The following is a 72,089-nucleotide window of genomic DNA, read 5'->3' on the forward strand; positions in this document are numbered from 1 at the left end:
TTGTTGCACTTGGGTTTTGTAAGTGAAACCCACAGGACAATGAAACCTTCACACAGTGTGTATGGCCTTGCCTCCCTTCATGTGTCACATCTCTGATATCCCATGAGCACAGAGTTACAGTACGAAGGAGTCTAGCAAGATATAAGCCAAGTACAAAGTAGATGTCCTGAGTCTTGGTGGAAAGAGGTGCTGCTATGATTTGGATGAGGGTGGGGCCCTTTAGAGATGTTATGGACCTTTAGGGGCATCCCCTGTCTCTCTCTCTCTGTCTATCTCTGTCCCTCTACCTCTGTGTGTGTGTCTTTCTCTCTGTGTTTCTCTGACTCTCTCTGTTTGTGTCTCTGTCTCTCTCTCTCTCTCCTTCCTTGCTCTATGTATGACTACTCACTCTGACGTGTGCTCTTCCTATGCTGTTCACTGCCCTTATCAGAAACCAAATGAATGGACCACCCAGTCCTGGATTTGAATCTCTAAACTGTGAACAAAGTAAACCTACTCTCTCTTCACCCTCTCCTTCTTTGTGCTGAGTGTGTCAGTCACTTTCTCATTGCTGCAACACAATACCAGACACAACTTGAAGGAGGAAAGGTTTATTTGGCTCACAGTTTACAAAGGTTTCAGTCCACAGTTGGCTGGGTCCAGGGCAGAGCAGCATGGCGGTGGGGCATCACAAAGGAGAAATCGCTCATGCCATGGTTGCAGGAAGCAGAGAAAGTTCAAGAGAAGAGGGAGGAAGATATATCCTCCCAGGCCACACCCCCAGTGACCCACTTCCTCTGACCAGGTGTCACCTCTCAACACATATTTAGCAGTAAATTCATCAGTGGGCTAATCCGCTACTGATGAGTATCACACGCACAGCCTCACCTATGAGTTCAGGAGGCTTTGGGGAGGCATCAAGATATGACCCGTAACACTGGCGATGAACGCATAGCTTTGTACATGCTTAACAAATGCTCTACAACTGAACTATATCCCCCGCCAAACATTTTCTCTTTTGCCTTAGGTATTTTTATTGTAGGAACATGCTTCTGATTAATATACATACTGACATCCCCCAGAGGCCATGATGTCCAAACCTGAAGTGTCTTCAAACACAGAAAGAAGGCAATGACATTCTAAGAAACACAAAGAACCAAAGAAGACTAGCATACCCTTTCTTACCTGCTTTACTTCCTTATAATAACCAACCACTGACACTGACAGTAAGGAGACAGAGGGAGAGGATGATAGAGCAACCCACGGTTCTGATTCCTTTCAGTTCCTTCTTACTCATCAGAAGCCAAAAGCAGAGTGTTGATGGAATGTGCATACATCAAGATATAAAATAAAAACAGGCTAGTTTTGTACAGAATACGTATAGGTGCTATGAAGCACAAATTGTGTAATTTCAGTAATTTTGCATACAAGTTACCACTGGCATCTGAAATGCATTGCACAATATAAAGATGGATGGTAAGTTTTATGATGATAATTTTAATTTCTAACTTTTCTTGACATTAAAAAGCAAACAGAAACCATCATTGCCAAGCCAATCAAGACCCTGGATGAAAGGGAAAAGCTTAATATCAGTATCATTTTTTTCTCGGCTTTTAAAATGGAAACAAGCCTTCCATGTATTTTCACTTTGCCCTGAGGCCTGTTCTCAATACATGGATAGGCTTTGAAACAAATTAACTGCTTTTGACTTCTAGCATTGACACTTGCTACCTTAGGCAAGTTGTTAACTTTTTCAAGGCTCAATTTCCTTAAGCGTAAAATGTGTACATTCATATTAAACCACAATAGGATCTTTATATGGATTAAATGAAATAAAGTGTAAAAGCTTAGCACCTGGGCTGCCACATAGCAGATGCTTAATAAATGTTCTTACAGTCACTGCAATATTTTCACCAATACAGGACAGATATCTAGTTCCTGTAATTTACTCACGAGTGTCACACCATAGGCCTGTACCTACTCCACCTTCCTCCCTTAGCTGACTCCTTGCCTTTTGAGGAGTGGCCGGGCATTCTTCAGAGTGGGGTGACTCCTACTGGGCTGAAGACTCAAAAGTCACTGCCATTTTATATATGCTAATTCAAGGCAGGACACTCGCCTTTAGTGCCATTAGTTATGACCCAGTCACATGGTGCAAAGCATAAGAAAATTCCAGAAAAGAGGCAACAGGAGAGAGAGCAGCTCCCATGATGCTCCCCAAGTGGGGGCAATGCCACAAGCAGTTACTTCACTGCTCACTTAGGGCAAAGTCTGGCTGCCCTCTAAGGAGATCTCTAAAAGTTTTTGGAAGAAAAAGTCAATTTGATTTTTTTTGTCTACTGATATTTGATCAGAAAGATGCCTATGTAGATTTCCCAAGATAAAACAACTCTAAAATTGTAATATTCCTTTTGGGTTTTTGGTGTTTTGTTTTTTTTTTTGAGACAGGGTGTTGCTATGCAGCTCATACTGGCCTGGAACTCACTTTGTAGCCCAGCCTGGTCTTGAACTTACAACAATCCTCCTGCCTCAGCCTCCTGATTGCTGGGATTACAGGCATGTGCCACCAGGCCCGGCAATACTACCTTTTGAATGCACAAAACAAAATTACACACTGCTATTGCATTACTCCAGCAGACAGACAGCAGGGCTTCTGAGGTGTGGTGTGTGGACAACTGACATGAGAAGACCCTGGGATAATATTACAGATGCAGATTCCTGGGCCAGGCTCCTAGATCTATTAACTCAGAAAATCTGTGAAGGGTTGGCCAGGAGTCTGTATGTGAACAGGCTGTCTAAGCAGCACTGACCATCAAACTACTTTTTTTTCCCATTTTTAAAAATGAGCACAGTTTGAAATAAACATATATACACAAGATACTAAGATAATTATACTACCATTTCTATTCATTGAAAGGAATGGTTTGTGCTTATATTATTTGATCAGTTTTGCATGCCTATATATTGTAAGCTGAGCAACTACTTCGGAGATAACAATATGCAATATAATAACCATTGTTAATTTCCTACTATCTTGTTTTGAAATTCTGTATCATTGTTTTTATTGTTCTTTCCTTCTCTTTGAAATAAAAAAAAAAATGAGTATATACTGTTTACATTCCTTCTGTGGCATTGGTACATGTATAGAACACATCCCTGTTCTTTTTTCATCCCTTCCCTTCCCTCCCCCGCCATCTCTTGATCCCCTTCCCCTTTGAGAGATATCTATCTGCCCACTTTCTACTGTCTATCTTTTATTTTGCCCTTTATTTATAATTTGGGTTCCTCACATAAGAGAAACCATGTGATACTGAAGCCTGTGTGTCTGATTTACTTCCCTTAACATTATGGTCTCAAGTTGCATTCATTTGCCTACAAATGACTCCCGCTTATCTTTTTTTAATGACTGTCCCTTCTTTTAAGCATCTGTGGGCAGGAGAGGGCAGAAGAGGGTGAACAATAACAAAAGTCAATTAGGAATAAGGAACTGTGTTTTGTGAGGTGCTATTAAACTCAACCTATATCAGCTATGTTCTTCCTGAACTTGTAGTTGGGCACTGTACCAGACTTGGAGACCACAAGTCCTCTGTAGTTTTGGGATTCTGAGTGCCGCATTGTAGTGTCTCCCTGTTGATACATGAAAGGTCTTCTGAAAGTGGAATGTGAGTCTGTATTTAAGATAGAGAAACAGGGTCACACTGAAAACTCTGAAGAAAAGAATTCTAAGACTTTAGAGATCTTGGTATGCTTGACGTAAGCTTCAAACTCCAGGACACTTACCTTGGGGTTTTAGGGAGATGCTCCAGTGGGTACAAGGTAGGACAGTTTTATGGAGACCAATTTCTTCAACTTACATAGCAATTTATTCTTCACATGGGTCAGCTCCAAGCATTCTGCTACTTCCCCTCTCCCTCCTCTTCACAATCCCTCTTTTCCTACTTTAGACAAACAGACCTCTCACTGTCCCTTAGATCTGGTTAGGTATCTTATGATGTGATGCTTAAATACTGGCAGTGTTACAGAAGCAAAAGCAACTGGTACAATGATTCCTTGACAAGAATTAGTGCTTTAACCAAGTGTCACTCTGCAGCAACAAGCTCCCAAGCTGGCTGGTCTTGTCTCACAAGATTCCCTATACCCTGCCATGACCAAGGATCCCAGTTATCTAAAAGTCAACTGAAAGCAAAGGACCAGAACTTTGCAATAAGCCCACTTTCGCATGCTTCATGAGCCCACCTCCCTGCAGTAGGCAGGCCCTGATCACCTTTTGCAGGAAGAGGGGGCTGCCCTCCCGCTTCAATACAGTACCTACAGTATGGGGCTGGAAAAGTCATCAAAAGCATTAGAGGTATTAGGGCTGTTTACTCCACATTCCTATCTATCTGCTGCCCAATTAACATGATTTGCAGCTGAGAAAATAATACTCGTCTCCGTCAGAGATAAATTGGGCCGCCAAACTGTGAAACAAAGAGGAGAGAAGGAATGATGTTTATAAAAGTTATTGCAAACAAATGCACTTCAAAAGGCACTGTGGTGACAGACTCTGTTTTACAGGGTTCTCCCAATTCTTCTCAGCTTCTTGAGACCCTTCCTCACACTCCCCTGGGTATTTTCACCACTCGCCTGCTACTTTAGGATGTAGTGGAAAGTATGGAATTAACTGAGGCTAGAATCTAGACCTGCCCTGTCCAGTACCGTAGCTGCTGAGCATTTGAAAGGTGGCTGACTGAGGTGTGCTGTAAGTATAAACCATACACTAACATGCAAAATGCGGCACGAAAACATGAACAACTCATTAATCCCTTTCATATTGGTAGCATGATGAGATGATAATATTTTGGATATATTGGAATAAATAAAATACTTTATTCAAATTCAAATCACCTGCTTCTTTTTACTTTTTAAAGAGTGTAGCCGTTAGGGAATGTACAGTAAGTCCTCCCATTTGTGACTTGCCTTCTGTGTCTGTTGGACAGTCTGTGAGTCTAGATGTGGGCAAGGGTGGATGAGAATGTGAAAGCCCATTTCTGATCGGTAGACGGAGTGGGGAAGATTTGGGGCTACAGTGACCCTTCTGCTGGAAAGATGTATATTTGTGACAGTTGGAGCATGTGGGTCCCAGGCTAGCAGATTGTAAACCTGCCTTCCTTCTGGTTCTAATACTTACTTAACCTCAAAGGAACTTTAATATTTAAACCAAATGGCATGTGAGATTTCAGGAGGCTGATGTATTGCTCTCCATTCAGTCATTTGAGAAATCCTACTGAGGTCTCCATGCAGCTAAGCTCCAGTCACCGCCATATCCCAATGGAAGTCTGGCACAGCGCTAATGAGCCGGTGAAATTTTTTTCCCACTTGTTTGATATTAAATAGGAAAGCCTTTTGAATTAAACGTTTACAGACAGTGTGAAAATTGGAAGTGTGGGTTTTAGCTGAGCCCGTGACAACAGACCCAGAGCCTGCAGTTGTCGGACGGTGAGAAAGCAGAGCTGCAGGCCCCACTGTGGGTTCCAGCACCCGAGTGGGAAGCGGGCGCTGCCAGCCAGCTCCTCCTTTCCGGAGGTGAAGGGATGCATGGCTCCCCCAGGTTGCTGTCGGTACAGCTCTGCCCTGGACCCTGTGATTCAAGACAACATCTTACAGCTTCACGCCAAGAATTTAGAGCTTTTGGATGATGACGCTGAGCCCATTTGTTCTGTTTAGAAGCCAGTACCAGACATTACATAAGGCCTCTGCCTGGGCCCCTCAAATAACAACAACATAAATAATAATAATAGCATATACTTTCTGAGTGCTTCAAACATATTTTATCATTTAATTTTCAGACTTGTGTAAAATAAAGGGTTGGTTTGTTTTTTTTTTTTTTGTATTCTTCTGTTTGTCACTTTTTAGTTCTGTTCTCTATTCTCTAAGTTGCCCAAGATAACATAGTAAGTAGTTAGCTGCAAACCCAGGCTGTGTGACCAGAGTCCACACTAGCACCACTCTGCTATACATGTAGAGAATAATTATGAAAATCTCAACAATATCCATTAGCAATAGCAAAGTGACAAATCGAGCTTCTTCAACCATTCATGGGGCTGGGAGCATGTCTGTGAGCCAGTGACCCAAATGTAAATGTCTTCTATCACACGAAAGCTTTTCAGATTAAAAAAAGGCTGGTCTAGGTCTTTAGTAGGGATGTTCGTGTACACAGACCTGCCTGAGACTAGTTACAGGAACCACGGAGCTAACCCTGGAGTCAGAGCTTTTGTAGAAAGGCAAAGCAGTTACTTTTGTCCCTGTCACAGAATTCCTTTCTTTTTCTCAAATGCCCTATAGGAGATCCTTTGAGATCTCTGTAGATAACATACTTAATAAAACAATATACTGTTGAGGCAGGAGCATCCCAAGTTCAAGCCCAGCCTGGGCAACTTAGCAGCTTAGTGAAACCCTGGCTTAAAATCAAAATTTTAAAAAGAGCTGAGAGTGTAGCTCAGTGCAAAGGTCCTGGATTCAATCCCCGTGTCCATTCCTAAAATAGTACTATATACCAGTAGGAAACATCTATGAAAGAACAACATTTGAGAAAGATATAGAATAAAGGAGAATTTTTTTTCCCGAGTTGAGATGCTTGTGAAAGAGAAAGATTAGGGCTGCCGAGGATTCTCTTTCTACCTGTTTGTCCTTATATGTCGTGGTAATGTCTTACACCCAATTAGAAAAGAGGTTTGCTCTGAAGTGCCTTCAATGTGGGACCTTGGGTGAAACTACCAAAGCTACAAAAACAGAAATAAAGCATTAAGACATGGTTCTTAATGTTTTGAAAGGCTCACCAGAAATTGAGATATACAAAACTGAAAAAGTCAAGGAAGCCACTGAGACCTCTGAAGGGCTGACATGCTATCATTCAAAGAATATGCATGCTCACACATGTTCAGACATTGGAAACACAGGCAGCCACCTGCGCAGTGTGATAGGCTTAACAGAAAGGGTCCCTAAAACCTCTGTCTTTTTAGGGTACACATGGTGGGTCCTTTGTAGGTCCCTTCCCCATTCCCCTTAGACTGGGGTCACTCAGTTTATAGATCTTATTAACCTTTCTGAGCCTTTTCAAAGAATTGCAGTTAACAGTAGTTAACTGTGTAGTTAACATACAGAGGCTCTTCACTGACTTACTAAACTTTGAGTTGTTAACTTGCAAGCAACTTACTAGGTTTGATGCACATAGGAGGAAAACTGTGTTCGTCTGTTGTCAATGTGCTGTGCTGAAAACATTCCTTAACACATGTCAACTCTGCAGCTCTCTTAACTTTTCCAGATGTGGTTGGCTGGGCTGCCGAGCTGGTGACATTGCAGATGGATGGCCGCAGCTCCATTGTTGCGGATGAACATGGGTACCTTTGATGTGATGGTCTGACTCTTCTCATCTATTAGCCAGAAGGAAAAGCTATTTTCTTCTGTAGTTTTCAATTCATTCCCACCTCAAGGAGACCGTATAATCATCAGCATACCCTAGCACTCGGAGCTGAGGTCTGGGGCTCTCATTTCTTCTGCCCACTGCGTATGTAGCCTGCAGCCTCTATAGCGCCAGAATAAAGCTGATGCCAAGAAAAGCTGCAAGAAAAGGCCATTCTCTTAAAAGCGATTCCCTTAAATGGTTGAATTTTACCTGTCTAAGGGAATTTCATTCTAAGCACACAAAGCGAGGCACCCATATCCCTTAGTTACATATATTTTATGTTCCCCCATCCTGCACATAAGGATTTCAAAATATCATCTCTCTCTTCTTCCAGGGAGGAAAGAGATGATAACTAGAATTGAAAGAAGAGAAAAATCTCTTTGACATCCCTCTTCTTGGCATACAATGACAAACATTTTGGGGTATTCCTGTTCAGCAGAATGGAGTGAAGATTTTGATACCACAGAAGACTTGTTTTGAGATATGTTTCATTATTCAATATCTGGGTAAGTTACTGAACTTTGGTTTCCTCATCTGGAAAGCTGGGATAATACTCACTTTGCAGAGATATGGTGAGAGCAAGACCACACAGATAAAACCGAAACATATTTATAGCCATTTGTAACAGCAGATGAGAATAATTGTTTCTTCAAATTCAGTACAAAGTGCGTGAGACTGTTTATTAATGAGCCCTCAAGAACTTGGACATTTAGAAGGTACATTTGGAGGCTGATATAAGGCCCCCAATACAGAACTTCATATTATTCTATTTTTTTATTTTAAAGATAAAAGAACAAAAACGTATTAACAAGCACACATGCATTTACAAATTAACACATAAACAATATAAGTAATGCAGAATTTCAGACAAGGTGATAGGAAATTAACAGTGGTTATTGTATTACATATTGATATCTTCAAATTGGTTACTCAGATAAACAAATATAGGCATGTAAGATTGACCAAACAAACATTAACTCTTCCTTTCAATAAAGCAAACTACAGTCTATACTCATAAGTGAAATAAATCAGACCCGCAAGTGTAAACACAATATTGTCTCACTAGTGTAAGAATCTGAAAGAGCAAGTAAAATCTAAAAGGTATAATAGATATTGTGAAAGGGAAAAAATGCTCAGAAGGAAAGAACAACTGAGATGAGAGAAAAGAGAAAAAAGAAAGAGAGAAAAAAAGAAAGAAAGAGACTTCATATTATTCTAGTGACTAGCTTATTTGAGAAGTGTTACCTTGTCCCAACCCTTTTCTTAGACTTACAGTAAATTAAGATTAATTACTTGTGGATGAGGGATACGGCTCAATGCTCTAGTTCTAGCTCTTGCCTAGCATGTGTAAGCCCTGGGCTTAATCTCCAACATCAAAAAGAAAAACAACAACAAAACAAACAATTGTACTTTTAAACAATTGATTTGGTAAGCTAATTAGTTTTAAACAATGCTATGCTTTACTGGAAGAGTTATTATAGTTTATTTTTCAAATGACAAGTAAGTAAGGTAAGTTCACTTTTAGTTGTCATCAATACTTGCCCCAGTAGTTTTGAACCCTGATAAGATAATTTAAAGAAATCTCTTTTTTTATTTTAAAAATTTAAAAATTGACAAGGGGACAAAGGAAAAAAAGCAAAGGATTCAAGACAAATACAAAATGTAACAAAATAATAAAGCCAAAGTACATTGAAAAGTTGGCTTAAAAAGTTTTCTAAAAATTCTATGCCCACAAAGTAGCTTGATGTGTACAGCTTTAGGTTCACAGAAAAACTAAAGAAAGTACCAGATTTTCTATATATCCCCGCTTCAACACATGCACAGGCTTTCCCAGCATCAACAACTCCCTGTAGAAGGACACACACATCTGCTGCAACTCATGAGTGTGCATTGATACATAGCCTCCCCCGAGAATTCATGGTTTACACTAGGATTCACTTGATGATGCATATCTTCTATGAGTTTGGATAGTTGTCTGAAGACATAGCCACTGTTATAGTATCATATAGAGTATTTTTATTGCCCTAAAAATCCTCTGTATTCTGCCTATTTATCTTTCCTATTCCCAATCCCTGGCAACCACTGATCTTTTTACTATCGTCAGTGTTTTCTGTCTTTTCCAGAATGCAATATGGTTGGAATTAAGTAGTATATAGCCTTGTTTTGGCTCCTTGCATTTAAGATTTATTTATTCATGTATTTATCCATTTTTTGTCACGATACCCCATTTCTTTTTAGCACTGAGTAATATTCCTTCATCTGAATATATTTACTGAAAGACATCTTAGCTGCTTGAGAGCTTTGGCAATTATGAATAAAGCTGCTATAAACTCCTATATGCAGGATTTTGTTGTTGTTTCTTTGTTATTTTGGGTAAATACCAAGGAGCACAGCTGGTAAGAGTGTGTTTAGTTTTAAGAGAGATTGCCAAAGCATCTTCCAAAGTGGCTGGGTATGCCCTTTCTGCATTCCCATCAGCAATGAATGAAGTTCCTATTGTTATTTACCTTTCCTGGTGTTTGATGTATTACAGATCTCCCCATTCTAATAAATGTGTAGTGATATTTTATTGTTGTTTTAACTTGCGTTTCCCTGATGACGTGTAATATAGAGCATCTTCTCGTATTTTTACCATCCATATATCTTTTTTGGTGAAGTGCACTTTAAGGCTTAGGTTCATTGTTTAATCAGGTTGTTTGTTTTCTTATTGTTGAGTTTTAAGAGTTCTTTGCATATACTTTGGATAACAATCTTTTATCAGATGTGTCCTTTGTACACATTTTTCCCAATCTGTAGCTTTTCTACTCATTCTTTTCACAGTTTTAATTTTAATGAAATCCAGCTTATGATATTTGTTTCATGGATTATGCCTTTATTGTTATCTAAAACAGCACTGTCACAAGATTATCTGATTTTTTCTTTTTCTGTTATCTGCTGTGAGTTTTATAGCTTGGTATTCTCTAATTCTGTCTGCAGTCCATGTTGATGTCATTTTTATGCAGAGTATAAAGTCTATGTCTAGATTCATTTTCATTTTTTCCATAAGGATGTCCAGTTGTTCTGGCATTGTTTACTGAAAATGCTATATTTGCTCCATTGTCTTATGTTTGATCTTTTGTCAAAGATCACTTTGTTATATTTATATGGGCCTATTTTGGTGCCATCTATTCTATTCCAATGATCTAGTTGTCTATTTTTTTCTCCAACACCACATTATCTTGATTACAATAGCTTTATAGTAAGTGTTGAAGTCAAATAGTCCCTCCAGCTTTGTTTTCTTCTTTTATTATTGTATTGGCTATTCTGAGTATTTTTCCTCTATATAAACTTTAAAATTGCTTTGTAGATATCTACAAAATAACCTGATGAGACTTCTATTTGGACTGCATAATACAGTAGTCCTTCACTTTTGCTGGCTATGGTTTCAGTTACCCAAGTCAGTAGCAGTCCAGAAATATAAATGGAAAATTCCAGGAATAAATAATTTGTATATTTTAAAGCACACACCATTCCAAGTACTGTGATGAAATCTCACACTTTTCTACTCTGTCCTGCCTGAGATGTGAATCATCCTTTTATTTACCATATCCACACTACCTTGGGTACACTACCCACCTATAGGTCACTCGGTAGCTGTCTCAGTTGTCAGATCAACTGTCATGACGTGGCACTTCTTGTTTTCAAGAAACACTTGTTTTACTTCGTAATGGTCCCAAAGTACAACAGTACCGATGCAAAGGAGGAGAATAGAAAACATGGAAGGACAATACTGCAGGGCGTACAGGAAAAGACATAGCACATGGAGAATTTGAATTTCTCCTGGTTTTAGGAATCCACTGTGGGTGAGAGGAATGTCTTGAAATGTATCCTTCAAGGATGAAGGGGCACAATTATATCTACAAGCCAAGTTGAGAAGAACTGATATCTTGGCAATATAGAATCTTCTCATCTATGAATATTAATTTGCTCCTCAGACCTTTGTGGTTTTCCTCATATAGATCTTATACATATCTTATAAAGTTTATACCATACTTAAGTTTTTGGTGTCTAACGTAAATGACATTGTGTAACTTCTAAGGCCACTGTTCGTTGCTGGAGCAGAAGAAAAATGACTGACTTTTGTATGCAATGTTGTATCCTGCAAACTTGTATTAGTCACTTATCCTGGATTTTTTGGTCAATTCTTAAGTATATTGTTAACTACAAGTTTTTGTAGCTATTTCTTACCATTTTGAGGAAGGTCCTTCTATCCCTAATTTACTGAGCATTTATACCATGAATGGTTATAAATTCATCAAATACTTTTTTTGTATCTATTAATATTATTGTGTGGAATTTTTTTCTTTTTTAGCCTATTGATTTGATACATAACATTAACTGATATTAGCTAACCTTGAACACATGCAATCAATCCCATTTGGCTCTGGTGTAGAATTCTTTTGCTTTGCTAGTGTTTTGCTAAGTCTTTGTGCATCTGTGTTTGTGAGAGGTAGTGTTCTGCAGTTTTCTTGTAATGTCTTTGCTTTCTTTTCCTATTAGGGCAACATTTGCCTTATATAATGAGTTTAAAAAAACATTTCCCCAGCTTCTATCCTCTGAAAGAGATTGTAGATAATTGATATTCTATTTTGATTTTCTGTTTTCAATTTCATTGATTTCTGTTGTACTCATCATCATCATTGTCATCATCATCATCTATTTTGCAGTGCTAGGGATTAAAGCTAGGATTTTGTGCAGACTGGACAAGCGCTGTACCACTGAGCTATGCCCTCAAACCATTATTATCATTATCATCATCCTTATCATTATCCTTATTTTGTAGTGTGGGGGATTGGATTCATGGCCTCGTACGTGATTAGCAAGTGCTTTGCTGCTAAGCTACGTCCCCAGGTTCCCTTATTATTTTTTTCTTCTTATTATTATTTTGGACTTAACTTGCTCCCTTTTACCTAGTTTTCTAAAGTGGAAACTTAGATTATTGATTTTAGATCTTTCCTCTTTTCTAATTTATGCATTCAATGCTACAGATTTTCCTCTGGATGCTTCTTTCGCTGCATCCCACAAAAATCAGATAAATGATGTTTTCATTTTCATTATGTACAGCATCTTTTAAGATTTCTTTTGACATTTCTTCTTTCACCCATGAATTATTTAGAAATGTGTGCAGTTTTCACATGTTTCAGTATTTTCCAGTTATCCTTCTATTTCTAATTTAATTCCATTTTGATCTGAGAGCAGATATTATGTGATTTCTATCATTTTAAATTTGTTAAGATGTATTTTATGATCAATAATGTGGTCTTTCTTGGGGATTATCCCACTGACCTGGAGAAGACTGTGAGTGTATGTTCGCTGTTGTTGGATGAAATAGTCTATAATGTTGATTGAATACAGCTGATAGTGTTGTTGGGTTCAAGAATGCCCTTACTTATTTTCTGCCTGGGGGCCTTATCCGTTTCTAATAGAGGGGCATTCAAGTCTCCAACTCTAATAGTGGATTCATCTATTTTTCCTTCATTTTGTTTTGTTTTGTTTTGATTTTGCAGTACTGGGATTGAACCCAGGGCCTCTCACATGCTAAGTTCTGCCACTATATCCCCAACCCTCTCCTTCACTTTTGAGGAACAACCACACAGGGTACAGAATTCTATGTTGGGCTTTTATTCCCCTCTCAACATTTTAACTATTTCATTTCAATATTTTTTTTTTTTTTGCATGATGTCTGGGGAGATGTCAAATTATCAGAAGAATGAGTTTTCCCTCTCTGTTTTCTTTCATGATTTTTACTTTATCTTTGATTTTCTGTAGTTTGAAAGTAATATGCCTTGCTATAATCTTTTTAGCATTTCTTGCCTCTTTGCTCTCTGAGCTTCCCAGATTTGGTATTTGATATCTGACATTAATTTGGAGGATATTCTAATTCATTATTATTTCAAGTATTTCTGTCCTTCTTTTCCCTTTTTGATTTTCTTCTGATAGTCCCATAACATGTATGTACACCTTTTGTAGCTGTTCAACAGTCCTTGGAGATCTGTTTCTGTTTATAAACTGGGTTTCTTTATAAAGTCCTTGCTTATATATTCAAGAATTTTACCTATTTTATCGTCCAACAGACTATGTAGTTCTGTTTTAACATTTAGATCTTTGTTCTACTTTGATTTTGGTTTGTACATGATGAAATATATGGGTCCAGACTCAATCTTCAGCTTGTGTATATCCAATTTTCTCAGTGCTATTTATTAAAGTGGCTGTGGTGGATTGACATCTGGTGGTCAACTTGTAACACCCTGCTGACTGAACCAGCGTGCTGCTGGCTGTGGGAGGCCGACCTGAGGATTGCTGCTGGCAGTATAAGAGGCAGAACTGGGAAAGAAGAAAAGCTGTTGGGGAACTGTTGGTTATCCTGAAGCTGTTGGTTCTCTTGGAGGAGCTTGGCTTTCCTGATCAGAAACAGCCAATCAGAGAACAGTCAGTGAACTGAGAATGTTGCTGAGAATGGCTTCATTTCACTTTGGGGGAGCTCTGGTCCTTACTTTGAGTATCACTTCCTAGCCCCAGAGGGAAAGATGGTGCACTGTCCAGTATTCTGGAGTAGCATGTCACACTGGCTTTCCTGACATAAACTCAGCTGTTATCGTTGGAAGAGCTTGGGACCTTGTTACAGTGGATGGCTGTGGCACCTTTCCGGGGAGCTCTGGTCATTACTTTAAGCACTGCTTCCTGGCTCCAGTGCAGATCCCCTAGGCTGCTAGCACAGATGCTTCATCATGCTGGCACAAACTTTCTAGCTTCCACCACTGACCTTTGGGCCTTTTCATTGCAATCCGTGAAACAGGCCTGCCGGAAACATTGTCGTTGGTTCTTGGCCTCCAATTGGACTTGTAGGGGGCGCGGTTATGGACTCTAGGTCTTCAGATGGACTCATGCAGGTGGTCTTTAGTGTGTGGACAGATTTCCTGCACTCTCTTTGTATGTGACTATTTGGGTGACTATTGTGAAATAATCCTATAAATTGTGCTTCTTGTATTATTTCCGCATGTAAACCCCAAACTACAACAGAGACTATCTTTCCTCCACCATTTCTTAAAGAGGTTATTTTTCCTCCAGTATATTTTTGGCTCTTTTGCCAATGATCAAGTAGTTGAATGTGTCTAGGGTTGTTTCTGCTTTCCTTATTCTGTTCTGTTGATTCATATTCCTGGTTTTGTGCCAGTACCATGCTGTTTGTTTGCTTTTTTAAAATCACAGTAGCTTTGTAATTGACTTCAAATCTGGGATTGGGGTGCCTCCTGCTTTGCCATTGTTACCCAGAATTCTCTGTTTTTGTTTTTGTGTTGTTGTTGTTTTGCAGTGTTGGGAGTTTTATTGGGATATTCTCAAATTCAGAGCTTCTTTCCTCAGCCATGCCCTGTCTAGTAACAAGCTCATCAAAGTCATTCTTCACTACCGTTACGGTGTTGCTGATGACTGGTATTTCTTTTTTGTTCTTTCTTAGGATTTCCATCTCTCTGCATACTTTGCCAATTTGTTTTTGCATGACGCCTACTTTATTCATTAAAGCCCTTGACATGCTACTCATAGTTGTTTTAAATCTTCAGTATGATAATTCCAACGTGCTTGTCTGGTATCTAATTAGAGTGCTTGTTCTAGTTCTTCAAGTTGTATTTCTTATCTTTTGGTAGTACTTGTAATTTTTTCTTGATAGACCTGATGTAAGCACTGCTGTCAATAGGCCACCAGTGATGAGGCCGGAAAGTGAGGCAACAGGAAGCATTCTACGACTACATCTCAGTCTTTTATTGAGCTTGTGCCTCTTGACTGTGAATTTCGCAAGTGTCTCTCGGCTCTGTCTTCCCCTTATATGGGACAGGGTGACTACAGTAAGCTAGAGTTGGATATAACTTGTTCCCCGGGTAACTTAGGCTCTCTCCCATAATACCTCTGTAGGTTAAGCTCTGATTAGTTTCTTCTGAAGTGAAAGCTTGTGAAAAAGAAGTGAAAGCTTGTGAAAAACAGTGTGATGACGTATTTCAAAAGAGTTTCTTTCCCCCTTACCTGCTTAGGAACAGAAGGAAATTTTTCTGTGAGTTAACTGTACAAACCTGGTCTAACTGCTGCTAGAGGGAAATCTTCACACAATCGTGAAGCTCCTCCTAGGCCTGGGTCCCCCTAAAGCTGTTCATTCTTAGCCCTTTCTTGAGTGAGCCTCTAGCAATAGTTTAGGTTTTCCTACCTAGGCACTGGGTCTTGGTAGGACCTTTCACCCATAATTCTCTGTCCAGGTTAGCTTGTGACCCCTGTATTTGTCCCCCCTGTCTTGGATAGAGTGATTTGCCCTTTTCCTCACCTCTCATGTGAAAGTTTTTGATTTTTCAGTCTGCTTATATATTGTTGTTAGAACAGAATGCCTATCTTCAATCTTCTTATATGCAGAAAACATACATATTCATTATTTTTAAATTTTTTAAAGAAATATAAAACAATAAAAATGATACAGAATTTCAAAACAAGATGATAGGAAATGAACTAAGGTTATTATATTGCATATTGTTATCTTCAAAGTAGTTACTCAGATTACCAGATACAGGCATGTAAGATTGAGCACACAATATACACACAATATAAAGGAACTCATAAGTGAAATAAATCAGTGAACTAATAGAAATTAATAGCACAATTATCTGTGCTATCAAATATACATATATACGTGTGTGTGTGTATATTCCTTCTACCTTTTCTCCTTTCCCTAATCCCATTGTTCTTTCCTTTTTTAGCAGTTTCTTTCCCTTTCACAATAGCTATTGTATCTTTTGGATCTTATTTACACTTTCAGTTTCTTACACTGTGGAGACAATATGATGTTTACACATGTTAGTCTGATTTATTTTACTTATGAGTATGGTCTCTTGTTGCATCCATTTACCTATAAAAGCCTCAAGTTTATCTCTCTGTATAGCTGAGTAATACTCCATTGTATAAAAATACCACATCTTTTTTATCCATTCCTCAATTGATGGGCATTTGAGTTGTTTCCAAGATTTAGCTATGACAAATTGTGCTGCTATAAACATGGGTGCACATATTTCCTTCGTTTGATGTTTTTAATTCTTCTCGGAAAATACCAAGAAGAGGAATAGTTGGGTCAAATGGGACCTCTAATCCTAGTGTTCTGAGGAATCTCCACACTGACTTACATAATGGTTGTACCAGTCTACACTCCCACCAACAGTGGAGAAGTGTTCCTTTTTTCCCCACAATTCCACCAGCATTTGTTGTTTGTTAATATCTTGTTGATAGCTGTTCTTTCTGGGGTGAGGTGGAATCTCAGTGTTGTTTTGATTTGCATTTCTCAAATAACCTGTGATGTTGAACATTTTTTCATATACTTATTTGCCATTTATATTTCTCCATCTGAGAAGTGTGTATTCATCTCAGATGCTCATTTTTGGATTGGATCTTTGAATTTTGGGGGTTTGATTTTTAGAAATTATGTGTTCTATATAGAAGTCCTTAGAGGAACAGTTGGCTAAAATTATTTTCCAATCTATAGGTTTTCTTTTCACTCTGCTGGTAGTTTCTATTGATGTGCAAAAACTTTTTAATAAGATGAGATCCCAATTGTTGATTTTTTGAAGTATTTCTCGTGCACTTTGGGTTTTGTTCATGAATTCTCTGCCTACCTCTATGTCTTCAAAATTTTTACCTACTTTCTCTTCCAGTAGATTCAGTGTTTCTGTTTTAATATTTAGATCTTTAATCCATTTGGACTTTAGTGTATGGTGACAGACACAGGTCTAGTTTTAGTCTTTTGGCATGTGGAAAGCCAGTTTTTCCAGTACCATTTATTAAAGAGGCTATCTTTCTTCCATTGAACATGTTTGGCCCTTTTGTCATAGATAAGGTAGCTGAGTGTGTTTGTAGTAGTGTCTGCATCTTCTAATCCACTCCACTGATCCTCAGGTCTGTTTTTTTGCCAGTACCATGCTGATTTTATCACAGTAGCTTTGTAGTATAATTTGAAGTCAGGAATTGTGGTGCCTCCTGCCTTGCCTTTGTTGTCCAGGATTCCTTTGCTCTTCTAGGTCTCCTCTGGTTCCAGATGAATTTTAGGAATGTTTTTGCTAGATCTATGAGGTATGCTAATGGTATTTTGATCAGAATTGCATTAAATCCGTTTAACAGTTTTGGGAGTATGGCCATTTTCATAATATTGGTTCTTCCTATTCATGAGCAACAGATATCTTTCCATTTTCTGAAATCCTCTTCAATCTCTTTTTTTAGGGTACTATATTTTTCAATGTATATATCTTTTACTTCCTTTGTCAGATTGATTCCTAAGTATTTAACTTTTTGGATGCTATTGTGAAGGGTGTGGTTTGCCTAATTTCTCTCTCAGTAAATTTGTTGTTTGTGTACAGGAATACTATTCATTTCTGAGTGTTAACTTTGTATCCTGCTATGCTACTGAATTTGTTTATTATATCTAGAAGTCTTTTGGTGGAGTTCTTGGAGTATTCCATATACAGTATCATGTCATCTGTGAATAATGATAATTTCACTTCTTCTGTTCCTATCCTTATTCCTTTTATCTTACATTTGTATTTCTGCCCAAGTCATAAATTCACCAGAGGAAAAGATAGTTTTTGTAAATTATCAGCTTTTGTACAATGTTTTGTATTGTACAATCCTTTATATACTGCCATGGTGTTCAATAAACACTTTTTAAAAGTAAGTTTTATTGAAGTAAAATTTACATAAAATAATAATCTCCCTTTTAATTAACTATTTAATTCAATGAGTTTGCTGAATACATAAAGTTATATAATTGCCACCAAGATCTAGAAAAGTAATGTCACCTCAAAAGATTCTCTAAGCCTCTTTAGAGTCAATCTCTTTCCAGACCTCTAGCTTCTGGCAAACAATGGTCTGATGTGTTTTCCCAGTTGCTTTGGCAACTGAATATTATATAAATGGAATCTAATAGTGTTTAGTGTGTAGCTCTTTATTTCTGGCTTGTTTCACTTACATAATACTTACAAGATTTGTCCATATGCTTATATGTATCAGGGATTTATTTCCTTTATATAGGTGTACCAGTTTACTTATCTAGTTACTCACTGAAAGGCATTTTGGGTATTTCCAGTTTGTGGATATTTTAATAAGGCTTATATAAACATTCGTGAACATATGATACAAGTCTTTCTGTGGGTACACTTTCACTTCTTCTGGGTAAATGCCTTGGTATAGGATTGCTGAGTTGTAAGTGTATATTTAACTACATAAGAAATACCTTTGATTTTTCCATAGTGGCTATACCTTCTCTGTATTCCTATCAACAAACTATAATGTATTCTCACCAGAACTTAGTATGATCAAACTTTTTAAATTTTAGTTATCTATAGGTGTATGGTATATATAGGTGTATGGTAACAACAAAACCAGTATGGTGTATGGTAACAACAAACCCAGTGTGGTTTAAATGTGCAATTTTCTCAAACAAATGATGTTGAATGTCTTTTTGTACTGTTAAATTGACACAGGTATGTCTTCTGTGATGAAATATCCATTCAGATATTTTATTTATTTTGTACGTATTGAGTTTTTCTTATTGTGTCAAAAGATATGTGTGTCTGAACATACATAATGTCAACTGTGTTCTGAAAATATTTTCTCCCAGTCTGCAACTTATTTTTGTATTTTCTTAACAATGTCACCTAAAGAGTAGAAATGTCAAATTTAGACAAAGTCCAATTTATCAATATTTTATTTTCTGGCCTGTGTTCTTTGTGATTTTTCTAAGAAACTTCTATCTAAACCAAAATCACAAGCATTTTTCTTCTATATTTTGTTGTAGAAAGCTTTTAGTGTCTAACATTTAGGTCTCTGATACATCTTTAATTTATTTTTGCATAAAATTAAAGCAACACTTACTATTTGATGTGTAGCTATGTCTCTCAGATATCAGTCACCAAGCCTCTAACTCAGGAACAAAAAGATATATTGCATACAGTGAAGATTTTCCCTGAAGGAAATCTTGGGGTTGATCTTGTAGATTTTGAATAGGAATAGGAACATTTTCTTTACCACATTTTTTAAAATTAGAACTTTGTTATTTAAAAGTTTGTATTTCAATAAATTTTAAAGTTTCAGATTATAAATGCTGCATAAGAGTAAAATGCTCATGTAAGCCAGAAGATTAAGGATACACTCTAGCTATTCCTAATTTATTGGGTGCTGAAAAAAAACTACAAAGCCATTTATCTGTGAAATGGATGTCATCATACATGACATAAAGCTACTTTATAGGCTTTTGTAGACTGATTGTGAAATCTTGTAGAGGGGCAATAGGGATCCCAAATTTAATTGTGATTATTGCTAATTATACTAATTCTCAATTAAAACTGCTGCCAGAAAGCCTTCTGATGACATCAGTAATAAGGGGGTCCATTGATTTACATGTACTGTGAGCATATTAATTATAATTATTGCTTTGGCAGCCACCACATCTAACTCCATAGGTGTTTATTCCATTAGTGATTCATTATTTTTAAAGTATTATTCTGGTAATGGTGAGTCTACGCTACAGGCCAAAACCCTCCCATGATGAAATGTCATTATTTTGTGGGATTTGTGACTCCACTCCCATGGGAGGTAACCTTAACATGTCATGCCCTCAACACATGGCATAGTGGTTTAAAATTAGGATGGGAGAAAATTATTTCAGTTCAAATGCTGGCTTTTTTTTTCACCATGGGAGCAGGTGCCTTCCCATAAATATTTTCCTGAAATGGAAGTTGCCATGGGAAGTGGGTGGGTGGTCTGGATATCAGACTAAGGGTTTGGCAGTCAGGGGTCTGGATCTATCTTTGTGTCTAAAGGCCCAGGGCAATGGCAATAAATACACAAGTCCAAAGAAGTGATGTGGCCCTGAGCCTGAACTCAGCAGAAAGATAAAGAGAACTGCCTTCCAACGACTATTGTGAAGCACTTAGCACTTTGTATTTGTGACAATCTTTCACCCATTACTTACTTTCCACTGCAGCCTTCGGAGGAGGGCAGACTCTCCCAGCTCTGCTACTCACGGGAGGTGGGAATCCAGCTTGCCTCGCTGCTGGGCCTTTGCAGCTGGTCTCCACTAACATTTTAGATACTAACATTTCTGACCATTTTTAATGGTCAGAAGCTCTAGGTCTCCCAATTAAATTTTTGTCTCTTAATTTGTTAATATGAAAAATATTTGAAATATTCAAAATGAACAGTAAAGTATAATAAACTCTGAAGTGCTCATCTTCAGCAAGGATAGACATGACCGATTGAAATTTTCTATTTCCTACCCATTTTCCCTAACCCTGCTGAATTAATTTGGAACAAATTCTCAACCTCCTATACTTGGATCTGGCAGTATTTGGTACCTATCTCTGCATGATAGCAATTTAATGTTAAAGAATGAATTATCACACCTAAAAATTTATCAATAGTTTCTGTATAGCAAGACAATATTCCCAAGTATCTTTTCAAAATATACAAAATATTTTTTCCTTTAGCTTCTCTATATTAGAATCAGGATTCAAGTTAAACTCTACATATTATAATTGATATCTCTCCAGTCTCTTTTAATTTAAGGATTCCCTAATTCCTGTGTCTTGCTTTTGTTTTTCCCATATAATTTATTTCTTTCAAAATCAATATAATTTCTCCAAGTTATTATTTTTTTTAAAGAAGTACTTCTCTAGCAAAAGGGAGGTGAGCAAAGTTCCCTTTCCTGTGAAAACACTGAAACAGAGATCTGGGAAACCAGGATACACACACACAAAAGTTGCATTCTGCAAAATATCAATAAAATATATTTTACATGGGTTATGCTTCCATTGAAAATCTACCAGTAGCATTTTCAGATTTGAAAAAATATTTCCACAGCTATAAGATTTCAAAAGCATTTAAGTGTTGGGCAGCAGACCCTGCCTTCTGGGAGGACAGGCCTTCATCCCCTCTCCTGTAGGGGAGGCTGAACTCTTTGGCAACACTCTGACCATGAGGGGGCTCCAAGGCTGGTTCTCTAGGTGTAAGCCAGCCAATCTCTCTGACTGCCCTGTCCTCCTAGGCTTATGTCTCCCTCCAAACAGCTTACTCAATACGAGGAGACCAGATCCCTTCCCTTCAGATGTAGGAAACGCATCTCCAAGGTCTCCAGGCCCAACCCAGCCCAAGGACCAGTCCGGAGCAATCCATCTTCTAGGATCAGGACAGGATCCAGGGGTGCACCCAGGATTCACTTCCACCTCCCTCTGTGGCCCCCGTAGACTGTCCTTACCCAGTGTCACCTCTGTAGCCAGCTGGGGAGAACCCAGAGCCGCCTTCCTTGGCTCCGCCCCTGTGGAAGTGTTCACCTGGCCGGTTCTCAGTGCCACCAGGTCCAAGCCTCACTGCACCCACTCCCTCTCCCACCATGCTCCTCTTTGGTACAAATAGGAAATAATCAGGCCTCCAGCCCCTCACAGAGAGCCCAGGGTCAAGGCCAGTCTAGTCCAGAAGAGGAGCTCACCAGTCTACTCTGGAGAGAAGCTTGAGGTGAGAATAGGGCCTCTGGGCATAGAACACACTCAGAATGCAGGTCTACAGCCCCTCCAGTGAAAGGCTGCATCTCTGCGGGTCTGTGGCTTACTACACTGTTGATTCTGGCTGGTATGCAAATTAGTGAAATCTACCAAAGACTAGTGGGAAGGATGGCAGGGCAAGGGGAGCCACGCTCCTTTGGTTTGATTTCAGGTGGCTGTGGCTTGAAAAGTTGTGTGCATGTGTGTGCGTGCATGTGGTTCTGCATGAGGCTTCCCAGAACCTGCAAGAAGTCAGGTAACAGTTCCCCTTGGCCCTGGCCCCACCCTCCCCCAGCACAAAGTCCACAGTGATCAGGTACCTCTCTGGGAAGCCAGACCTGCTGGGTGGCCCTGGACAGGAGGAGACAGGAGGACACAGGAGGACACGGGAGGCTGACCCCACAGTGGGCCACGTATCACTGTTGAGGGCCACGTTAGTTTGTCCCAGCACCAGTGGCTACTGCAGGGGTCAAGGAGGAAAGCCAGGAAAAGGCCCCAAGTCCAGGAAGAGGAAGTCAATGTTCTGGCTCTCTATGCTCAAAGAAACGAGCTCAGAGCCGGGCTAGACTCTGGGAGAGCCTGGCCCCAGGTTGACAGGGAAGCAGTGGTCCCAGTGGGTGAGGTAACTCTGGCTCCCACCTCCGTGGAGGGCCCAGGGGAGGCTACAGAAAGGCCTGTTTGGCCTGGTTCCTGCAGGACCTTTCTCCTCCCTGCCCAGGCGCCTCCCTAGCCCGTGTCCCTCAGGCATGAGCCAGCCATAGGGAAGGCTGCTTCTTCAGGAGTCTCCACCCAGGGAGCCTCAGACAGATACCCTGGGCCAAGCGGAGGGTGCTGATGCTTTTCTTCTACCCTGGCCTCCCCTTCCCTCCCAGGGCCCAAAACCCACAGCAGCCCCGCCCTCGCCCCCAAGAGAACCACAGGACAGCAAATTAGATCCTGCAGCCCCTTAGCTAAGTGCTGTGCTTCAAGCAGTGCCCCCTGCCAAGAACCCTGCTGGCTCATCTGCAGCCCCAGTGTGGGCACAAGGAGGTGACCATGGGTTCTCGAGAACGTTTTCAGGATTTTGTGCTGCATCTTGTTGATTGCATTCCATGCTATTCCTAGTAACTTTTTTCCCTGCAAATGGTGGTTGGACCTAGAGACAGGATCAGACTGGATTTGATTCCCATTGCTCCTCTGCTTGCCCCAAGGGTCTGCGTGTCAGAGTGCTAACTACTCCCATCAGAGAAGGTACAAGGTTGCTGGGTGTGGTGGCTCATACTTGTAATCTCAGAACTCTGGGAGGCTGAGGCAGGAAGATTGCAAATTTGAGCTCAGCCTGGGGAATTTAGTGACTTAGCAAGAACTTGTCTCCAAATTAAAAATAAAAAGGCTGGGGATATAACTCAGTGTGAAGGCCCTAAGTTCAAACCCCAGGACACCACACACACACACACACACGCACACACACACACACACACAAATCCTTCTAGACCCATTTGTTCATTTGTGCAACATAGTAATACTCTATCACTTATTAATAGGAATCTTTCTATAGAATGAAAGTCCTGCTCACCTATTTTATGGTTTCCTAGTGATATAATTTATATCAGAAATATAGAATACATGCTTGATTCTTTACTTGATATATTATTAAAATATTCAACTTGTTCTCAATATCCTACAAGGTTTTCCAGTAGGGCTTTTACTTTTAAAATGAAGATATGGCTTTGTGGTTTTAAATGTTGTTTCACTTTATTGGAAGTATTATTGCTGATGCTCAAATTGTCCCATATTCAACCAGTGGACCCCCCCCTTAAATTGGTGTTTTTGATATAATTCCTGTATTAGTTTCCTAGGGCTATTGTAATAAATCACAAACTGAGTGGCTTAAAAGAACAGATTTACTGTCTGACTGTGGAAGTGAGAAGTCTGAAATCAGGAGGTTAGGCTTGTTCCTTCTGGAGGCTCTGAGATATCATTTGTTTCTGTTTTTCTCCTCATTTCAGCATGGTATTGGCAATTCTTGATATTGTTTCGACATTAGAAGCATCACTTCTCTCCCTCCAGCAGCACATGGTGATTTCCTCTTCCTGTCAGTGGCTGGTCTGTATTTCTCTCTTCCTTACAGATGCTGGTCATTGGATTAGGGCTCATTACAACAAGTACTGCCCCGTTTCAATGTTGATTAGATCTGTAAAAAACCCTATTTCCAAATAAGGCCACATTCACCGCATTAACAGGCATCAGGGATTAGACATTGAACATATATTTGGAGGGGACAAAATTTAACCCACAACAATCCCTGTGGTCTGTAATAACTTTCATGCTTCCTGGTAAGAGAAAATGATACAGAACCACCATTTTCATTTCCTATTGTAGACCGAGAATCAGCCCTTTTAACTTGAAAATCGTATTTCAGGACCTCAATCTTATTACTAAGAGGGCTTGTTACTGGATTAGACTTTAAGAATAGAGATTGAAAATAATTTTATTTCTTACAGATAAAATAATTATAAATTCATAACTCACTTCAAGTTCAAGATTTAACCCCATCAAACCTTACAACTTCTCCAACTGGAGAATGTCCTGGTTCTCAATAATACAGTGCCTTTATTTTATTCCACAACATGCATAAAAATGTTTTTAAATACCAAAACTAATACCACCAACATTATTTCTAAAAACAGTTTAAAAATCTTTAAACTTATTTTGCATTTTTTTCTGCATTTACACTGACATTATTGTGTATTAATGTCTCTAAGACTATTTTTCTGTGTAGGTATGCCAACAGTTTCATCACTTTGAGGGTTATTTCCTAAAATTTATTTTCAATATTTAAGGGCTTTTATAAAATAGACGTTGTAAGAGTAGTTTCAGGTTCACAGCAAAATCGATGGAAAGTCACAGCGAATTTTTTTGTATAAACCACTGTCTCCACATCTGCACAGCTGCTCTCATTATCAGTATCCCAACCCAGAGTGGTATATTTGTTACAAGTGATGAACTTGCGATGTAGGCACATCAGTGCTCCCCGTTATGGCTTACATCAGAGCTGATTCCTAGCATTATATATTTTATGGGTGTGAACAAATATAGTCTGCCAAAAAATGTATGTACATCAGAAAAAGAAAAAGTTTTATAAATATTTTAGTATTAAATATATTGAGACATCATGAGATTAATACAAGTTACCTTTTACCTGTACAATTATAAGAGGTGCTCAAAGTGGTAACCATTAGCTTCCAGATACCTGTTAGTATGGCAAACTGCTGAAGTGTGTATACATTTTTTTGGCGGGCTCTATACATAATAACATGGGTCTAAACATTTTTTTTAAATTAACTTTTCTCTTTAGAAGTACGTAGAATATTTTTTTGAGTTAAGAATTCCAAAGTCTTATCTATAATGCAAGGTGGAATGATAGAAATCTAGCTTCTATTTGTCTCCCTCTCCACTAGAGGTAATCATTAAAATGTCTTAATTTTTCCATTTTGATATACTGGTCTTAGGCCCTACAACCTTGCTGAAATTTTTATTACTCTCATAGAGTTTTTTCTTCTGTATTCCTTAGGACTTTCTAGGGACCAGATAATGCTATTTGTGAATAGAGATAATTTTATTTCTTTTTCTCGCTTAATTATTATGGCTAGAATCTCTAACACAACCTTGAGTAGAAGTGATGAGCATGAGCATCTTTGTCTTCATTCTGTTCTCAGGAGATATCTTTCAACCTTTCACTATTAAGTATGATGCTAACTGTAAGTTTTTTGTGAATGCTCCTTATTAGGTTCAGCAAATCTTCTATGTGTAATTTGTTGAGTGTTTTGATCTCAAAAGAATGTTGGGTTTGTTAAATGCTTTCTGTGTCTATTAAGGAGATACTGTTTTTTCTTTTTTATTCTATTAATGCCATATAGTACATTAATTGATTTTTAGATATTAAACCAACCTTACATTCCTGAAATAAAGCATACTTGATCACAAACAAATTTTTAAGTGTGCTGTTGGGTTTTGTCTGCTAGTATTTGTTGAAGATTTTTATGTGTCTACTCATAGGAGATATTTATTGATAATTTCTTTGCAATGTCTTTTTATCTAAAGGCAATACAATATTAAAACCTCATACAATGAGATGGGAATTTTTCTCCACCTATTTCATCTTTCAAAGATCATTTCCATTTGTATTATACAAAATATGTGTATAAGTTTTGTATTCTCATTTCTTCATATAGCTTCATAATGTTCCATGGAGTAGATGTACCTATGTTTATTTCAGTACTCCTTTATTGGAATTGTTTCTAGTTTTTTGCTCCTATGTTTTTTCATATTTTTGCCTCTGTGTCTGTGGTATAGATGCCTAAAAGATTGATGAGTCAAAGAGTAAACACATGTGGAACACATTTAACATTGCCAAATTCCTTTCTGTAAGGAATTAAGCCATTCTGCATTTTATTATAAAAAAAAGAATCATATTTTCATAGCTTCACCAACATTTTAGCTAACCTTTTATGGCATTCTAGTAGCCATATTTATTGAGAAATAGTAGCTCCATATAGTTTTCCTTTGTCTTATTTCCTTATGAGTGAGCTTAAGCATCTTTTTATGTGGTTAAGAGGCGTTCTTTCTTTATGAAGTATTTGAATTTTTTCTTCTGTGTTTTAGAACCTTTTTATATTAAGGATCCTGAAAACCTCTGCAGTTTACATTGCAGGTATTTTTCCCCAATTTCACACTTACCTTTTACTAGATTTGTTATTTTCTTTTACTCTGCAAAAATTTCAATTTTTAATTTTTGAAACCTATCCTCTCAGTTGCTTTCTGAATCAAGCACTGGCATAACAATTACTCAGAAAGAAAGAATCTTGTTTCAGAGAAAGCAAGTTTGAGAGTTTTAGTAGCTGAATACTCAGAGACCTTTAATGTTCTGCAGAACCACTGAGGCCCACCTTTCGTCCTCAATGATTACTAACACAAGTATGACCAGTTGAACCATACATTTGTAAACAGCACTCCTTTCTCTAACATAGACGCTATTTTCCTCACAGAGCGTTGGTTGCTGTGGATTGAGACAGACAACATGAGAGTGTGGACAGAGAATCCTAAGAAGAGGGGAGGTTTCAGATAAAGCAGAGGGGCCCCAAACAGTACAAAATGTGGCTTACAAATGTGTATTTCCCTTTACTGCCACTGCCGTGAGAACAGAGGGATATTTTCTTAAATGCATGTCCCCTTTCTTAGAAGCTACTTGTAGCTTTCATCAGGACTTCTTTGCAGAATAAAACAGACACTTCTGGTCTTGAAAGTACCTCTGAGGGAATTTCTTAGTGTCATAGGTAATACTGAACTTCTTTTATTTGCATAGATTTAAAGGCAGTAGGTATGCTAGCTAGTCACTGAATAAAACTAACCACAGAGCACTCTGAATTTCCTTTCCTTCACGTGTCCTGAGTTTTGGGCAGGTGAGCTCAGCAAATGAACTGCACCCATCTCACACATTTGGACTAATATATTTACCTTATTACTTATTTATTTAAAAGTAAATAATGGAGTACTTAAGACACAATTTTTAAAAAATACAAAATCAACATAGCATTAACCACATACTTACCACCCATCCTTTAACTTAAATTGCTACATGAAACATGTGTTTTAAATTAAACTTCATATATTTGCTTTGAGCAACTCTCTGCATTATAGTAAGTTATATAGATGTATGTAAAATGTGCCTATACAAGACGTGTAAATATACACTTGTTTTTTCTTATAGTATTGAACAAAATTAAGTGCTTTAGGTTTTTGTTGGTACTTTGCTCTTGGCCCTTACTTCTTGACCTATGCCTCTGCAGAGCTTGTCATTTCTCCTTCATTTAATGACTTGCAAGAGAGGATACTTTGCGCCAAATTTCTCTGGTTAATTATCCTAAAGCAGGCAGTTGGCTTAAGAACTATGTCATTTAGTACCCAACAAAGAACACAAAGAAAGGGTCTATGTCTGGTTAGACTTTGGAAGGGGTCCCATTAACTTTAACATCCCCTTGCTACTGGGTTGTATTGAACTTCCAAAAATCTGAACTTTATCTCTGCAGAGGAATTTAGACACATAGCATGCAAAAGTTGCAAGCAGGTTATGACTCTGACAAATTAGTTCCTAATTATTTGGCTCTAGGCTGTGCCCATATTGCATGCAGAGCAACCCTTTACCAGGACACTTGAAGAGTTTTGTTGCTTAAACTGATTTAATTTAAAACAAATGGACCCATGTGATTATCTCAACCACAAATACGTAACACAATGTGTAATATATTTAAAAGGCAAGAGGAAATTTAGTAATGGAACTTTAAAACTGTTTGAAAGAAAGAAACTTCAGGGAGAAAGAAAGGAAGAGGGGATTGGTGACGCCAGTTTGATTATTTTCAAATACCACAGCTGGACTTGGATTTGTACAATAAGCGAGCATGGAGTTGTAAAGGCCACCAGCAGCAACCTAAATGTTGGAGTACCACATGGAGGGATAAAACAGAAGGCTTCAGACACCAAGAAAACTGCAAACTTCATTCACTCTCAAATACTTTATTTCTTACAGGGAAATTCCCTGATTTACATACTCTTCTCAGGGAATTATCTGGGTAGAAATAATCTTTGTTGTGATCATTTATATAGTTTCTGTTACTCACTACTAACACACTCTACTGCTATTCTAACATGCATGTGTTACATACAGGCCAGATCTTATAGTGGCGATAACAACAGCTAACATTCACTGAATTCTTAGTATGTCCTGAGCATGGTACTGAGCACTGCGTCTTCACATTTAATCCTAAAATAACTCTGTGAGGCAGTACTGTCACGATCTTTCTCTTGCAGGTAAGGAATGAATAAAGAAGTAATTTTCCTAAGATAAATACCTGAAAAGTCATTGTTGACCATGATATGATACTGCCCTTCCAGGTATGCCACACATTTTGTGCCAAATGTTGTATAATGAAAGAACTTCCCAGGACCAGTTGATTTTGAATGAATATGTAGGACTAAATATTTTCTTTTAGACTAAGTATTTTAGTACAATAAAATTAAATGGGATTCTCAACAAGGTATGACAACAGGGTTTTTAAGCATTCATTTAGATATGTGAATTTTTTGATATGTTTGAAAACCAACCATATTTAGGAATAGTCATAAGCACTAGACCAGATTCATTATACTGCAATGTACAGCAGTGTCCACAATTGATTATTTTCGATCTGCAAAAGCTGCAACTTTGTATGGTTCAATCTAACAATGTTGCCACTATCCTTCTTAGGGACTGCAGTCATCTGTCCATTCATCCAGCAATATTTATTGAGGGTTAACTGTGCCAAATATTAGATCAGTCCTAGAGGCGCAAGTCATACACACATGGATTTTGCTCCCAAAAATTCTGTCTTCAGTAGGAAACAGACAGGTATGTAAATCATTACAATTAAAATAAAATGAATGCAGTCCTGAAGATCAGTAAAATGTCTCGGGATTTTGAGAACAGGATATGCACATCAGCCTAGAGAGTGTAGGGTGGCCTCATACAGAAGAGGAACATATATCTGAGCTGCAGTGGGTAAGTTGAAGTCTGCCACTGCTACTGAAAATGATGTGAAATATGTATACCCAGTGGACACGGTTTTCAAAAGTGAAGAATGACACTCAGTGAGGGTCAGTAGATTTTCTTGAGGCAATAGTGTGGATAAGGCAGACCTACAGACATATGTTTCTTAATAACAGGGATGATGAGAAATGTGTCATTAGGCAATTTCATCATTGTTGGAGTATCCTAGAGTGTACTTACCTGGCCACGAGTGTACCTACCTGGCCATGAGTATACTTACCTGGCCACTTACCTGGTAAGTGCACTTACCAGTATGGCATACCATATGGCAGTACAACTTGTTTTCAATAAGGAGAAGGAGTGCACTCTAAAGTTACAATAAAATATAGTACAGCAAAGATGTAAATGAGCAACATAGTCATTTATTATGAAGTACTATCAATTGTGCAAAATTGTGTGTTCTATACTTTCATACAACTGGCAGCACAGGTTTGTTTACATAAGGGTTACCACAAACATGAGTTACACAATGTACTATGACACTGGGATGGCTGTAAAATTATTAGGCAATAGGAATTTTTCAGCTCCACTTCAGTTTTAGGTGACTACCATCATATATGTGGTTTGTCATTAACTGAAATGTTATATATTGTGGATCAACTTTTGAATATGAGCACGTATTATGTTGATTCAGTGGCAGAGAATTTGCCTAACATGTGCAAATCCCTGGCTTCAATCCCCAGTTCAAAAAAAGCGCTTATGTCTTGGAACAAATTATTTCTTTGAATACTATCAATATTAATTTTCTATATACCTGTAAGATGGAGATTCTAATAACTACATCATAGAATTATCCTGAAGATCAATTAAATTGTGTATGCTAAAAGCTCAGCCATGTACTTAGTAAATGGTGGCCTCTTTTGTAATTGTTGCTTATTTTACGTACTTTTTAACCAACACATCACTAGACCGCCATCAGGGAAATCTCAGCTTTATTTCTCATGAAAGCCATTGACCGTGTGGTTGGGGATGGGTGCAGGCATTGCTTGGTAGGGACACATAACCTTCAGAAACTTACAGCTTTCCCTCCGACCATGATGTGGTACTAAGGTTCCCTAGAAGTCTGTGTTATCTGCTTTGCATCTTACAGGTGAGCGTGTGAGCTTCAGGAGCATGCTGGTCGGCATACAAAAGTTCTCAGATGGCTTTTCAAGGGCTTTGAAACTCTGTCTTTGATTTAAATGTTTCCAAGAGATCTAAGAGTAGATTTCTTCATGTATATTTAAACATGGCTGTGCAAAATTGAGCAAATAATTGGCCCAGTTTAGCCCTTTTGGTTAACTATAGGTGGATTCATGGCAGGAACAACAGCTTCACACCCGATATCATGTACCACGCCATGATCATCTGGCCTTAAGATCTGTGCAGACTTCTCAGGAGACTCATAGAAAAAAGTAGCCAGGTGTTAATCTGTGGTCAGGTTGAATAAAAGTTCTACTTTCAGAATCTTGCTGTGAAATGGCTGCCGTTTTTGTCTTGGTGCAATCAGTAGTCTTGATCCTTGAGTAGCTTTATTAGCTTCATCACAAGCTATAATGGACTTGATAAGGCAGTTTAGGAGCTGCAAATACTGAGGTCCTGGGACACATGCTTGAGGTACGGTTAGCCATATAAAAGGAGGCTCAGTGCAACTTACCTCCCCTGGCCGGCTTCTGCAGAGGACAGAGGCCAAAAGGAAGAGTATCCATACCTCTGCCGGGTGGGCTCTTAGCTATCATGGGAAGGAAAGAACACTCTGATTTTTAAGTCCTGGGACAAACAAAAGTAAGCCTTAGCTACCAGAGACCCTTGTAAAAAAACAGCAAAGCCAAAAGCCTGGGTGTAGCCTCAGTTAGGGCATAAAACTGGTTTTGTTAGTTAATCTCTTTTCAGCAGTTTGAAAACATTCTGCAAGAGTCACATTACTTACATTGTTAAGTGTTCACTGCAGAGTGTGTGTGTGTGTGTGTGTGTGTGTGTGTGTGTGTGTGTGTGTATAGGGTTGGCTGTTCTAAAGCCTCTTCCCCTTATGGCTATGTTCTGATATAACCTTAGTGCCATCCAAGGCAATAAATAGCAAAAGAGTTGGGGTAAATCCAATGATTTTTCCACAGCACCTTTCATTGTAAGTATGTCAGATTTTAAAAAATGAGACTCCATAAACCACATCATCACAGCGTAGTGTTGCTGTCTCTGGGGGGTTTCAGAGTTCCAAATGCTTGCCTTTTTGGACGTTGTATTGATGTGGCCCTGGGGACTGGGTCAGAGTGACTAAAAACACTCCTGGCACTGGATCACCTTGTGGTTGGGGTGAAATGGGGATCTTGTTTTGCAGAGAGGTTGGAGGAGAAGAACTCAGGGGAAAAGACACAAGGGGGGACACTCTGTGTTAGGAGCTTAGGACAGACTGACCCATGACCTTCCCAGTCTTCAGGCTGTGGAAGCTCCTTGCTGGTCACACACATTCACATCCGTCTTGGCAGCCTGAACCCCCCATGTCCTTGGAAATTCCTAGAAGTGTAAAGACAAAATCAGTCCCAGCATGTTGGCAGGATTTAGTGTGTTACTAAAAATGGGGCCTGGTGGATGGAGATTTCAGAGTTTTAAGTGAAAAAAGAAAAGAAAATTTATGTAATTATCAGTGACTCCAGTAACTTCAGTTGTTCTGAAATGGTTCATTACCAAGGACTGAAATAGGGTCACAGGAATGCTACTTCCCAGTGAGGACGAAGCTATCTCTCTGCAGCCCCTGCTCCTCCCTTCCACCTTAGCCAATTGTGGCACTTGGGAATACGTCAGGAAACTATTTGTGGGGATTTGGATTTACAAACTTCATAATGTTTTTCTTAATGCCACAACCCACCTTCACAATGGTTCCAAGCTCCCTGTCTCCCAGCTAACTTTGAGGCCTTTTCCAAGCACTAAATAATGGAACGAGAATAGAAGATGGTTTCTTTTCCAAAATGCAGAGGCGGGAGGCTTGGAGGACTGCGTTCCCTGAGCCTGGTCTGACTCCAGCCCCCTGGCTGATACCTATCATGGGTCCGCTTGCGAAGGCAAAGGCCTGGATGGAACCGGGGCTGCAGGGAGCGGTTTTCGGTGACAGCCTCCCTTATTCATGGCCATCTTTCTCTCAGCCAAAACTGTATTTCCTGGTACCTCTCTCGGGGTTGCAGACGAGGAGCGGTTGGATCATTTGATTAGCTTTTTCCCAGAACTGGGAGCCTCCCATCTCTGTTTACTTCCCAGTGAGTGAAGGAGGAGGCTCGAGTGTGGGGCGCCTTCTGGGGCTGCTCCTGAAACACAGACCGTCCCAGCGTCGGCCTGGTTTTGCTAAGTGGGTCAATTTCCCCACACCAGGTAGACACCTGTTGACCCCCTGTGTCTTCTCCACTCCTGGAGAACATGACTTCCAGGTGGTCCTATGCCAGCTCTTCCCACCAAAAAGTAAACTGGACTTGTTCCTTGTGGATCACCTGTCTGGATCTTTTTGTTGTTAAAAAATACACCACATACAATTTTACCGTCTTAACCAGTTTTAAGTGTATAGTTCAGTAGCCTCAAATATATTTGCATTGCTGCACAATAGACCTCTAGAAATTGTCATCCTACAAAACTGAATCTTCCTCCTTCCCTCCCTCCTCCCCCCCTTCCTCCCCTCCTTGTTACATCCTCCTTTCCTCCTCCCTCTTTCCTTCCCTCCCTCCCTCCTTCCTTCTCTTTCTCCTTCCATCCCTCCCTCCTTCCTTCCATTTTTCCCTTCCTTCTCTCCCCCTCCCTCTATCCCTGCCTCCCCTCCCCGCAGTGCTGGAATCCAAGGTCTCACACATGCTGGGCAAGTGCTCCACCACTGAGCGATACTGCACCTGAACTGAAACTGTATGCATACTGAACGCAAACTGCCTGTTCTCTCCATCCCTAGCCCCTGGAAGCCATCATCCTCTTTTTATTTCTGTGGATTTGACTACTTTAGAGACCTCATATAAATGAAACAATGCAGTATTTATCCTTTTGTGACTGGTTTACTCTGCTTAGTGTAATGTCCTCAGTTTCATCCCTACTGTAACATGTGACAGGATTCCTTTCTTTTTAAGGCTGAATAATACTCCATTTGGTGTATATAGCATATTTTATTCATCTCTCGATGGAGATTCAGGTTGTTTCCACCTTTTAGATATTATGAATAATGCTGCAATGAATACAAATGTGGAAACGCCTCTGAGTACCTGCTTTTGAGTCTGCAAGTGGAATGCTGGATCAAATGGTAATTCTACATTAAATTTTGGAATGAACTTCATACCATTTTGCACAATTTTACATTATCTGACTCAGGCCCTGGGTTCCTATCACTGGGTTAGCTTGGTATTCCTGTATGCTTTCTGTACCAACCATCAGCAGCCATGTGCCACAGAATGTAACCTTCCTTCAGGGTCAGTCTCACTGTGCGAGGAACAAACAGGTCTTTCCCTCGTGCCCAGTGAAAGTAAGTCATGGACTTTGTATTTCTATTCTCTGAAGCTACACTGGGTGCTTGCTACCAACTGGAAAGTGCAGGCACTCGGTTCAGTCATCCTCCACCTCTCCAGGCCTTTCTGGTGTGAGGCGTGCTTGCTGTCCTGGGGGCACAGGGCCCGCTGGTCTCCATTCAGTCCGTTCTCTTGTACCTGCACCCTTCATGCCTGTGTCAAAGGCAGGCTGGCATCTCTGGCTCTCTTCCCTTTGAGGATGACGGTTTATTAAGTGCAGCTTGGTCACCCCACTAGTGGAGAAAGGACAGAGGTCTACTGGCCACCTACCCAGGCTAAAAGCACTATTTGCTATAAGAGGACACTGTCTCTTATGCCACAGAGGCAGGAACTGAGACTTTCAGGGCAGTTGTAGAGCTGGTTCCTTTTCCCTGACTAGAAAACCTGATGACAAGGTTTTCTAGTCTAGGAGCTTATACCCTGGGAAGGTGCATGTCTTCTCTGCTCCTCCGCCCCAACTTAGCCAGCCCTAATGTAAGTACAGCCCTAATAAAGGTACACATGCACAGTGCGTACATGTGCAGGCATGCGTGCACACGGGCACACACACACACCACACACACACACACACACACACACACAGGCCTCAAGAGATCTTACCTACTTGAGCCTATGACTTGCTTTCTAATCATTCTGGTTCCTTTTCTGGTTGCCAACTTGAATGTGGATCTTTGAAAAGTAAATAAAAGGTAAAATTTAAGATTGACTTTTGAAAAGTACATTTTAAAAATACTCTGGATTTTGTCATCTTATTCTATATTTACCTTATTTATCGAGTTACTTTAGGCAATTTTTTTTTGAGACAGGGTCTTGCTCTGCAGTCTGGGCTAGACTTCAACTCACTATGTAGCACAGACTGGCCTAAAATATACAACCTCCTGTCTCAGCCTTCGAAGTGCTGGAATTACAAGTGCGCACCACCATGTCCAGCTTTACCTCAGACTTTACATGTAAGTAGAAAAGTTTTCAGAACAATCAGACACCCTCCAAGCAGCTCTTCTACTAATGTTCTTTAGAGCAAAAATTTCTTGGGTTTTATTACCCTCTCTAGCCTTTTAAAACAAGAAAATACACTTAATAGGAGTAAGAAATTTGTAGCTAACACTTCATCAGGTAGTTTGTCAGGCTCTTTCTTCTGGGGAGAGAGGGTAAGGAAATGACAGAGGCCCAAGTGGGAGAAATACACAGAAAGCAGCGCTGAGAAAACATTAACAAATTTCATTGATTTCCCAACTTTTTAGAGGACCAGCTCCGTATAAGTTTCAGCTAGAATTTCATGAATCTTTGTGTTTTAGCACTTGTCTACCTTAGGAAAAAATGAGTGAGCATGTTGGTCAAATTAGTCTTGACATCCCAATTTTACATGCTGGTACCATGTTATGAAATATTGTATGGGAAAGAGGTGGCCCTGCATGTTTATCTGTTTGTCTCTTGTCCTAATTAAGTCCATGTGGGTGCCATGTGACTTCAGGGTATGGGAGCCATTTTTCCCTTTTGAAAGGCCTATTGCTTTAACGTGCTGCTTCAATTAGAAAAAGAACACATCAGTGTTTGGACATGTACATAAGGTACAGTGAGAGAATTATTTGAAACATCAATTCTTAAGGGAATATTTGAACTCTAAAACCATCAAAAGATATTTCCTGGTACGTTTGCAGATGCTTTTGGATGAAAGAAACAGAAATCAATTTGAGCTGGCTCAAGCAAAATATGGGAGTGGTATAAGTATAGGGATGTCTCACAGAGCCCAAGAATGGAAATATTATCCAACCAGAGAAACTAAGGCATGGGGCGTTTGATAGGAAACCAGGGACAAATTCTACCTTTTATTTTCACTGCTCCCAGCATATGTTTCCCTCTTTTTCCCTCACTAAAGACCAACTTTCTCTGAATCTCTGGTCACATTGTAGAATATGCCCTTAGGTTCCTCCCTGCAAACATGCCTTCCCACCAACCTGAAGAGTAACTTGCTATAAATTAGTCTTGAAGTTTAGGAAGGAGCACTTCAGTGACCCTACTTGGATCAGGGTTTACAGCATCCTGACAAACTATTGACAAATGGTCAACGTCCCATTCTACAAGAGTGGGGCTTCTGGAGGTTCACTGTAGGCATCCAAGTTACTTTCCCCGAGAAAGGAGTATGGTCCACACCATGAGCAGTCACCAGTGTCTGTTTCAGAAGAAAGCCAGAGTTTTCTGTTTTGTTTCACGCTTGCAGCACCAGAATAGTACAGGACCTTAAGCGTTGCACAAGTGCCACCAAGGGTTGTCTTGAGTGTTCAGCAGAACTCATGAATGCTCCAGTCCAGCTGTGTCTTTCACCCCCGGCCAGATGCTTTGTTCCCCACTAGGTGTTATGGTCTTGGTTGTGCTCTGTTTGGCACACTACGTACACACCACACAAGGTCCTGCACTAGAGAGGCTTGTTAATAGCACCGCCTTTTGTTCTCAGAAGTGTCCTGGTTTTACAGGGGTCTAAGGCAAAGAGATTTTTGTGACTCTTGTTAGAGAAGTTTCCAAACAGTGCAGTTTGTGCCCCTCTCCCCAACATTTTATAAAGTGACACAGAAATCTAATTTTCAGTTTTGAAATGTAAATTAACCAATAGGAAGGGTGTTTATTGATTAATATAAGGAAACAAGGAAAAGGACAGAAGACAGAGCTTGCTTCAGCAGTCACTTCATCCAGAATCTCACACATAAGGAGCTCACGCTTTCTCTGTGTTTTGCCTGTTTCTTCCTCTGAAATGACTTTATGCCCTTAGACTTGTCCCCACAAGGCTGCCAGACTTACACACTGTCAGCAGCCTTGTGCCTATGTCCCCAAAGCTTCACAACCAAAGAAATCAGAACTCTTGTTGGAAAGTCCCTTGGGGAGAGCCTGTTGGTCTTTGGGGGCACATGCCCATCACTGGGCAAGCCACTGTGGACTGAAGACAGGAATTTGGGTAAGCAGCCCCACCAGCATCCTGCTGTGATGGGTGGAGAGTGCTGTTCCTGGGGCACGAAGTGAAGACACTGACTGCATAGAAAGTCCCCGGTGTTTACTGTCAAGTCTATTTTCTCCAGAACTGAGAAGTGGGGACAGAGCTGAAATAAACACAGATAGCCCAACATCCCTCTCTACAACTAAGATTTTCTGACTGAGGCAAACTCCTCCTAATCTCTGTTCCCTTCACTCACCCAGGAGGGTCCACAGTCCTTGTGGGCATGAGTTTGGCCAAGCCGCTAATGTGCACTGGGGAGTAGTGGATATAGCTTGAACATAAACCTAAGCATATCATTACATATATTAACAAAACCAAACAAGATGAGGGTGTATGTTGCACACCAGCTCAACCTTTAGTAAGTCCTCTAAGTTTTATTAATCTCATAGACCTACAGCTAGCATTCTGAAGACAACTCAGTGGGATTCCTGGGAAAGAAGCTCCCCACCCAGCTCTCTGTTTCTGTCTGTCTCTGTAAGTTCCCTAATGTTTGATATTCTGTTTGCCCATCTGTCTGTCTATTATCTATCTATCATCTATCTATCATCTATATCTCTGTACATGTATATTTTATATATATGAAGATATTTATAAAACAGGACTTGAATTCACTGGCTTTGGGTCCAAATATCTGTAGAAGAGAAAGGCTGATTTCTGTTCTGATAGAAACTTGAATAGCATTTTCTCTTTTCGTGGAAAATCACACTTTTCTTTGGCATTGCTAATCAATCTAGAAGTGTTTTGTTTATTAATTTGTGGCAGTGTTTTGAATGATTCTCCGTGAAGGTGGGCAGTCTCAGACCTGATCAGAATGGGTGTTTCCATGTGGATCTCCATATCGCTAATGGGTCAAAACCCAGCGTGTTGCATTGGCTGAGCTTTAGGATCCTTTCAAGTCTTCTACCTTTTGTGAGCACAGAGATGAAGCCAAATTATTTTGCATGTGAGGTCCACCTAGTTTAAAACTCTTCTTATCTCTTTCTTGAGCACATTTGAGAAGACTGAAAAAAACTCTAATTTATCTTATCTTAAGATAAAGAAGATTAAATTTTTGACGGATGTCTGCTGAGTGGCCAGAGGTTTTAGAGAGAACAGCACCATAGGACCATTATGCCTGGAAACTAGTGCACTGCATGTGTTTATGGGCAAGAAAGGTGTTGTAGTTAGGAGTTACAAGGGACACAATACAGGACACATAATTTATAGAATTATTTTATAAGAGTCATATGCAAAAAGAATGCAGGAAATCTGTCCATACACTAAAGATCAAAAGAATCCAGCTGAGGGCTTGGATCCCATGGTAACATCCTGCATGAGTCCAGCTGAAGACCTAGAGCCCATAACAATGCTCCCAACAAGTCCCACTGGAGGCCTACAGCCCACGACAATGTCTCATGCAGGCCTGTTTCACGGATCTGTGCTGGGAAGGCCCAAAGGTCAGTGGTGGGAGCTAGAAAGTCCGTGCCAGCAGGATGAAGGATCTGTGCTAGGAGGCTGAGGGATCTGCACAGGAGCCAGGAAGTGACTCTCAGAGTAAGAACCAGAGCTCCTCCAAAAAGTACCACAGCCATCCTCAGCAACAGTGAGGTCCCAAGCTCCTCCAATGATGAGAACAGCTGAGTCTATATCAGAAAAACCAGCTCAACAAGTTTCTCCAGGAGACTGAACAGTGCACCATCAGTACCAGAGCTCCCCCAAAATGAACCATAGCCATTTTCAGTGACAACAAAGTCCCAGGCTCCTTGTATGATGAGAACAGCCAAGTCCATATCAGAAAAGCCAGCACGACAAGCTCCCCCAGGAAAACAACTGCTACCTACAGCTTCTCTTCTTCTCTGGTCCTCCTTTTTATTTTGTTGGCAACAATCCTCAGATGGGCCTCCCACATCCAGCACCATGGTAGTTCAGTTCAGCTGGGTATTACAACTTAAGCACCAGTTGTCAATCCACCACAAGGGGTTACCCTCACCGGGCAGCAGCAAGCACCTACTCTTAGAGAGATTTGCATGTTCTGTACCTTTCTGAATCCTGGTCTGGGTTTCCAATGCCACCTCCAAAATGAGTCAGCAGGCTGACTGGATGCCCCAGATGGCAAATTTGAGAACCATCCCTCCTCTGAGAGATGCACACCAAGGCATGACTTGTCTAAGACTATGTAACTTCTGTCAAGCAAACAAACAAACACAGCCCCACACAAAACAAAACAAAAAAACCAATTTTGCCACAGCTTTTAAACATACGATGCAAGTTCATACTGTGAAAAGTCTCCACTTAAAATGTAAGTATTTTTGCTCAGGAGGATAAAGGAATATAAAACAAAAGCGTAAGCTCTAACATGGGCCTGTTTATGACAATGGGTCGGGCAGGTCTCACTGCCCTTACTACATCACTGACCACTTGTAATTGCATTAATTAGCATGAAGGCTCCAACTCTATTTAGCAATGAAAACAATACTCTTTGTGATTAATTATGTACAATAGCTATGCAGTCTCCAATTTTCTTCACCACTCATGGTACTGGCTTTCTACTTTCTATTCGTTTTCATTTTTAGAAACCCATATCTTTGTGAAATTTATACCTATTGACTTTGAGGATGCTTCTAGGAAATCATTTGAATATTTTAAAAACCAAAGATCCCTATATTTTCCTAATTTCCCAAGGAGAAGCCCAAGCCTGAGACAGAAACTCAACTCTAATTATATCTGTGGTGCCTGGGAGACATCCCCAGCTTAGATGAGTAAATGTGAAAAGAGAAAACAATCACGAGCAATTAGCTGGTTCTTGGCTAAATGTCAGCAATGTATCCACTGTGAACCCCAAGCTCTCCCGGCTGTGGGCACCACTCTCCCGCCTCCCTTTTCTCCCCTTAGCCACATTTCCAGTCAGGAGAGCAGAGGGCCCCTGATTGGTATTGTTTCTCTGGAATTAGGCTCCGCAGTCTTTTCCAGTGACTTCTTAAAAGTCTGTCCCTTCTTCTGGTCAGCATTGTATTTTCTTCCCACCCTCCCCCTTTTAAAACCATTTTACTGGAAAACTACTTGGCACCAGGCTTCTCTTCTTTCATTTATAGCAGCTTCAAATTCTTATTGGCCCACACATAATGCTGCTGGCCTAGTGTGAGTGAGTGCAAGTGAAATGTATTTCTTTCTAAACATTCCACATTTCTACTGCACATAGGGTCCAACAGAGCGCCACCCCCCCCCGCCCCCTCCCCTGGCTCCAGCCCATCACACCTGGTGGAATCACAGTCAGACTGGATGGTAGACCACTGGTGTTCTCAGGAAACCTCGCAAGATCTCTGGCTTTGAAAAGAGTGCCATGCGGTGACAAGAGCCTGATTGGCCAGTTGTTTCAGGGTATTTCACTACTGGATCTTGGAGAACCAATCAGGATAGGCAGGGCTGAATCCCGCCTTCTGAGGATTCTGAGCAAGATCAACATAAGAGTCTCATTTCTGCTATCCCCACCTGAGCCCTGCGGCAGGGTGTTTAGTGGCCACCCGTTTGTACATTGAGAAGATAACTTCCCATCTCCTCTTCCTGCTTCTCTGGTGTGTTTGGGACAAAAAACTGAAGAAGTGTGTTAAACACCTTCCACTGTCCAAGAAGCCTCCTCAAGGTGAGGTTCTTCTAGTCTTCTGAAGTTTTTAGGAATTAGACTGTGCCTTGGCAGAGGTGAGGCCTGCAGTGAGTGGGAAACATCAGCTAGGGCTTGTGAGTGTGGGGTCCCCACCTAGCTGTGCTGTCCAGCCCAGCTTTATCAACAATGGAGTACATATTCTCACTCTCTCTCTTTTTTTTAAGGCAAGGGCTCACTGTGTAATGCAGGCTGGCCTTGAATTCGCTGTGTAGCTCATACTGGCCTCAAACTCATGGTGATCCTCCTGCCTCAGCTTCCCGAGAGCGGAGTTACAGGCATGCAGCACCACGCCCAGCTGGAGTGCACATTCTTGTCTCCAGTTCTGGACCTCTTTGTCTAGTCTCAGTTACTTCCCAGCTTAGTGCCGAAAAGGGCACCAGGGAACCCTTGTGGGAATTTCCAGAGAAGACCACAAGGACATAAACAGATAATTAAGTGATAGGGGAAAGAAACTGATAAACAGCATGACTGATGCGTCCTTAGCCCAGCTGAACACGGGGATTACCTGGGTGATTTTGACAATATTAACCCCCTGGTCCATCCCCCTAGTGTCTAGTTTGAATGATTTGGAAGGAACCCCAGGATTAGAATTATGTGGTAATTTGAGAAAAAGACTCAGAAGAATATAGGAATCTTACTGAGCCCTTATTTTTTCTCCTAGATCATTCCATTTGATGTGTGAAGCAGGAAGGCCTTGAAATGTTTCTGTAGTACCAGGAGCCTCTTCTGGAAGTTTCATTTTGTTCTTAAGAATGACATTTTCTAAGAATCAGTTTCATGTTAAAGGCTGTGAAGGGGAAATATTTCTTAGTGCACTCTGCAGTCAGCATTAGAATTTCCTTAAAATACCTACCCAAGGGCTGCTAGAATTTCATTTACGCAAGTGTTCTTGTGATCATCGAAGGAAGGTAGGCACTTGAAGGGGAATTAGGAATTTGACTAAAGTCTTCCAGATGCAAAAGATTAGACCTGCAGGAAAGATAAGAGATTTGGGGAGAAGGAGGAGGCAGGGAGCATTCTTAGTGATTTTAAGATCTCATCCTAGGCCAGCAGTTCTCCATATTAGAATCACCTAAGGAATTACTACATAATTCCAATCCTGAGGGTCCTTCCAAACCATTTAAACTAGACACTGTGGGAATGGGCCAGTGGGTTAGTCTTGTCAAAATCACTCAGGTGATCCTGGTGTGCAGCTGTGACTGGGAAACAGTGTTCTAAGCTAAGAACACATCAGTCATCTGTGCCTTGCCTTTGTGGGCAGCCACAGGTGGTGAGTGGGGGGTTTACACATTTTTTCCCTAATGAATCTAAAGCTTTGCTACTTAAAGGGTGGTCCCTGGACCAGCTGCCTCAGTGTCACCTGGGATCTAATTCAAAAATGTACAATTTGGGGCACCCCCTAAGACCTATTGAATCAGAATTGTAGAGGGGAAATGTTTCTTAAATTTTAATGTACATAGGAAGCACCTGGGATCTTGTTAAAATGCAGATTCTGTTTCAGTAGGTCTGGGGTGTAGTCCAAGATCCTGCATTTCTAACAAGCTCCCAAATGATTTCAGTGCTGCAAATCCATGGACCACACTTTGAGCAGCAGAAGACTTGGATCAGCAACAAATGGAAGTTACTCAAAAGCAGTGCTCCAGCTTTGAACGGCTCTGTAGGAACAGTGCTGAAAATGTTGCATGGAGTATCTTTAGGGGCATAGAGGACAATGAAGATTTTACAGGAATGGCTGCTATTGCCAGAGCAGCCAATAATAATTACCACGATCAGGAGATGCTGTTGCTGGGAACTTCCAGGAACTTCCAATTGGACCTGGCACCAAGCAAAACTACAAGGGGAGAATCAAGTTAACAAAACTACTTAGTAAGTTGGAACCTTCTTTGCATTCCAGCCCAAGTCACTCTGGAGATTAAAGAAATTAACCATTTTTATCACTTGCTATCTACAGAAGAGGACCAGTCTTTCTATGTATTTCATATTGAAATTTAAAAGTAATAATTTCTCAAGTCCCCTCATGGGATTATCTATCCCTTTACTCCACAAATGATAATTGAGTATTATTCTGCACTTTCCTAGGACTTAGACTTGAATGTCTAGAAGCTGAGTAAGGCTCCAGCCAGCAGAAGAATCCTAGAGTTGCAACCTGATCCTCATTGGAGAGGACAATGTGACTTGAGAGGAGATAGTTATACTGGCATGGTGCTCATAAACATCTTAGCTATTATATAAATCCCACGCCTAGCATCAATTGATGTCAATTTCAGAAATAAGACCATATATGATTTATTTGGAATGAAGCACTGGAAAAGCCAATGCTATTACTGGAAGGAATCTGACACCACTGAGCTTCTCTGGGATAAAAGCTAAGTACACAGTATTTTGGAATGAAATGGTAGCCATAGAGGATATTGTATGACTGGAGCTGTAACACCATAACCAATTTGAGAGTTTGGGAAAGGTTTGGTTGTGGGCAGGGAATGTAAGTGGGAGCTTGAGCCCTGGGCTGCAGTTCTCCTCCCTGCACAAAAAGGCTTTGCTTATGACATTTGAAAGGTTCCTTCCAATCCCACCCTTTGAGTCAGTGTGCTCAGAAGAGTTAGTGCAGGCTTCCAGAACACTCCAACCTCTTAAAAACCGTGCTCTTTGTGACTTGCGTCAGGCGAGGCGCTTCCTATTTGAAGAGCTGTGTTCATCTGCTGTCAGGCAGAAAGACATCTCAGTCCCCTCACTCAGATGGCCCAGGGGCAAAGAAATGTGGAACAAAAAAATCACGGATGGGGCTGGGAAGCCTCAGCAGAGTTAGGAGCACAATATGAGCTTATTATTAGTAGTAGCAATCAGGAACTCTATGGGGGAAGCCATTATAATTTTCCCCTTGCAAAGATGTGTTAGAGTCCACAGCTCACTGACGTTAAATGACTTGTATAAAGTTACAGGGTTGTAGATAGAAGTGGAGAACAGAGGTTTCCTGGCTTTGTGTACCAAAACTCTATCCAAAACCTTGTAGAATTGAAGTTAATGGGGAGGGAAATGAGAAGTGATTAAGAAACAGAGAAACTAGAGGGGGAAAAAAACCCGTCATTATAGTTGGGGGTGTATGTACAAAGGGGAACATGTAATCATCTCAATTTGAGGGGCCTCAATGTGTGGGCACACAACAACACACTGGGAGAAAGGAAATGGAAGACTGGGTTCCCCTGGTCAAAGGAGTGTGCAGTGTAACTGTGGAAAACGGACATGTATAATGGATGTACATAATAACACAAGTAACATAAGTACAAAATATATACCTAAGTGATGACAGCTGTATGAGGAGCCCGGAGGTATGCAGGAGAGAAGAAGGGAGGTAATTGGAAAAGTGTGTGTGGGTAGAAAGACGATTAATAGAAAGCAGCAGTATTTGCATGTACCTGGGAAAGGCAGTGGCTGCTGAGGCAGATTTAAGGCAGCTCCCTGGGGCCAACATAGAGGCCTCCACAGGGCTCCAAGTTTCTAGGACTGGAGAAAGTAGAGCATGAAATTTCCTCCCAGGCACAGTCTGCTTGGAATGGGAAGAGGTGAAATGAGTGAAAACTCCTTTGTAATATATGAAAAGAAAGAAAAAGACAAGCAAAGGGATGGCTCGAAACCACATGTACATTGGAGCACAGTTGTGAAAACAACTGTGTAGAAAGAGTTCATTTCCTTAGCTTCACTTTTTGCCACTTTCCAAAGCATACTGTTCCATGTTGGCTTGTGTCAATGAAACTTCAATTCCTACTAAATGTGCTATGGAGCTAGTAGCAACTGGTGGCATCTCTTTTAGCTTCCAACCTGAGAAAAATACCTGTGAAGCTCAAAAAATTGCAAATGTGTAGAATAAGATTCTCATTCAACAAACAAAACCCTACTTCTGGAAGCTGAGAGAGATTTTTAGTACAGTTGATAGATACAAATTAATGGGGAAAACTGTGCAGTGACATATCCATGCTAGCTGTACTTCCTGTAACACAGGCAGTTCTACTTACACCTGAGAGACAGAGGACGATCACATACACTCTCCTTTACTTTACTTTTCCATTTTGTTCTGTTACAAAGTGTATGTGCCTTGCTAAGCATGAAACCTCTGTTTCATCTACAGATGTGCTCCTTCACTTTAACACACGTTCATTAAGGCTGGGGCCCGCTAAGCAGACAGTGGTTTGTCATGGCTGATTGAGGTCCTCCACATGACACATGGTAGACAGGGACGGAGACCAAAAGCTCTAGTAATGTGCTTGCAGAGGATCGGAGCTTTTGATACACTTACTTGGTTTAGCATGTCAGAGATTGATGCCTTGGAAGGAGGGCAAATCACTTATACCTCTTTCCAGAAGAGGCAATGAATGGATGGCACGAGTGATGAAGCACTGAGCTGTGTGCTATGCACATCCACCTCACTTCTGATCATAGACCTAAGGTGACAGAGCCTGTGCTCATGTGGATCATCACCTGCTTAACTTCTGCAGCATAATAGCATAGCCTGATGAATTGGCACCAGGATGGAGGTGAAATCGACCCCACCCATTCCCAGATAATTCTGATCCCTTTAGAACTAATGATTTAGAGTGACTGCATAGGACTAGAGATAACTTACTGTAAGAATACATTTTTATAAGACTATTAGCATCCTCAATAACATACTACTTGTTGTGGCTTGTGTCTAGATGTTCCCCTGAAGCTTCATGAAGTCTTAGATGGGGCTTTTCAGAGGTAACTGAATCTAGTTTGTGACTGACTCCTAATCCAATGCTGGGATTAAGGGTGTGAGTGCTACACACGCCCTAGGGTGGGTAGCCTGCATACAATATAAGGAACAGAAAGAGGCTTGTCCCCTTCTCTCGCCCTTTCTCATTGCTTGTCTGCTGCCTCCATGAATGGTTGCCCCTCTGCCACAATGGCCCCCTGGCCCTGGAGCCGGACAATTATGACTGAAACCTCTACCAACTGTGAGCTAAATAAATCTGTCCTCCCTTAACTTTGGGTGTTGGGTATTTTATCTCAGCAATGAGAAAAGTAACTAAGACACTACCTTAATAAAATAGGACCAAAAAGCCATAGATAAGAAAATTGTGAAATGAAAGACCAACAATACAACCACTGTATCACACGATTCAACATAACGTGGGAATGTTGAGAGGAAAAGAATGCTAGGAGTGGTAAAATAGGGCTGCAAGGAAATAATACTTGCAATAGCAGAATTAAATCTGCATGGGGTGTAAACAGCAGAACTGACAGGGTAGAATTTAAATCAGTAACGTGGAGGATAAGACTAGAAATTCTCCCAGAAGATAGAGAAAAGGAGGAAAAAAGAGATCTTTTAAAATGGGAGAAAGGATGGAAGGGAAGAAAGTACTCTTTAGAAAATAGAAGGAACCAACTGGGAACCACAGGGGTTTTTGGTGAGGAGAAAAAAAAAAAACTAGAATAGTTATTTATAATAGTGATAATACAAATCAAGAGGAAAATAATTTTTTGAAGGAAAAAATAATTCTTGAATTTACAGATGTAAAAGACTAGTTCAGTCAAAAATTGTTCTAAAAAAATTCTCAAACAACTTTGAATTACAAGGGTAAGTGAATAGATTGGTATATACCTAGTCGGAAAAATTATATCCACAAATGAGCAAAATCAGACAAGATTTCAATTTTGTTCCACAACTGCACATGCCAGAAAAATAACGGTGCTGTGATTACAAGATTTTGAGGGGAAGATCTACAAATCGAGAATATTGTACTCATTGCTTTTCATCTGTTAAAGAAATAGAAGCATATTTTTATATAAAGACAGTTTCCAAAAATATACTTCTGATGCACAGAAGTTCCCCAGAGGTGTCACTTTCCAAGGTGCCTACCTAATGCTAGCACTTGGGAGGCTGAGGCAAGAGGATCGTAAGTTCAAGTTCTACCTGAGCCTAAGACCCTGCCTCAAAAATATAAATGAAAAAAAAAAAAAATTCAGGGCTGGAGATTAGTGTGAAGGCCCTGACTTCAAATTCTAGTGCCAATAAACAAACGAAAGAATGAACACAATTTTGTGTTTTTGTCTTAGTCTTCATTTAAGAAAAAGCAGTTTTTTCTAAAGGCACCTTTTGTTTTAGCTGCTCGTCTCAGTATGTGTCCTCGGGCAGGTGAGTAGGTTACTGGAGCACAACGCTATTAGTTTAGGTGGAGTTCACCTGTGTTAGGTTCTTCCGCACTCACTGAGGAGCAGATACCAATTTGGAATTTGGTATGAACTGGAGAAATGGCCATGAAAGGTGAAGGGGGACAGGGCAAGAGAAGGCAGCGAGAGCCTTCAGACTGTGCTGCGGTCTGACATCTGCAAAGGGAGGCTGGGAGGAAGGGAGTTGAGGAGGAAGAATTCTAGACGACAGCGCCATTCTGAGAAAGCCTTGTCTGGGCACACAGGACTTCCCCTAGACGGCTATAGAGGTTTCCCTCTGGGGCAGAAAAAGGCTCCAGTCTACTATCTCTGTTCTAGGTGCCGGTTATTAGCAGCCCAGCAAGTCCACAGTCTCAGCACCAATGCTGCAGCTGTGGCGGCTGCCAGGAGCCCAAGACCAACCTGAACTACACAGCAAGACCCTGGATCAAAAAACGAAAGCAAACAAACAAAAAAGAAAATCAACATAAATGTAAATATAGATATGTACGTAAGTGTCAGCAATAATTCTTAACAATTCTCTAACCTTTAAAATGGAACACAGATATTACAATAGAGATAGATGGGAAATGTCAAAGAAACTCAAAGTAAACAAAAGCTCCAGGAGGCAGAAGCAAATAAAAATATAAGTTTTTACGTGGTATGATTAATTTTCCACAGAGAAATAATAGAACCTATTGTGTTTAAAATAGGGTATAATTTTAAAAAGAATAGGGAAAGCTCTTGGAAGTTAAAAAAAAAAAAAACAGAAAAACAAATCAGTGGTGGGGGTGTTCCTGGGGATATAGCTCAACGGCACAGCGCCTGCCTGGCAAGTATGAGGTTGTGAGCTCGATTCTCAGTACCAAAAAATGTCAATAGAAGGGTTGAATAGAGTTAAAGATGTCTCCCAGGAAGTATATTCAAAAGAGGGGATGGAATATAGTAGACATATGCATGTATTAAAAGGTTATAATGACACCCAATATTCTGTATAATTAAAGTGACCTAATAAAAATATAAAGTAAAAAAATAGGATCAAATAAAAAATAAAGATAATTGTGAAAATTCAATGAGTAACTAATCGGAATTCTAGAAATACAGAACATAGAAAACATATGGTTGAATAAGCCAAAGATGGAAGAAAAGAACTGTTTCTAGAACTGCTAGATACCAATCTCTAGATCAAATGGCTCATGCAGTAAATGCAGAAAAGATGGACGCTCAGGCTATCACAGTGAAACTTCAGAACAGCAAGATGAAAGATACCCTGAGACCTTTCAAAAAGCAAAACCAGGCCACCTGAGGATCTCAGAACTAGAGAGAGAGTGGTATCAGAGTGAGCCAGAAGTAATGTCAGAGACTGGACAAAGGTGAAGCAAGTTCCTTTTAATGTGGAAGGAGCCTAATTTTCACCCTATAATTCTTTGCCCAGTTCTGGTTTCCTTTCATTTCCTTCTTTGTCACTTTCTATCCCTGGCTGTTGCACTGTGTTTCCTTTTAAGAATTGTTAAGGATTATTGCTGACATTTATGTTTTGATATACATTTACAGTACTTATATAGTTTACTCCATTTCACCATTTTCAATTCCCCTGCCAGTCTTTAGGCTTTGATTTCTTTCTTGGTTGGGAGGATGAAAATACACTAATGATATTTTCAAAGATGCCAAAACTTTAAAAATTTAGCCTCCTGCACCCTTTCTCAGGAAGTTTTCATAAGAGAATATGCTCTACTACAATGTAGAGATAAATTTGTACTTAATAGTGCTCCTAAAAAAAAAAAAAACAAAAAAACAAAAACAAACTGATCACCGATGACATATGTCTAAGAATGACTGAAGCCAAACTTAGAAAATGGATCCTATTATTCCAAGCCTAATGCATTCCCACCATTTAGATAATAGAAACTGGCACCAGCATCAGCCCCTGCCTCCACCACCTACCCATACAGGCATCCCTCGATGCAGAGATAGTCATGGAATTCTTAGTCCAGCACTCTCCTGAGATTGCCACTGACCCATGGGGTGACATCTGTTGGTCAGCTCCATTCCATACAAGGCTGCTGGTGCTTTAGGTGAATAGGCTGTGCTATATTATAAAGCATGCAAACCAGGCCTCCCTGTGTTTGTTTGTTTCTTGGTGCTGTTGGGGACTGAATATAGGGTCTCACTTGTACAAGGCAAGCAAGCGATCGACCACTGAGCAACATCACCAGCTCCAACCCCTAATTAATTTGACCTGTGATCTGGAACAGAACAAAGGCCATGCATGTTATTTGCCACCCTATCTCCAGGGTGCTGTCCTAGTTTGTGTTGAGACTTAGTAAACATTTATTAGACAGGGACACACATTTAAACTGTGGGCATTCTTTACATCATATATATTTATTTAACCTTGTATGTATTCATTCACTTAAACTTTTTTTTTTTAGTATGTAGGCTTATGGATTCTAATATTCTGACTGGAAGATGGAAGGTTTCAGTCAAGAAAATGAATGTTATGAAATATCACAGAACTTTCAGTGGATGAGAGCAAACTCCTCAACTGAACCAAGTACTGCTGCCCTCTTTGCTACCTTGAAAAGCAGAGCTTAGTCTTTAAAGCACAAAGAAAATGTAGGTTCTAGTTCCATTCCTATGAAGGTGGAGGTTTGGTGGGGAGGATGAACTGTCTCTAAAAAAGGTATCTATCAAGCTTCTGGCTGCTTTGTAGCTTCTGAAGGGGGTTGGAGGATGGGAGTATGGGGGTTAGGATTTGAGCCAGACTGACCTAGAAAGTGAGGTATTCCTCCCTTTGTAGACCCTGAATCTATTCCTCAGAACACCCATCCACAGGCTTATATTCTTGACAGTTTCCTTTAATTGTTTTGGGAAAATACCTAGAAGGGGAATAGCTGAGTTGATCAGAATTTCTATTTTTAGTTCTTTTTGGGAAAACCCATATGGATTTCCACAGTGGCTATACTAGTTTATAATCCCACCAACAGTTAAGAATTGTTCCTTTTCACTTGCAGCCCTCCTAGCATTTGTGCTGTTGGGATTATGGTGATAGCTATTCTTTCTGGAATAATGTGGAATCTCAATGTTGTTTTAATTTCTTTAATGGCCAGAGAAGTCAAACACTTTTGCATGCATTTATTGGTTATTTGTACTTCTGAGAAGAGTCTATTCATTTCTGTTGCCCATTCTTTGATTGGGTCTTTTATTTTGGAGGCATCTAATTTTTTGAGTTCTTTATGTATCCTAGATATTAGTTCTCTCTCCAAGGAGTAGGTGGCAACATTTTATTCACATTCTGTAGGTTGTCTCTTTACTCTGTTGGCAGATTCCTTTGCCGTGCAGAAGCTTTTCAGTATGATATTAACCCACTTGTTGCTTCTTCTTGTTATTTCTTCTGCAAATGGGGTCCTGTTCAGAAAGTCCTTGCCTGTGCTTATATCATCAAGAGTTTTATCTATTTTATCTTTCAGTGATTGTTTTTGTTTTAATATTTAGATCTTTGATCCATTAATTTGATTTTATTTTAGTCCATATGAGAGATATAAATCTAGATACAATCATCTGCATGTGTATAGGCAGTTTTCCCAGCACCATTTGTTAACGAGACCGTCTTTCTTCTTGTGTATGTTTTTGACCCCTTTGTCAAAGATCTAATGGCTGAATGTGCCTAGGGTTAGAAAAGTACCACAAATTTAACATCTTCCTAATAGAGCTAGGATTCCTCCTAGATACTGAAGTTTGATACTGAGGATTAATGCCACTTAGCCCAGTGTTCTCAGTCTTGGAGGCATATTAGAATAATCTTGGATTTAAAAAACAAAAAACAAAAACAATATGATGCCTGGGCCCACCCCCAACCAATTAAATCAAAAGAATCAAGCTAAAGTTTGATACCAAGGATTAATGTCACTTTGCGAAATATTCTCAACCATGCAGGCATGTTAAAATAACCTAGTTTAAAAAAAATAAACCTGAGCCCAGGCCAATCCAATTATATCAGAATCTCTCAGTCCACAGATTGGGTATTGGAACACTCTCAGCTGATTCTACTGTCCATTAATCTAATAGGAATGTACAGGCATATATTGGATCTTTCTATAAAAATGTGGTCTGCAGATCAACATCCCCTGGAAGCTTGTTAGAAACATAGCATCTCAAGCCCCACCCCAGCACACTGGATTAGAATCTGCATTTTAGCAATGCTCAGAGTATTTGAAGGGACTTTAAATTTTGAGTATCACTGATAAAAGGAAAAATTATGTAAAACATATCAGATATGACTTGCTAAGATATCCCATGATTTTTAACTGTTGTGTTAATTTGGGTAAGAAATGTCTGACTGACTGGATTAGCATATTTCTGGGTGTGGCTAATGTTTACTGAAGCTAGAAGTCCCACTCTGTTTGTGAGTAGGCCCAACCAATAGGCTTGTGGCCTGAAAGGCATAAAAAGGGGAAGGAAGAAGGATGTCTCCCATTTGTTTCTTCAGAGGAGCTCTAGTTTTCACTTTTGCCTTGGACATTGTCTCCTGGCTTTCAGTGCAAATTCTTCAGCTTCCTGATATAGATTTGTACAGGACTCTATAGCAAGCTCCAGTCCAACTTTTGACTTGGTCCTTTGCACTCTTCTACACCTGACTCTACAGGTGGGTATTGTAAGCTTCCATATTCATATCAGAAGATAAGAAAGCTAGAAGAGATCTTAGTTGCTTTAGAGACCCCAGTCTCCCTAAAAGAAGCAGATAGTACAGTGAGTCAGGCAGGTCTGCCAGCCCAACAGATGATGAGGGCCTTAGACTCTAAAAGAAGTAGAAAGTAAGAACTATTGAGACCTGAGGAGAAGAGCAATAGCCCTGCTCAAGAGGGAATCTGATTTGCTCCAGCTGAAGTTCCATGGTAGTTAAGAATTGGCCTTGGCTGCTATTGAAATCTCTTGTCCTGTTGCTTGATCTTCACCTTGACTGGCTTAAGGAATACCCAGCTATTTGGTGAAGCATTCTTTTCAGGTATGTCTGTGGAGGTATTTTTGGAGGAGATTCATTTCATTAAGTGGACTCAGTAGGAAAATCTGCTCTTAATGTGAGCAGGCAACAGTCTATTTGTTCAGGACCTAGATAGGACAAAAGGCAGGGGCAGGGAGAATTTCCTCTGTCTGCTGGAGCTAGCACATCCATTTTCTCCCATGCTTCATGTCTTTCAGACTCTGAGACTTGCATCCACATGCCCAGGGGTGCCAGGCCTCCTGCCTCAGACTGAGATCCTCAGGTCTTTGTACTGAGTTATATCACCCACTCCTTTGTTTCTCCATCTTGCAGGAGGCCTACTGTGGGACTTCTCAGCCTTACAAGTAGGTGAGTGGATTCACATAACATTTACACATCTATATGTATCCTATTGGTTCTGTTTCTCGGGAAAACATTGACTAATAGGCAAAACAACACAGTACAGGGCAGATTATAGCTACAAAAATCCACCAGTCTGAAAAGACCTTCATATTACAAAAAAAAGAGGTTGATTTTGATTTTCTTGTTCTTAACTCACAGGGTAGAATGCCTCCAGTTTAGGTATCATTTTAATTTCTCACTGCTACCTTAGGTAACAGGGTCATGCTGTCTGAGAGAACTCTGGAGCCACTGCAGGTGGAAATGGGTGGGGATGAGTGGCAGCTCAGGAAGTGTTTCTCTGGAAAGACAATGAAAATGCTTGGATTCAATGTCCAGACGTGTTAAGTGTTTTGTAAGCCCTGTGCAATTTAACAGAAGGGAAAGCCAAACTCTTTCAGTGGATATTTCCTTCAACACCTGATTTGTTTTGGGAGTCTGGGCCAGGTGACAGTGATGGCCCTAAGCTTGTTTTCCCAATTGAAGTCAAAACATTTGCTGAGGAGTCCCATAAATTGGCCAGATGAAAGTAAATAGGAAAGAGACATAAGAAAGGTGAGGTGACCATACAGTTCTGAGTGAGAGTTGGAGAAAAGTACGCTGTAAAGGTGGAAGGGGGCAGACAGGGTACAGGAATGTTTGGGCCAGCTAATTAGCCAGCATTCAGCACCCATTTGTTTTTCAGCAGACACTTACTAATCACCTAATATGTGGCCGGCATAGTTCTCAGTACTAAGGATAAATGGTGAACAAGACTGACTGACTTCCTGCTCTCCTGGAGCTCCACTACTTTTCAAGTCATGCGACCTGCATCCCTGATTCTTAGTGTCATTTCAGTGTTGCATCTTTACAACAGAGCCAACATTCCTATTTTTAATCCATGCTTACATTTTCACATTAGGTATAGTGGGCCCAGAGATCTTGACAGATTTTGGCCTCTTCCATTTTCTGCTGTGCTTCATACATAGGAGAAATTGAAAAGTTCAGAGGCCCTAATATCATTATCTCCATGATCCACAAGTCCCATATGGTGGCGAGTATACTCTTCCACAAGCAGCAGCTTTCTAGGTTCTATACCCAGAAAAGTTAGAAGGTATCAAGAAATTCGTTGTCTTGTTTCCTTCACTTTGAGTGGAGTTGCCAAGTGCTTCATTCTACATTTCTACCCTTTACAATTTCTAAATTTAAGAAATCTTCTCAGAGTAGTAGTCCTTCCCAACTTTGAGCTCTCTCAGTAGTGAGGATCTTGTTTCACAGTAGCCCAGTGAGGCCACATTCACATGATAAGAAATGACTTCATCTTAAATGCAGAAGCACTTTAGCCTGTTAGAAAGGACAACAGAATTCCCCTCAAGAATGGTTTGTGTGAATCTTAGTTCAGTTCATTTTCTTGATCAAGAAAGAACATGGACAGAAATGGTAGTTTGTGACTGCCGAGAAGCCCCTATAAATTTCTATTGTTTACATGTGTAGAGGTAAATTTCTCTAGACAATGCTATTAATTATGATTTCATGGGTAAATATCTGCATCCATAGGGGCAGCTGTAATTTACTTAAATAATTCCCTCACTGGGCAATAATAATAGATGTGGTTATTTTTTCTTGGAATTCATTTTATTTTTCCCTTTAGTATTTCTAGTTTATTCAAATTACTTTAATCCACAATGTCAATAACAAAATTCTATGCTGTCTGCTTAATCTAGTATTCCCACAAGGCCTAAATGTCTGCTAAATAAGGTCTTATGGTGTCAGCACGTTGCTTCTTACAGGGGTTGAGGTCTTGAGGTTGTTTAGAATTCATTCTTTCTGTGTTGCCATTGCCTTACAAGGGAAACCAGTGCGGGCCTTTGCATTGCATGCCCCGCGCGCAATCCTGGGCTTCCTCACACGCAGCATTGCTCATTCCCTCCTGGAACTCTGCCCACTCCCCTCCAGCCCTGTACCCAGTTTCTTTCTTGTCCTTCTTTAAAGCTTTCTTTTATAGATATTTTCCCAAAGAAATGCTAACAGTGCTTTACTGGAGAACAGAGATTTGGGCCCAACTCATAGAACAGAGCAGACAGTGCTGGCTTACCAGCATTGACAGGGAGAACCACAGACCCAGGGCCCTCTGGGGCCCATTTACTAAGGGAGACAACTAAAGTACTACTTTTTTTACTTCATCTTTCTGCTAGTTATAGATTAGTTATAGATTGTTCATTGACTGGCAGAGGGAGGCTTAGAATTTCTGGACATTCTTGGATGCCTGCCCTGGTTGGGTATAGCTCCCATGACAGAGAATTCCCAGACAGAGTCGTGTAATGGGATGAAGGCAGTCTCTTTCCCTATCTCCTTGGTATCCTCCTTGGTATATCTGCCACATGGAAAGCCCTCATTGGGTATTTGAAAACCTTTTACTAGTTAAGGCTTTTTTCTGTGTCTCTGTCTACTTCACACAGCCTTTGGGATTGCCAGAACCTGTCCATCCATACAATAAGAACACACATCTATTACATCACCTGCCCTTTGAAGCTTAAAGGGTTGTATCTTCCTTCCTGGACCTTTCTTTGTTTCAAAGAGAAAATAAAACTTTAAGTAAACAAGAATATCTGTTCTAAAAGTAGCGATCAAATAACTGCCACAGGGACCAGACAGTGGAATTCCCTATCAGTGCTTCTTTCCTGGCAGGAAAGTATTGGCGATATTAATACACTTTTCATTATGTTTGATACACAACATCTATTTCCCCAGCTTTCTCTTTCTAATAGAATTCTAATACTTCTACATGTGATCCTGTATTTTAGGCTAGCTGGACCCACACTCATGACCAAAGGTGATTAGTCCTGACTAACTTAGGCTGATCATGGTGATTATGTTACCCTTGCCAGTGGTTAGCTTAGAGAAGGACATGGGAACAATAATGACCAGTAGATACAAAGGAAATTTTTCTGAGAAAGGAGAGGTCTGGAAATGACTCCCTGTTTACAACAAAATGGCAATCCCATGATGGCATTCATATTTGGTGTGTGAAGATCTTATGGTTTGGGCTGTTGTCACCATTTTGTGACAATAAGAAGACAAACTAGGGTCCAAAAGCCAACACTTTAAGAATGGCAAGAGTAGAACTATGACAGGAATTTGGCCCTTGATGGTTGTCACCTCTAAACCAACCTTGGACCTGCCATACCTCAGACTCATCCTCTGTTGAGAAAATGATGCCCTTTATTGTTTAGGCCAGTTTAAGTCAAGACTTTTGTTACTTAAAGTAAAACAAAAAACTAGACATTCTAAAGTCAGTACTGACCAGCATTACTGTGTGCAATGTCTCAAAATGAGGAGGGGGGTCAATTTAAGGTTTTAAATGGCAAATACCCCACAGGTGTCTGATGCATCCATTTTCCAATAGGGACCAGATCATAAAGTTTTTCAGTGAGCTATCCTATTCCCTGAATTCTGTGAGGTGAATACTTCCAAATTTGAGCTCTCTTCTGGAATTTAGGATTACATGTTTGTGTAAAATTAAGCCCCAACAATCAAGGGATTTCTCCCAGGCTTCTAAAGTTACAATCTGTCAAGGACCTCTCTTCTCTGTCCGTGTTGCCCCAGTGAGGGTTCTAACACAGCTGTCCTTCCTCTGTCCATACTGTAGAGTGGAGAAACAGGGAAAGCTGAGGGAGACATCCCCATTCTTCTCTATCCATCATCCCAGTAGCCACCAAGGTGCCATCCGCCCTAGACTGTCAGCTGGTGGTCCAACTTGTATATCAACATGCAAGCCTTTCTTCAGGCAGAAATATTTTTCTTTTGACAAATTTCCTCTAAATTGGCCTCACTGTATTTAAATTTTTATCACAACTGGAAACAAAACTGGTGGTTTCACACACTACCTGGACTAAACTCTGTATACCCTCTCCATATAAACTCCCCTCAGGGTCATTCATTAGTTGGAAAATGGATAAGGGGAGCTGAGCTTCCCTTCCCAGGCAAACCTTTGTTAAATGCAAGGACAGCAGTACCTCCTGTGATAGTCAGTTTATGAGCCTCCAGGAGGAGATTGCCCTCCTGGAGCTGGAGAATGAAATCAGCATATCTGGCATCAAATATTTGTAAAGGCATCTAAAGATGAAAACAGAATCCCTAGTTAAGAAATCACAGAAACTCTTTACAAGGCAAAAGCATCCAACAGAAGGATGTCGGCTGGTTCTAGCAGAGAGTAAGTCTGTCATTCCATAAGGACCTATGCTGTGATACTGAGAAGTCCTGGTTTCCTGAGCAGCAATGATACCTTTTGAGCAAACTCAGTCAAGACTAAGAAACCATTATTCAGCTCTGAGTTTAAAATGAAGTTCTTAAGTCTGCAGAGGTACTGTAATCAAAAAGCCAAAGTGCTTTTCATTTTTATTTATCAGAGTCAACGCTCTGTCTGAAGAGGATGTCTGCTGACATACCACTAGCTTTTTGTCCCAGGAGAATTTATTACACAGAGCTGCCACATTGAATTCAAAGTTCAGCGTGGCCTAAGCATGAGAAAGCATGTTGACCGAAGTGCAGGTGTTTAGCTTATCTAAAAATATAAAACCCTTCTCTGGACAGATGGAGGAGGAGGAAGTGGATGGGAAGAATGAAAATTGAGGTGCTGGTGTTAAACTTGCTCCCTGTCAACACATAATCCAGCACACCCGCTGTGAGACTCTTAATGATGAAACTGGAGACAGTGTTGAATGGTTGGTTCTAGATTCAGATGTTTAACAGACACTTACCGAGGGCCTTTGAAGTGCCTGGCACTGTTCTAGGTGCTTGAGATGCATCAGTGAGCAAAACAGACACCTGTTCTGTGCAACTTACCGTCTCACCTGGGAGCATATGCATAACCAATCAGCATAATAAAGTAGCCACTGAGTATGACCTGGTCACAAAAAGGAAAACTAGAAGGAGATAAGGATTTGAAGCCAGATTGGAATTCAAGTCCTGCACCCTTCACCACTTCATTCTTGCTCTTACAGAGTCTTGTCCATGGGAAACCTACAATGAAGCTATTTTCCTTTGTGCTAATAGGCAACCCAGGGTCTTCTTGAGTTGCGGGAGCCTCATATGTGTGAAATGTCTTGACTATAATGAGACTCTCCCATGAAAGAACTTAAAGATGCGAAATAGGCCCCAGTGGAGGTCACAAATCAGCAGTATATCCTGAAGACTTAAGTTTCTTACATGTTCTAAACTTTGCTTTTGGGAAAGGAAAAGACACCCACAAATTAAATCCAAAGCCCAACAAAATGGCCTGAAGAATGAGCAATGGCGTGCATCTGATTTACACTCGTGTCTGCTCCTCAGGGGGGCTGCCCCTCCGTGAGACCAGAGCTCCCGTCTGTGAGGTTTGGCCCCTTCCCATCAGGCTCTGCCTACCACTGCAGGGCCTTCCCAAAACATGCGTTTGTGTTTTCTTGTTCTCTTTTCTAAACTTACAACGAGAAAAGATCCAATAAGTAAAATTACCCATGACATATAATTTTATCCATATTTCTCGCAAAGGTTGTCTCCTCCAGACTTCAACACTAGTTGAAGCCATCAGGAAGGGATTACTGTTGTTATGAAATGTGTATAATTGATTATACAAGAGTCTCATTAGCGTTGGCATCTGGTAGGCTCTCCATGTGTCTGAAGGCTTGTGCATACACACAGAATAGGGAAGAGTTAGACAAGTGCCTCCTATGGAGTAGGTGATCAGCAAATGCAAGATTGAATTGCACAATATCTTCAACTTACCATTCAGCCTGAAAAGAGAACTCACCCTGGGAAAGAGAACAAATATCTGCAAATATGCAGCAAAGGTATTATTGGCATGGGGATGGGTATGTGCAAGGGGGCAGGGGTGATCTATTTTCTGCTCAGAGATAGGGCACATAGTTCCAGCCTGACCAGTTATTGTAAATTCAATCCCCCCTGGCTGTAGTGATTGGCTCACAACAAGCACAGGATCTTAACAGGGCTAATGAGAATCCTCTGTAAAATTTGGGTTTGCGTTATCTGGAAAGAGATTTGCTCTCTTCTCAGGCTGTTAGGCTGGTTGAATACAAGTCTTGAGCATTGACCATTTGCCTCTTCATGGAGAAAGTCAACCTAAAGATGAAGTCAGAAAAGGGAGATCACTTGAGTCCCAACCTATAGCTGCTCTTGAAGCTGGATAGACATAATAGTGATATGAATGAATACATTTCCTTCTTTGCTTCAACTAGGTTAAACTGAGTCCATTACTTTAAATGAAATTAGTGCCAGTGCACATATGATCATGAAGACATGCTATCACTTGCTGAGCACTGACCACATACCAGGTACAGTGTTAGGTCCTTGAGTACAGTATCTCACTGGCTGTTCAGAATCGTACTTTCATTTGGGTACTGTTCTATTTTAGGACAGGAAAGTAAAATCAGAACAGTAAGATGAAGCACACGTAAAAAGTTGTGTAGTTAACAAGCGCTCAAGCTGTCCAGTCTGTTCTTCCTTATTCTGTCGCTAGGCACCGGTGGTAACATGGAAGGAAATGGACTTGGCTTCAGAAGACTGAGAGCCACTTGGTAATGACTCTTTGAAATTTATTTACTTACATGTATGTGGGGATTATGGCTATTTCATGATATGAGAATATGAACAGTCTATAAATCTACAACAATAATTCCTTTAAAAATAATTTTATGAAGATATGATTCACATATCATTCATCTACTTAAAGTATAAACTTATATGTTCTCTTAACTTGCTCATAGATATGTGCAATCATCATCAGTTCCAGAATGTGTTTACTGGCTCAAAAGAAAATCTATACCTGTTGGTCCTCATTACACGTTTCTGTTATCCTCCCACCCCAACCTTCCCCAAAGCAACTGCTAATCTACTTTCTGACTCTATAAATTTCCCCATTCCAGACATGCATATGAATGGAAATATATAGTATGTGATCTTTTGTGACTAACTTCTTTCATTCAGCATGTTGTCTTTAGGGTTCATTCTGTCACAGTACATATCAGTACTACCCTCTCTGTTGCTATTCCAGTGTTGTAGATCTCTGTAGGATTAAAGTATTTATAGAGAATCTGCTGAAAGCTAAACATCTCTCCTTTCTGAAAATGTACACATGTAACAGTTTCCAAGTCTCGAGAGGCCTTGAATCCTATTCACAGAAGTCAGTATAAATGTAAGAAATTATCACTAAAACTCAGGTGGGACTTTAAGTGGTGGTTCTTTTCAGTGGGCTGTTCTCCCTGTATATGTGTAACTCTCACCAAAATGCACCTCACTAAAGCAGTGTTTGTGAGGAGACCACTTGCCTGGGAACCTCCTCCAAGCAGGAGACACACCATCACTAACGACAGCCACAGAGATTCTCTGAGGGCTTTATGAAGATAGAGAAGGGTGAAATGTGAACGGTGGAACAGAGTGTGAAACCAGAACTGGGTATTGTTTACTATATAGAAAACTAAACATGTACAACATGCTTATGTAAGAGGCTACAAATGATACATAGTGTGTTCTGGTAAGAGTTTCCACTTCCTGCTCACTAGTTACTGATGAAATATTATCAGGTGTGAGTGAGAAAATAGTTTCTTTTCTAGATGAGTTGGGTATTCTTATGATCTTTGGTTTCTCAGACGGTCCTTGGAAACAAATGGTCTGTGTTTGGAGTGTGGCTTCGTCATATCAGAGTACCATGGCAAAGCTTTCTTATTTGATAGTTAGGGTAAGGGCTATTCAGATCCTTGAAACACTAGAAAGGGAATTATATACGGAGAAGATAGACATACACATATATACCACCCTCGACATTTTATTTTTATTTAGATCATGTAAAAGTTTCATGTAAACATACGAACTCTAATAATCAACTATTTCCAACATTAAAATAATGCTTATGTGGAGCTCAACATAAAATTCAATATTCATTCAATACAGGTCTTTTGATCAAGGTTCCAAACCATTTTTCCTACATTGGCTGTACCTACAGTGAATCACTTACAGTTTTTGTTTCATTGAAGTGAACCAAAACTTAAGGCATTTAAAATACAGGCACAGCATATCTTCCCAGGTAGCTTTTCCTTCAATCCTGTGTAACTGTCTTGCCCAGACCTTGTTTGACAGCAACTTTTTCTTTAGAGATTTACCATTGTTAAATCTTTGCAAGGTTCCAGCGAGAGTGCCATGGAAACAATTCTCATTCCACTCCCATTTCCCTTGTGTAATATCCAAGTAAGTTACATTATTTCAGTAACAAGACCCAGACACCAACTTAATCTTAAAAAAAAGGACTCCTAGTCTATAGCTCAAATGTTAGACTCAGGGGAGTATCGTAGAAAGGAGTCTACTAGCTGCTGATGTTCAGGCAAAGCATGTGACACTTATACAATATGTAATACTATATATAATACTGTCATATTTAGGTCTCTGACTTTTATGCATATGTATAGTTGTTCTATGGAGCTATGAAATGAAGAGGTTTCTGAATGTAAATTAAAATTCACAAGTCATTTTGTATTTGGAACATATACAAGCTCTCCTTTTAAAGGGAGCCTTCACAGAATTTTTTCTCCTCCTAGCATAACCGTCAGAAATTGTGAAGTTAGTAGGTTATCTTCAGTGCATTTCTTCCTGCCCACCCTCTGTCCCTGCCTCTCTACCTCTAGTTAGAGGGATGTACTAAGACTCAAGGTGCCACAGCAATTTTGCTTGCCTCTGCCCTGCCCTGGGTGCTGAGGGCTCTTCCCTGGAAATGTGTGCAGTGTGCCTGCGCTTCCCCAGTCTCACTGCCTGCTGTGGTCCAATCCACCGTGCTTTTGCCCTCAGACTTTTGCAGCAATTCTCTCTGTTTCCTGGAATCCTCTCTGACCCAAGCCAACACACAGCAGTCACAGTGGGCTTTTCTGAAGTAGAGATCCGATTGTGTCGCTTCCCTTATGGAGTGCGACCTTTCAGGAGCTTCCTGTTTTCTCAAAATAGACACCAAACCTTTCGACAGTCCCTTCAAGGTTCTTTATGACACAGCCTTGCCCACTCCTCTGCTTCGTTTAGACTTCACCACCTTTGCTCTTCAGGTTCTCACCACCTTGCTTTCTCTCACTTCCCTGGCACCCCGCAATCTTCCCTCCCTCCAGGTCTGTTTCCTTCTGGAACATCATCAACAGTGTCACTCAGCCGTCATCAGGGTGCCCTTTGCTGATCACTAGCCTGGACCCCCACCCGCAGCATCCTGTGTATTGCCGCTTTTCAGATACTCCTCATTCCATTCCTAATCCAACAGCTGACTCCCCCAGTAGACGTTCATCCTTGAGGGGAAGAATCATATTTATTGAGATCATTACCATTTCTCAATACAGTATCTGGCACTCAGATGTGAATAATTAGTGGATGTATCCTTCTCAGATTATTTTTCTTTCGGTAGGGACTCAGTATAACTCAGGACCCGCACCCTTAAAGCACCAAAGTAGGTCAACTGGTAGGGTACTGGGAGCAAGGGAGCCTTTTCATGTGCTGAATGGATTATGCCACATCAAAAGACTGAGACCCTCACGGGCCATCAAGAACTCAGCTTTAATTCATTTCTTCCTAGTTCCATTTTTATTGTATTTTTGTCTCAGAGTCACTAAACTGTCTTAGGTGTCTTGGATCCATTCCCTTAAGGAGGTCCTGGAGGATCCCATAATTTAATTTACTTTTGCATTTGCTACCTGCAGAGGTCCTCAAACATAAAATGACAGCGGCAAAAACACGGCCATGGAGAAACTTCTTGAAGTCAGCTGGCAATTACAGCCTCAGAGTGACTTTCATGTTTTCTTGTTTGGATCCCTAGGCTGTGGTGTTTATGCCTTTTGTCTTCCTTGCACAGACAGAAGAAACAGTCTCATTTCCGATGAGTTTTGTATATGTTTACTGGCAAATGTTCTGTTTTAAAGAGACCTTTCACCTCAGTCTGTGATACTCAGGATCGACCTGTGTATGCTTGTAATGTGGCGAAGCTCGGACATGGGAGGATGTGGCTTTCTCCCATCTTTGTAAATACAGAGTTTCAACTGTTCCCAGATGCCAGGTGAAGGATAATTAATACACAGTCTGTTGGCTTTAGTCAACCTGGGCTATTCGTCACCTGATGATGTCCTCAACTATGCTTTTGGATTTAAAGAACCAGCCAGTAGCAGGAGCTATGTTTAGGTTTGTGACGGGTTCCTCATAAGCCATTGTACTTGGAGTTTAGTATACGTAAGGCCCAGCAGAGGCCCCTTGCATGTGAGGAAACAGGACTACCAGTTAGTTCATTTTGAAACCACAAAAAAACCTCTACCTTTAAAATATAAGAAGCCAACCTATCATAAGCTCCTTTGCAAACACTGTTGCTTTATTTATCTGTTCTCCTTTGATGCTTAACACTCAACCCAGTGGCTTCTTTTATTTGATAAAACAAGATGTAGAAAGCATCAGGTGATTATAAATCTGTTTCTGGGTAGATATTTTGGATATAAAACAATAGCTCAACACTGTTTGGGCAATATACACAGGTAAATTGGTACATTGGAGGATTTTTGTGTAAGCACCGTATCTATGCCTATAGAATAGGGATGGCGAACCTTGTAGAGCTTTAAATGATAACGAACAGCCATGGTAGATCACATGCCATTAGTTTGCCACCGCTGTTGTAGATCTATATCTCAGCCATCAGATCAAGCTGGCACCTATGAATTATAAAACGTAGCAAGGCTGTGTATTTCAAAAACCAAAGAAGTTGATGAGTGAAATAGAGTATAGGTGGACGAGTCTGTAGTGAGTGGAACAGGATCAGCGTGGCCAGGGCATGGCGGCGGCGGCATGGGTGTGGCAGGAGCAGGCAGCACAGGATGGTTGTGTCTGCTGTGCTCACTCGTTATTTTGCCGTCAGAAAGTGCCTGGTGAAAGGCTTAAAGGAGAAATTCAATGCAGTTTCCTTTTATCTGCCTCTCCAATTGATGTCTATACAGAGCAGGCTCCCCAGCCACACCAGTCTGTTTCAGATATACAAGATTAAGTAGCTAGTGACATTCAAGACCAATCGGCCCACCCAGGAGCACTGAAACCAGCGGAAAAGCTGTCAGTTTTCGCCTTTTCTCCATTAATCTTCAAGCTTTTCAGTAGTGCCAGGTCGCATCTCCATCAGACAAATTGAGAAGAGTGTCCAGCCACTTTCCACACTCCCAGCCCCCGCGCCATAGAGTAACCCCTTCCTTGCTGAGCTGGCCTCTTGCGATTGAGGGGTTTTCTTTCAGGACCAGAAAGAGATCCTCCTCAGTCTGTCACCTGACAACATGGGGGAACTGGAAGCAGATGGTAGAGTCCTCCTTCCCAAGTGCATGGCTGGCCCACTCCCCAAGGCTGTGCTGCACACTTCTGAGACCAGCTGCCTCCTAAAGGAGGGAACTTGGGCAGTGAAGGACTAAGGAAACAGCTTCTTCAGGAGATTCCCTGACCTGATGCGGAGCGTGTAGTCAGTGGAGACAGAAAGCCAACAGAAGGAAAGATGAGAGGAAGGAAGGAGAAAGAAGGGACCAGTGAAGAGAAATGAATCCTAGGTTGGTAACACTCCTTCCCTGATGCATCTCCCTAAATCCCTCTGCAAGCAGGAGATGACCTGGGCAGGAGATCACCAGTATGGAGCAAAGGGCCGTCCACCATGTGTAAGCAGAAGTGCCTGCTGAATCAGAATTTCCAAGAGCTCCTGGCCGAGGGCCCGGCTGGGGCTCCTGTGCGGAGGCACATGACAGACAGACAGACAAGGCTGAGATTCCAGGCAGGAATTTCTGAGATTGTTCAGGAGTGGGAGATGTCACTGGGTTCCTCAGACCCAGCTTTGTCTTTGAAGATGAAACTCGGAGAACTACTGGCGAGAGAGGGCCCGGGTCTCTTCCTCCTTTCTGTTTCTACAGGGAGGCTTCTCTGTGGTGGCCGCCTCGCTGTCAGCCTACACCTTCCCAGGCAGTAGGTGTCGGGAAAGCAGTGGAGCCCGGTTCCTTCCACTGGGGTCATTTGTGCCAGCTGGTATAGGCTAGGCCTGCTCAGGATTGAAACTCTGGTCTCCACTGAGATCTTTCATAGCTCATACAGTGTTAACACACACGCTTAGTCACAACAAAACCATTTTTGAGCAGCGTAGGTCACTCTCTGGATGGGCTATCTGGTTCGTGTCAGTAGGTGTGTGCTTCTTGCAGCTCCTGCCCCACCCACATAGCTGCTGGCAGCGAGGCTGAGCCTTTTCCCATGTGCAGTGATTAGAACAGAGACCTCTGGATGACTTGCTTTTAGGGCCACTTTCCATGCAGTCCCTGACTTCATATAAAGAACTTTTTGTTACATCAAAGAAGTTACCCTCCATAACAGTCCTGGCGAACTAGGCCACCTCCCAGAGTTAAAAGCATCATTAATTAGATTAAAATATTAATGAGCACAGAACTATGTAAAAGTGGTCTTGTGTTGTTACAAGTCATACCTAAACTTTAGGGAATAAATGTGCCACTGTGTGTGTGAATCGTTATCTCCTCTGAAAGCAATATGAACATCCAAGGCAACACATCATAGGAATAATTACATATAGGCATAATAACGTATAGTGACTACTACCTTTGTCTGTATCATACAAATGCGGTTCATGTAGTTGACCATTAATGCTTACTTTGATAAAGAAATGCCCACTACAAAAAGGGTTCCCTGCATAGGACCATGTGTGGAGCTGATGCTCAACACTTTCTGACATTATTATGTGCATTTCTGACTAATGCATTCAGTATACAAAACACTGAGGTACTTGTATGGAATGCCAATTTCTAGCATCAGCATGATCCAACCTCTAATATTACATTTAAGAAAAGATAAGGAGTCCCACAAAGAGAACCTAAGTCCCTGAAACCAGGTGTTTTGTCTAGGAATTTAACAAACAGGCTTTGTGCGATCAGGAAAGGCCAGCACTCAAGATCATAATCACGTTGGATCTGGGGTCCGGCCTGGGTGGCTGGGCCAGCAGACCATGCTGTTTGACACTCTCCCCCTCAGCACTTGCCAGACTCTGAGGACAGGGGATGTCCTGGACAGGGGACTGGGGAAGAAATTCCAGAGAGGCAGCAGGCAGCCTGCAGCGTCGGTCCGTTGGAGCAGCCTCTGCTGCTTTTGGCTTCCTTTAAAAGTGTTAGCACACCTTTGCACACCTGGAGAAAGCCAGCAGTGGGCAGATGCCACCTCCTGTTGGGAGAAGGGAAGGATCGCTCTTGGCTGCTGGTGTCTGGGGATGATGAAGGGCCTGAAATTCGCCGTGCACACACTGGCATAGCTCTTCACTCTTTGCTGTTAAAGAAATTGTCTTCTGACTCTAGCAAGGGAAGAAAGTGGACAGCTTTCCTCCATAGTCTCCATCCCATTACAGGTCCAGCTCAAAGGTGTGTTAGCAAGATACAGTAGCCCACTGTGCAGTGGTCAGTGTGTGCGTCTCCAAGTTACAGCACTAGTTACCCACCACACGCCACTGGCTCTGGGGACATTCTCAACTAAGGGCGAAAACTAGCAGAATAAGAAATTTTACCATGGAATTTTGCTTACTAAACAGCATTTTCTTTTATTTTTCTCCTCTGTCTCCTATTCAGGCTAACTAGGCCCAGGGAAAAGTATCCTGTGTTCATTTCACCAAAGGCAGATTTTCTTCTGCTATTCATGGACGGAAGCAATTCTAAATGCTGGACTCCGGCACCTCTTCCCTTCCTTTTCCATAGAGTCTTCTGGAGCAAAATCATAATTAAGCATAAAATGTGTGGTAAGGATTGGAAAACAAAGCCAGGTGCAGAGGTGCAAGCTTATTCTACCAGCACTTGGGAGGCTGACACAGGAGAATCACACCAGTTTGAGCTTGAATAACACAGTGAGACCCTGTCTCAAAAAAAAAAAAAAAAAAAAAAAAAGGATTGGAAAACAAATACTCTATAAAAGATATGTTTTTATTATTCTTTGATTAGTTGGTATAGAATTTGTATATTATACAGACATGAATTTAAAATCAGTAAGACAGTATTATAATTTTCTCAGTGAATCCCAATTAAGTTTATAATTTAACTTTTTATTCTAAAAGAAAAAGAAAACTTATAACAATTTAGGCTTAGAACCAAAGTGGTAGAGGAAAACCTAGTAATCCAGAATCACTTTCTAAAACTTTCTGTGGCTGGGCATAGTGGCACACATCTGTAGTTCCAGTTACTCAGGAAGCTAAGGCAAGAGGGTTATGAGTTTAAGGCCAGCCAGGACAACTTAGCAAGACAGCATCTCAACAAAATAAAAAAAGGAATATAGAGGTAAAAAGGGCTGAGGGTATAGCTCAATGGTAGAGACTTTCCTATCATTCTAGAGACCCTGGTTTAATTTCCAGCAATGCTAAACCAAAAACAAAAGAACTCTTTTTATGATTATAAAGAACCTAAGCTTTTCTGAACTAACTCACTTCCCTCCATTCTATCTTGTTCTATTTTCCTTCCTTTCTTGATCACATCTTCCTCCCTGTTCTTTTTTTTTTTTGCCTTTTTGAGACAGGATCTCGCTATGCAATTTAGGCTGGCCTCAAACTCACAGAAATCCTCCTGCCTCAGTCTCCTGAGTGCTAGGATTAGAGGTGTGCGCCACCACACCCGGTCCTGTTCATACTCATCTTATGTGGATAGAGACCATTTCAGCCCGATCCTCATTCATCTGATGCTTTTCCGTTCTCTTCTTCCTTTAGGTGTTATTCCAAGTATATGTTGCTGCTTAGCTGTCCTCTCCATCTTTTGCTATCACGATCACAGCACGGTCATTGCCCAGAGGAACATCTATGTTTTAATTACATTGAAATGTGTAATAATATGCCTTCGGGTAATACTTAATAAACTTGCAGTATGAGCTGACTTATTGTGTACTTTACTTTCCTAGTAGGCTCATCTGATAAGCAGTCCTTTTCAAATGAAATGTGTTTGAGCCATTTGGAAGCCATCCCTGCCCTCGGCATCTGCCAGGGCTTTACTTCATGTTGTATCATACACAAGCCAGGAGTTTTAACTGATGGCCAGACTTCCAGAAGAAAGACTTGGCCAGCCTGGGGACCAGGGCCTGGGGTCCTCTGTGAGGGTGAGAATGGGAGTTAGATTCTTTACTGCTCACAGAAAACATGCCCTTCACAGTCCACACATCTGGTAATCAACATCACGAGTGTGGTCAGATATTTGTAAGATGCCTCAAATCTACACTGTCTGGCAAAATGGCTTCAGCCTAAAGTCAGGATGAGGCAAGGATATTTTTGAGGGATGGCTTCATGCAGTAGAGGTTATTTCAACATTTCAAAAAGTATGTTGGAAAAATGAAACATTTGTTCATAATTAGGCATGCACAGTAAAAAATGCTTGAAAGTACATTTGTTTAGTTGCAAAAATCTCTCAAAATAATTGATTCAGTTGGAACTGGAGAAGTTGATAACAGGGGTTCTGAGTGGTGAGCGCCTGAAACAGGAGGCCCCGTCTGAAACACAGAATGGTTTCCTGAGCCTGTGTAAGAACTTACGTAAGCCTGTGTAAGCCTTACGAAGAACGTAAGCCCGCGTTCTTCCCTGTGTAAGAACGCAGATCACTGAAAAACTTTTTAAACTGATTTCTCTGAATTCCCAGAAAAATCACCATTACAGAATCAAGCTTTAAAAGAACTTCAGATAAACTTTGGAGGGAGACGGAAGATAGTAGAAGAAAGTCATCCCTCTCTATATGTTTGGAACTGTACTACCTCAGACATAGGTACAAGTTTAAGAGCAAGAAAAAGATTATTTAATCTCTTAGTGGACAGCAAGAATTATTAACCTGCTGAGTGTCCTCTTAAATTAGAGCTTGCTAGTTTTCAAAGCCAGGGTCTGGGCTGCATTGCTCTGATCTCTCTTTTGCCAGGGCTTTTCAGAATGATCCCCTCTTCCCTGTATTCTTTGTCCTTTTGCTGTGTTCATAGTTTTTTTTGTTTTATTGCACCTAAGTTTTATTTTAAGAATTCTCAACTCCTAAGGGGAAGTGAAGTAAACAGTTATATGAGGTAACCTCACATCATTTGAGTCTTGTACTCTGAGGCCAAGCAAAGTGCCGATACGTCTGTAACAGTGCTGGCAGCACCCTTCCATGAAGACTGTGCGCTTCTGTGGTTTCCATAGGACAAGTGTGCCAGAAATGCCTGAGTGAAATGGGAAGGACTGTGAAGCTACTTCTCTTGCTTGAACCCAAAAAAGCATCTAAAGCCATGTGACCTCTCCAAGGTGCTCCGGGGTGTGCTGGAGAACTTGGAGAATCTCCCACCGGGGCCACATGGAGAAGTTGCCCTTTGATTTGATCATCAGAGATGCTGGATCACAGGCCTCACCTCCTTTCACAGCTGTTTCTCTGACCTGCTTCCTAACCCACACTTCCTTTCAGGAAGGCATCCCCTGTTTGCTGGCTGCTTCTAAACAGGCTGCTCTGCCTATTTGGCTATTTAAAGATGTGGTGTTTTGTGGTTTGTTGCAGCTGAGGGTATATTTGAGGCATTTCTTCTGACCACCCTGCTTGCAGTTGCCCGCTTCCTCTTCCACCAGCAGCTGCTCTGGTGTCCTGCTGTCTTCCACTCAGTACCCAGCACACAAGCAGTCCTTGCAGCATGTCCATCCTTTCAGTGCTGGATGGTGGCTGGAGTCCAGGACCTGGGCAGACAGATACCAGTGAACAGGCTTGGAAATCAAATGCTGGGGGTGGGCGGCACAAACACAAAGCTCTTTGCACATGATCGATGAGCTGTGAGAGAAGCATCTTCTCCCTCATAGGAAGATCTGGTCATTCTTGGTCTGCTTTGACATTCAGGGAACATCTGTGTGACAGCATCCTCGAAAGCACATATTTTCTTCAAGGGTCTATTGTTTTCTACATCCCTAGTAAGCCTGTGGCTCTCAGCATCCTTTACCTGGGGGTTGTACGTTGTGAAAATACACTTCAGAACCTGGGAAGCAAGGAAACATCTATTTCTAAGTGGTCTGTTTCTACTAGCACAGTTTCTAAGTTTGTATTAAACTTCAGAGCAAGAGAAGAAAGATGACAGCCTGGGTCCTCTTAGCTTCCTTGTCAGGATGAGTTGAGAGAAATGACATTTCTATTGTTTTAAAACTAGAACAAGAAAAGATTTAGAGAGGAAACTGGAAGCTGTGTCCTGGTTTCCCAGGACACTCTGCAGTGGAACTGGAGGGAGTGTTGTGACAGTGCTTGTTTTCTGGGGACATAGGTGAGGAACAGAACTTCTTTTTTTTTGGTATCTGAAACCGAACTCAGGACCTTGTGCTTGCCAGACAGGCACTTGTGCCACTGAGCTATATCCTCAGTCCTGATATTTGTCTTTTTCTAGCTAGTACATGAACTACTTTTCTGTGTCTGTGAAATTCACTTCTTAAAGGTCAGAAATGCCCTCTACACCTTGCACCCCGTGCAGTTAAAGTTTTGACATGTGATCAAGGGTAGAGCCCTCAGATGTATCCTCCCCACCTTTGAATGGGAGAGCCCAAGGCATAAAGCAGAGGAAAAGGTCCAAAACCCTTCGGTGAGGGTGGTGGTGATAGCACCAACATGCAGGTCTCTGGGATCTGTGGGGACCGGGGTCTTCCCAGGCTGGCTCTGTGCTCCTGCCGGCTGTCCGCGCCCAGTGCTGAAGGGTTGGTGAGCTACCTCATGTTCCCTGGAAACAGTTTAAGGCGAGCAGAGTTGCTGTTGCTCACAAAGTGAGACTGAGCGACAAGACATCGGAAGGCCGCTCCCTCTTCTCACACCACGCACTCCCCTGTTTGAGTCAAATTCAGATCCCCTGAAGCAGTGGACCCTGAGGGCTGGGCCTCTGTGCTGAGCACTGGAGGCTGCACCGTGGTCTGTGCGTAAAAGGGGCACTAAGTGAAGGCGAAGAGTGTGAGCAGCATATAGTCCAGCCGGAGAACCAGACCAGTTGGCCGCACTACTCAGCCTCCATGCAGGAAAGGCTTGGGGGAGTAGGCAGGCAGGTGGGCTTGGTTTGCAGTTGTCCATCCAGTGTTTTGGTCAGAGGCTTCCCCGAGTTCTGCTTTTACAGGAAGCCCAGGTTGGCCGGCAGGCCAACTTTAGGGTTAGTAGAGAAAAGCCTACTGCTTTGCTAGATGAGGAAAAACAATGTTGAAATTTTTCACCTTGGCCATCCCAGTAGAGAGAGCCTGAATATTGCAAAAGACCATGTTCGCTTCTTTCTTACAATTTGGGGCTAAAGGTAGTATGTAGGGTCCAGGATATTAAAACAGGAGTCAACTCCCCCCAAATCTGGAGAATTCACCCAACTCCCTTCAATCCACAGCCACCTGCGTGCATACACACACACACACACCTTGGGACCTAAACAATGTAATAGTGCCAGATGGATCCCCAGGAGGCAAATACTTAGACATTTTCCCAAAGGTATTCCAGTTAAAAGTTAAAAAAGCTCTTTGTAGTAGTAGGGACAAAGGAAGCAACGTTTTGCTTGAATTAGAAACTGGCTGAAATTATGACACAGCCTGCAGGCCAGGCAACATTCTGGAATTTCATTTTGGCCTAAAGATAGGTGCTTGGCTGCCCCATAGCTGGAATCAATATGCCAGTTACCTACTCAGCCTTTTATTATTTAGAACTGTGGCTTTCGCATTTGGGGAAACCATAGAATGCATTTATAGCTTTCCTAGAAGTAGATAGAAGAATCCATCCATCCATCCATTCATCTCTTCATTTAATAAGTATTTATTAACCAAATTGGGGCACTAGCACAAATATCCAGGTCCCTGGGTTTATATACCAGGCACTATTGCCAGGGCCTTTCTCACAGTTGTAATGATATAGGAGAAAGAAACTTCCAACCTAAAAGATATCTGGGATGAGTTCATGTTCTCTAAAATTGAAGAATGAATTTTAGGAACAACAGAGGTTAAAAGCAGAATATATTTATTGAGGAAATACAATCTTCTGTCTGAGAGAGGGACAGAAGGGGGCCTGAGTGCATTGCCAAGGACCCTGCCTTTCCTAAGGATTTTATAGAGCAAAACCATGAGGTGAGGTGGGTCTAAGGTGGGGAAAAATGGGAAATTGCAAGGTGGGCATGAGCTGGGACAAAACTATGGTCAACTAAGAAGATTACAAGCATAATTGTTCAGATAAAATTGATTGTATCAGCATCAAATAGGGAAATGAGTCATGTAGCAAGCTATCAAGAATACAGAACAGGAGCTTTTCCTGTAGGGGGTCGATTTAGTAACTCTACTTGGGTTTCTCAAAATGATAGAGACCTACTTAGAATATCAATCCCTGATATTTATCCTTAGGAAAGTGTGTGGGTGCATTTGTTTTATCCTTTGTCTTGAGGTCTGGCCCACAGCTGGAGGTGTCTGTCTCCCCCACAGCTGCAAGGTATCTCATCTTCTGCACTGGCTCCTTCAAGGACCTACCCCTGTCTGACTGCCTATAATATTTCTATCTACCTCAGCTGCCTATAACAGTAATTGAGATAATTCTCTTTCCACACAACAATGAGATGGGTCCGTTTACTATCCACATTTTATAGCTGGGAAAATAGGAGCAACTTATCCAAATAGAGGCTGTCAAGAGGCACAGATTTGGCTGTTGCTCTCAGAGCACCTTTGTGGGTGAATCTCAGCCTTACAACAGGGAGAAGGACTAGTGGAAAATAGACCCACTGGCACACTTTCTCAGCAGTTTGGGTCAGTCTTTTTGTGTACGTGTGGG

The sequence above is a fragment of the Chinchilla lanigera genome, unplaced genomic scaffold, assembly GCF_000276665.1.
Source record: "Chinchilla lanigera isolate Chin_1 unplaced genomic scaffold, ChiLan1.0 scaffold00045, whole genome shotgun sequence".
Classification (NCBI taxonomy): domain Eukaryota; kingdom Metazoa; phylum Chordata; class Mammalia; order Rodentia; family Chinchillidae; genus Chinchilla; species Chinchilla lanigera.